This window comes from Drosophila ananassae, chromosome XL (assembly GCF_017639315.1).
Source record: "Drosophila ananassae strain 14024-0371.13 chromosome XL, ASM1763931v2, whole genome shotgun sequence".
In the NCBI taxonomy this organism is placed as follows: Eukaryota; Metazoa; Arthropoda; class Insecta; order Diptera; family Drosophilidae; genus Drosophila; species Drosophila ananassae.
The window spans coordinates 16051006-16123094 of record NC_057931.1 but is presented as its reverse complement, the minus strand read 5'-3'; the positions used below and the strand labels follow the sequence as shown (position 1 = coordinate 16123094).

Here is a 72089-nt window from a genome sequence, read left to right as displayed (position 1 = left end):
CTTTGGTGTTTTTTAAGTTACAAAGATGGGACTTGGTACAGATTACTCTTTGGGCAAAATAATTCAATATGCCAAAATTCATAAGAATCGGCCGACTATATACGATCCGCTATATATTTAATAATATAAGATGCGTGGCGCCACCTAGCGGACTGCGACTGAACTGCAAGGGTATATCAACTTCGGCTCCGCCCGAAGTTAGCTTTCCTTTCTTGTTTTTTTTTTAAATATGTATGTATTTTTTTGTGTCCCTTACACTTCCCCTTCCCCCCTTTTTTTCCTTGAGTGTTTCGTTTTGTGATCTATATTTTATTATTCCTTATTTTTCTGTTTTTTTTTTTTTTATTCTATAGCTTCCGGGTGACGCGTATCCCGTTCTGGCCGCCGCGCACCCGGAAACTTTCTGGCCCGATCTGCCAGACAGTGCTCCACCTGCCCTGCTTTTCTTTCCTCCTTCGGGCCTCTTCCTCCACCTTCCTCTTTAGCTCCGGCGGCCAGTTCTGCTCGGGCACCGCTCCTCCATCTCCTGTCGACTCGGCCCTTTGGAGCACCGGCCTCGGCGGCCTCTTCTCCGGGCAGGAGACTTGCCTCTCCAGCCCCGGCCTCACCTTCGGGGCTGGCCACACCCATGGACCTCTCGTCCACGGCTCCTCCTCTGTCTCCTCCTCCTTCCGCTCCTGCGGGTGCGGGGTGGGTGGCCTCGCCGGCTGCCACTTCCGGCTTGGCCACTCCCGTGGCCCCGTCATCCTCCTTATCCGCGCGTCCTGCGCCTCCTTCCTGGCCCAACGGCCCCGCCGGGTGGCCCTTTTCTGCCGGCACCTTCGGCGCGCCGCTGCTTGGAGCATTGCGGCACGCCCTGCCGCTGCTTATATTCTCCACCGGTCGGTCGCCTCCCGGGCCATCTCCTCCGCCAGCCTAGTCCTGGCCCTTGCCAGCGCCAGGGTAGCGCCCGCCTTCCGCCGGTCCTGGCTCCTCCTCCGTCTCCTTCTCATCGCCTGTAGGTTCTCGCTCGGCCGGTGGTCCTCCTCCTCCGTCCTGGCCTTTCCCACCGGGATCGCCGTGACTCCATTGGCCCCCCGGGCCATCACCCCGAGGACCCTCCTCGTTGACTGGAGCCGCCGGACGTCCCAACCTGGCAAGTCCAGGATCTCCAGGTCGCTCTCATCCGACGAGACGACTGGCGAGGCGTGGGGTGACGGCTGGGATGACTGCTTAGCTTCCATGTTATACTTGTATAAAAAGGCCGGCCCGTGTCCGCTGCTGCCTTTTATAGGCCCGCCGCCTGGTACAGATCCGTTCTTGCGGTTCTTTTGGTGCATCATTTATGGACTGCTCTTTCGGGACGCATTCGTCTGACAGTTATTAACAATCCCATAGCTAACTAGGTTGGTGACACTCATCAACTATGATTTAGCGGTGCATTTATGGACCGCCCAAGATCCGTGGTTGTATATGTGTTTTGCGGTTTTTTTTCCTATTGGTGATCGTACCCTCTCCTTTTACTTCTATCCTACGCCTTCGGTGCCGATTCCTCCGCCTGGGCTTTTAGCTCGCTTATGTGGGCTCTCCTCTCTTTCTTTGTGATCCCGTGACGTAGCACGGCGATCACCGGCGAAATGAAATTTGTTACTGCATATGGCCCGTCGTATCTCGGCGCTAGCTTCGCCGCAAAACCTTCGGCCGCTTTAGATAGATGGTGTTCTTTCGCCCACACTATGTCGCCGATCTTCGGGCTCCACTCCCGCCTCCTCAGATTGTAGTGCCGAGCTTGCTCCTGCGCCGAGCGCTCCATGTTTCGCCGCACCAGCTCGAACACTTTTTTTAATTTTTCCGCATTTTCTGAGGGAGTGGCTTGGGCTTCTCCTGTCCCCAATGCCCCCTGGTCGAAAATTGCTTTCGGCATTCTTGGCTCTCTGCCTTGGGTGATGAAACACGGAGAGTATCCCGTGGAGTCAGACACGCTCGAGTTCACCGCCAGCATCAATTCTGGCCAGTGCTCGTCCCACGTCCTTTGGTCTTTTCCTGCAAACTGGGCGATCATCGTCTTCACCGTCCGGTTTGCCCTTTCCGTCGGGTTTTCCTGAGGCGTGTATGGTGCAGTGAACTGGTGGCGAACTCCGAGCTCCTCGAGGAATTTTTTGAAGCTCCGGCTGGGGAATTGAACACCATTGTCCGTCACCATTACCTTTGGCACCCCGTACCTGGCGATGATCCTTTCACGAACTGCCTTCTGCAGCGTCTCTGTTGTGGCTTTCCGCATTGGGACCATTTCTGTCCATTTTGAGAACCGATCGATCATCACTAGTAGCATGGTGTTCCCATGCTTGGACCTCGGCAACGGTCCCACGAAGTCTGCACATACCGTCGCCCACGGCTCCTCTGGGACCTGTGTTAACATCTTCCCCGCGGCCTGCATCTGGCTCGGTTTATAGCGCAGGCGTATTTCCTCACGTCCCTCTGCATCCCTGGCCAGAAGTACCTTGCTGCTACCTTCGCAATTGTTTTTCTTCCGCCTAAATGTCCTGCTGTTGGTGCGTCGTGGTTCTCCTTCAGCACCTGTTGCCTCATGTACATTGGCACACATAATTTCCACGATGCCACTTCCTCGCTTCCGGCTCTGTGTGGAACATGTCGGTAAATCAGGCCTGCCTCCTCGACGTATTCCGGATACTTCTGTGGGTTTTCTTTTAGTTTCTTCTTCAGCGAGCCAACCCAAACGCATTCCGCGTCTTCCGTTGCTGTGGCACTCCTCAGCTTCTCCACGATCGGCTGGCGGGAAAGTGCATCCGCGACTACGTTCAGCTTGCCTTTCCTATAGCTGATTACGTAATCGTATTGCTGCAGCTCGAAAACCCATCTCGCGATCCTTCCAAGTGGGCTCTCTATGTTGTTTAACCACTTCAGCGCCATGTGATCCGTTATCACGTCGAACTGGTATCCCTCCAGGTATGGCCTCATTTGCCGAATTGCCCAGATTATTGCAAGACACTCTTTCTCTGTTGCCGAGTAGTTCTTCTCCGCGCCTATTAGCGTTCGGCTGGCGTAAGCGACCACTCGCTCGCCCTCATCCGTATCCTGCGTCAGCACTGCGCCTACGCCGTAATCGCTGGCGTCCGTTTGCAGTACAAACTTCTTCGTGAAGTCGGGGCATGCCAGCACCGGGTCCTCTGCTAACCGCGACTTTAATTCGAACGCTTCTTGCTGTCTCGACGTCCACTCCCACTTTGTTCCCTTCCGCAGGAGATCGTTCAAGGGTTTTGCGACCTCCGCGAAATCGGGAACGAACCGTCGATACCACGACGCCATTCCTATGAACTGCCGTACCCCTTTCACGTTCGTTGGTGGTTCCAATTCCGTGATCGCTGCGACTTTTCCCGGATCCATACCAATTCCGTGACTCGTTATCCGGTGGCCTAGGTACAAAAGCTCTTCCCTGAAGAAATGGCACTTCTCTGTGTTTATCCTTAGGTTCGCCGCCTTCAGTCTTCGGAAAACTTCCCTTAAATTTACCATGTGCTCCTCCCTCGTGCGCCCGATCACTATTATATCGTCCTGGTACGCGAATGCGTGGGGAGCCATGTCCGGGCCTATGACCTGGTCTAGAGCCCTTTGAAAAGTTGCCGAAGCCGAGTGTAGTCCGAACGGCATCACCTTCCACTGGTACAGACCTTTCCCTGGTACCGTAAAGGCCGTGTATTTCCGGCTCTCTTCCTCCAGTGGGATTTGCCAATAGCCGTCCTTCAGGTCGAGGCTGCTGAAAAATTTTGCCTCCCTCAATTGCTCCAAAATGAAGTTTATTCTGGGCATGGGGTACGCATCCTTCACTGACTTTGCGTTTATCTGCCGAAAGTCTACGCACATCCTCCACTGGCCCGTCTACTTCTTCACCATGACAATGGGTGAGCTGTAGGCGCTGTTTGACGGTTCGATGCATCCCTTCTCCAGCAGTTCTTCCACCTTTTCATTGATTTCCCCCTGTATTTTGGGGTTCTTTGGGTAGTATCTTTGTTTAATTGGGATGTCGTCCTTCATCGTGATTTTATGCTGGGTTATGTTTGAACAACCCTTCTGATTCCTGAACGCCGCCAGCTCTTCTTCGATGAACTTTCTGTCCCGCTCGCGATCCCATTCCTCCGAGGGTCCCGCTATCGCTATGGACAGCCTATCCTCCAGGCATCCGCTCCACCTCTCTCTCTTCGGGATCGTGACTTGGTGGCCTGCGCAGTTGATTGTTGTGCCGAATTCTGCGAGGAAATCCCATCCAAGCACCGCGCTGTCTCCCATGCCTGGCAACACTATCATATTTAAATCCTTTTTCTTGTTGCCAAAGCTTACAGTTGTTAGGAGTACCATTTGAGTTTCTATGTGGCTCCCATTGGCCAACTTTACTAGTCTCCTTGTCGCTTTCCGTTCTCCGGCGATTCCCGGGTCTTCTGCTAGCTTTTCTGAAATGAAGCTAGCCGTTGCCCCGGTGTCCACCATGGTGTCCACCCTCACTTCTGCTCCTCCGACCTTGATGACCGCCGCCAATTGCTGATCGTCTCCGGTTAATCTTCCAACTATCTCTGAGAGGCAGCACCTCGCGATCTCCGCCTTCCTCTCTATGGCTGGGATCGCTGCACGTTTCCCGCTCTCTGCAGCATTCCGTGCTTCTCACCCCCACTGCGCCGCATATCCTGCAGAACAAAATTCTGGGGTTTCTGCACCCGCTGGCCCAATGGCCCATGCCTCCGCATCTGTTGCACGCCTGTGCTGGGTTTTCTACGTGTCCCTGTCTAGGCGTCGCTGCCCGCTGCATATTCGGCTGCCTTTGGATTTGATTTGCCGCCCATTGTTGGTTCGGCTGTTGTTGCCTTGGGCCTGCCCATTGCTGGCTCGGCTGCTGTTGCTGTGGCATTTGGCGATGCTCCTCCGGCTGCCATCTCTGCCCCCATCCCTGTCCTGGATGGCTCTGTTGCTCCTGTGGTTTATGGTGCAACTCCGCCTTTGGCCATCTTCTGTCTACCGCTGGGGACTGTCTATTGAAGACCTCCTCCTCCAAAGCCAGCTCTTCGAATTCCTCGGCTAGACCCATGACCTCCTCAAGTGATGCACATGCGTAGGGTCTCATGAACATCTTCATGCGTGGCATGCAGTTCTCCACGAGCCTATCGATGACCTCCTTTGTGGACTTTCCTAACGGCTTCATCAGCGCCTGAAGGTCCACCATGTACTCTTTGAAAGGCTCTCCTCGCTGTTGCTTCCTCTGCTTTACCTGGTCTGCCAATTTCTCGAAGTATCCTTTTGGCAGGAAAAAGGCCTCGAAGCTCCTTCTGAACTCCTTCCATGTGAGCCACTACTCGTCGTTCATTAGGAACCATTTTTGCGCTCTGCCCTGGAGTAGTTCGGGCATCGCTCGCGTGATTGTGTTTATATCCATCCCGTATGTTTTGGCAGACCATGCTACTCGGTACACGAACTCGAGAGGATCCCCTGTTCCGTCGAATCGGAACGACCACTCTCGGACTTGTCTCGCCACCTTCGCATAGTCCACCTGTACCGGGACTGGCTTCCGCGCTTGTGGCTCCATGCTCCTCATGCTCTTCATTTCCGGCACCGCCAGACTTTGGATGAGCTTTTCCGATTCGCTCACCGCTCTCTGCCTCGGCGTGGTCCTCTGCGCGAACTTCTCCTCGAATCCCCGCGCGACCACCATCACTTCATCCTCCTTTCTTTCTTCGGCCCACCTTGCCACCAGTGCCCTCATGCTCTCCACGGTTCCATCCGCTGCGAGACCGAGCTCTCTGCACACTTCGCACAACTCTTCTTTGCGAAGCGCGTAGATCCAGTTTTTCTCCCCATCTTGAAGCAGTGTTACTCCTAGACTCTAAAGCAATCACGTAGTTTGGGCGCCAGGTGTAACTATGCCAGCTATGTTTTGCTCGCAACAAACGCCGCGGCTAGCTCGCAGAGGTTGAGGGTACGTTCCACCAAATTTATAGTTCGACGTGATTGCCCGAGCCCAGAAATAACACGTTATTGCTTCTTTTCAAATAAATCCCCTTTATTGTAAATAGTTTACAAAGCAATAAAAGGAATCTCACCGGCTGTCTGGCTCAGCCGACCGACCGCTCGTCCTCCCTTCGATCCCCGATCCCCGCTCCGGGTTGGTGCCAATACGCACGCCCTCCCAAAGCTTGCGCCCGGCAGGTCGTGCGGTCCTGGTGCCTGGCGCCGAAACGGCTCTCGGTTCCCTTCGTTCGGACTCACGGACTCTGGTTGCGGGGCCTGTGTTGTTGATGTCTTCTGCTGCCGCTGTCTGTCCGTCGCTGCTGCTCCCTCGTCGTCGCTGCTCTACCGTTGCCGCTGCTCCCTCGTCGTCGCTACTCTACGGTTGCCACTGCTCCCTCGTCGTCGCTGCTCTACGGTTGTCGCTGCTCCCTCGTCGTCGCTGCTCTCCTGCTGCTGCTCCTCCGTTTGGGAACGCCGTGGACCTCGGAACCTTTGGCTTGCCTGGACTTGCCCTTTCGCCGTGGCCGGCACCTAATCCGTGTTAACAGACCGAGTGGCTCACCTCCCAGGCATACGCCGGGCAGGATATGCTCCTCGCTGCTTAGCGGCCGGATCAGGGCACGAAGGGCCTTCCTACCCTACAGGACACGCCCCTGGTCGCGTTCGCCACTCGCCTCCAAACACCTGCGTGCCTACGCCCCGCAGGATCTATGGTAGGCCAGAGGTTTGGGCGTCGCGTCTCCTTTGACTCCAGGTGGTTCACTGTGCATACGCTCCAGCGCCTGGATCAGGATTCTCTTGACTTCCCGGGGTGTCCCTGCCTGGTTTCACAAATGGGCTTGAGTTCCCGGGTTGGTTAGCCCTCGCGTTACAGGATCACACCTGGATCGAACGGTCAGGAGCAGACAAGGCGTACGCCAGGCTGATCCGTTGCTGCCGCCACTACACCAGGATACCTGTCGTGTCCGGGAATAACTCCACCCGACTCATTTACCCTTGGGCCTCAGCTTTGCCGCGGATCCTTGATCCTTTTCCCCTGACTCCTTGCTCGATTTGATGCGCGTACCGCCGCCGGACTTACCCACAGGGGGTCCTTAAACTATTTTCGTATATCCTTGCTCACTCGCTTTAATAGCCCGTACTGAAGACTGTCGGACTTACCCACGGGGGGTCCTTCAGCCTGTACTCCTAACTCTTCAAGGAAGCTTTCCAACTTGAATGGCAGACTTACCCACGGGGGGTCTTTCACTCACTCTCCCAGCTTCCCTAGAAGACTCGGCCCCGATTAGCTCCAGGGGCCCTCCTTATATAGTGCCAGAGGCGCCCGTTAATCCTTGCGAATCTACTTCCTGCCGTTAATCCTCCGCTCCTTCACTTTCTCCGTTAGCTTTCTCCAAGCCCGCCGTCTTTCTATCGGCGGGCTTTCTTTATTGTTCCCCCCCGATTGCCCCGTTCGGGCCTCCGATCCGCATTATTTTGTGCCGGTCATCGGACTTCGTCCCGATACCCCGCGATCCCCCCCTGGACATTCAAATGCATTTCTGTGTTTTTGTGCATTTTGTAAACACAGCTGCGCGGTCGCCGGCCGCTTCGTCCCCCGCCGTCCCCGCTGTTTCCTATGACCTTCGAGCGCGGCCGCGGAGGCCCGGCCGGCACCGTTACGTTCCACGGTGACTCCTCTTTCGCCCTCTTCCGTGCGCGACGCCGTGCTGGTTCCTCTTGCCCCCGCATGCCGTCTGTGTGTGCTGCCCCCGCATGCCGTCTGTGTCTGCTGCCCCCGCATGCCGTCTGTGCTCGACGCATTTCTCCCTTGATACCTTTCTCTCCTTCTCTAAAAACATTGTTTTAAATCTCTAAACACCGCAGCGCTGGCCCGTCCGACGCTGCAGTGCTGACTTGCATGTCCACCCCCCGCTGTTGCCCCTCTTGCCACCTGTCTTGGTGTGTGGGAGATCTAATCTCCTCACAGTGGAAAGAAAGGCAGGCTTACTTGGATTCTTTAGATTCCATTCCAACGTGGAAGTCCATCGCCAGTTTTCTCGAGCAAAGATGTCGGACTCTGGTGAGCATGGATTGGCCGACGACGTCATATGCACAAACCCTGCGGTAGGACGTCGGAAGGAATCCAGGTAACTGTTCATTTATGATTTATGACTCGCCCGCATGCATGAACTGTGATAGCCATTCCCACATAATAAATTACTGTCCAAGGTTTTTCAATGTGTCGCCTGGCGACATCGTTTTGGCGATTTTAATTCTTTTGTAAATATATAGATTCGTTACTTCGTAAATGTTTATGTTCGCGTCGCCCGCTCTCGTGCATTCGATCGGCCACCTCGATCTACTGTCATGCGCTAGGGTTGTTTCGCTCTCTCGAGGTATCTCTCGGTCGCTCCGCAGTATCAAGCGTTAAGCCGCGCTCCCGCTCCTTTTTTCTAATTCGGCCTTCAACCCTACGCAGTTACATACATATGTCATTTGTATATAAAACAAATGAATTAAATAAATTGTATTAATACATAGAAATCGAACAGTGCTTGTTTTTATTAAAGACAAGATTAAGAACCTCATTCCTCTCTTTATCTCAAAACGGACGGACGTGTTGTTTTTGTGCGTACTGGTGTTTATACAATCATAAACAATCGGTGTTTATTTCTATTCACTTAAAAAAAAAACAAAAATAATAAAATATTGCAATTCATAGATCTGTATCGCTTCGCGTGTGCAGTGATATTATATATTTGGAGGTAAAATAATAATTTTATAAATTTTTCTTCCAAACATAGCCCTGCTATACTTCTTCATCTCTTACGGTGATGCTTCTATTCTATTGCACCTATTTCTCGCTCAATAGAGATTCTTATCTCTATTCTTTGCATTTTACTAACTCGCACTAACTGCTACCTTCAATCTCCCCCTTTCGTTTCCCTGGTACAGTGGTACAAGGTTCAACAATATAATTAATAAATTAATTATTGAAATTTTAATAATTTTTAATAAATTGATTATTTAAATTTTTAATAATTATGGAATTTAATGTAAGAAATCCTCTTTTAGTGATGTGCTTCTGGCGAATAATCTTCAGCCTGCTCAGCCGACGATTATGCAGCCGCACCCCAATGGCCGGACCTGAGAAAAATTCGGCTTCCGAATATCTCAGGATTAATGAGCAATTGTCCGATATGTCCTCTATGGCATCGTTTCAAGTGATCCAAGACCCAATAATTCAAACCCCCGTAGCAGTCACCAAACAGGGCAACCATCCGCCCGGACCCCCGGTTCGTACTGATGCCGCTGTATTAGTTACGGCGGCACCAAAACCCTTGCAGGTGATCCCACCATCGAAACATATTTTTGTTTCCCGGCTTGCCCCTGATACTTCTGAGATTGATATCTCGGCTTAAATCAAAGCCAAAACAAAAGTCGACATAAAGGTGGTGGACATTACAAAATTTAAATATTCGTACAGCAGGCACACGTCATCTTTTAAAATACGTGTGCCCTTGCATCTGTTCAAGACGAACATCTGTTCAAGACGATTTGTTCCGCCAGCTTTTGGCCAGAGAATACTTTCGTCCAAGAACATCAGCCAAGTACGGTGAAAAAAAAAATGACCAAACCTGTGGGTGTAAAACTCCCACATGTTACGGCCACTGACCAATCTTCCACTTCATCTTCCTCAGTTTTAAAAAACTAATGTCTTCTCTAACACTTACCTATCAGAATACTGGAGGGTTACGTAGTAAACTTCCCAAACTGTATTCTGATAGTTCTTTCTTTGCATCTCACATTATTGTATTTACAGAAACTTGGTTAAAGACGGAGATCTTAAGCTCCGAAGTTTTTCCTAGTAGGTACGCCACTTTTAGATGTGATAGAACTCTGCGAAGGGGAGGAGGAGTGTTAATCTCTGTAGATTCCAAACTCGCTTCTGAAGAGGTAAAATCACAAGAGTTTGGTGACATTGAATTCCTTTGCATCAAAATCACTTTTTCCGATCAATCTTTGTATGTTACCTGTTCTTACATACCATCTTCATCCGAACCGCCAACATACTGGCAACATTTGTCCGCTCTTCGTTTGGTTTTCGATCGTCTGTCTGATGGTGACCAGCTGATAGCTCTGGGTGGCTTTAATATTCCAGAACTTATGTGGTCAAATGTTGAAAATTCACCGTCTTTACAGCTTAACTCCCACAACGGGAAGTCGTTGTGAAACATGCGGGCATGTTTGACATGTCACTCGGGCAAATTAACCACGTTAGAAATTCTTTAGGTCGACTGTTGGACTTATGTTTCGTTTCTGATCCAGATGGAATTACTCTTTCCAGAACTTTGCCCCTTTCTTACCCTGAGGATGCATATCCTCCCACTTTTGAGCTTTCAATTGAAAACAACTTCTTAATTGACCTTAAGTCTACACTTAAATCTCATAAAGTTCGTTTCTTTCGTAAGGCTGACTTTATGAAATTAAATAAGTTAATTTCGGAATTTGATTGGTCTGATTTACTGGCATACGAGGATATAAACTTAGCATTACAAAAATTTTATTTGACTTTAATAAAGAATAGTATCAGTAGACTTTTAAATAAACATAGATTATCTGGCTGTACTGTTAGTTATTCAAGATACTTAGTTGCTCGGTCCAATTTCACCGTGCATAACGCAGAATGTTATAAGAGTTATATTCGCCGCTGCAGGATTCAGTTTTCTCAGGATCCGAAGCAGTTTTATAACTTTGTAAACACTAAGCGTAAACATGTATCTTTTCCCCCACTGCTTACCTTTGAGAACTCTTATGCGAACACTGATCAGGCAATGGCCGATCTCTTTGTTATCGGATCTTCTTAAGGTCAAGCCCGTGTATTCGCCAGACCCTGATGGAGTACCAGGCTGTGTTCTGAAGAACTGCGCCGAGGCTCTGTGCAAACTCTTTAATCTATCGCTGGAAACTTCGATCTTTCCCCTTATGTGGAAGGAATCCTTCATTATTCCGCTGCATAAAAAAGGGAAAAAATCCGACGCTGCAAATTATAGAGGCATTTCTAAATTGTCAGCGATTCCAAAGCTTTTTGAAAAACTTATCACTCCACATTTGCAATACCTATGTAGTTCAATAATAGCTCCGTGCCAGCATGGCTTTATGAAGCGCCGCTCCACCACTACCAACTTATTGGAGCTAACATCTTTTATCATGGATGGCTTCCGGAATGGCTTACAAACAGACGTCATTTACATTGACTTCAGTAAAGCATTTGACTCTGCTAACCATTCGCTTCTTTTAAGTAAACTCAGTCTTTTTGGATTCTCAACTGATCTTCTTATCTGGATTTCGAGCTACTTCTCTGGGAGAACCCAATGTGTTTTCTTTAAAGATGTTTAGTCCTCGCGTTTAGTCCGCGCCACATCTGGGGTGCCCCAAGGAAGCCATCTTGGACCCCTACTTTTTACACTGTTTATTAACGACTTGCCCCTTGCCTTAACTAATTCATTTGTACTTATGCACCTTATACACCTTAGAACGATTAACTCAGGTTAACGATCTAGGTTTCCTATTAGATTTTAAACTTAAATTTACCGACCAAAAAAACTTCCTTGCTTTTGCTCTTAGGGGACTTAATTGGGATGCAAATCTTTACCTCCCCTCTTATCGTAGTAGACTTTTACTAATCAACTTACCATCATTAACAAATCGTAGAACGATGCTGGGTGTCATGTTTCTATATAATCTTGTTTATGGAAATATAGACAGCGAGCATTTACTAACATGCTTAAATTTTAACGTTCCTAGTAGAAGGACTAGAAACTTTCGTCCTCTACTCCTCAGCCATTGTAGTTCGACATATGACCAACACGATCCGTTCAGTGTATTATGTTTGGACTACAATGGCCTCTACTACATCTTGTCACTTTGCTCTACTAACAATCTTAAATCGCTTATATTAACCGCCTTATCTGTGCAACACTCTTCCTCGTGATATCATTCTCCTACTTTTCGCTTAACTATCTCGGATCTATTCCCGCGATTCGAGCCGTACGTTACGCGGCAGCGTCCCTCGGTCGGTTGGACGGGAGGTGGGCTGTACGTATGCAGTGGGAACCGCGCAAAAAAAAAAGAACATTAAATACAATATACAATATATATAACAATATATAAAGCTTTTACTACTGCCACCTAATTGTGTTCTTAAATATGTATAAAAAGAATGCTGAAATATTAAAAAATATAATATAACATATAATACAATTTTTTCATAGTTAACCAATAATGAATACTCCCAGTTTCTTAGGGAAGCATGCCTAAAAAGTTACAAAAATGAAAAATTTTAGATGGCTTCAAAACAAAATCGAACGCACACACATGAAACCATGTGTGAGCACGCATACATATAAAGATCAATTTAACTGCGGAACAACCTACTTGATAATGCGCCTCTCAGCGACTGAACAACCAAAAACGTTCAAAAAAATTTTGAGCGTAAGAATTTTTTTTTTTTTTTTATTAAGCTTGATTTTATTTATTGGGTCTTCTCTTCATGAGTCTAACAATAAGGTTGCAAATCTTAAAATAATACGTTAACTAACAGTTTAATTTAAATGAATAGAGACTACATGGTCCTAATAATTAGCGCTGGATTGAAAGGTCGTTGCGGTGTAAGCGGGAACTGCTAGAAATGCGCGTGAGGGCTCTCGCGAGATGATTTGGGTGTACTGATAGCCTGTTGTAGTACTTTGTTGTAATTTGTGCTATCTCTTCTCTGACGAATGGTATGTCAAGGTCCCTGTGAATTTTTGCATTCCGAACGTACCAAGGTGCCCCGGTGATGGTTCTGAGAATTTTTGACCGTGTTCTTTGCATTATGTCCACACTGCTGTTACTGGCATTCCCCCAGTCACCGTTGAGCGGCCACCTACCTTTGCCGTCATGCGCTGTCGTTGTCTCGCGCTCTCGCGGTATCTCTTGGTCGCTCTGCAGCATCAAGCGTGGTTATTAGTTTGATAAGCGAGATAAGATTAAGATACATTTTTTTTCCTTTTTACAACAAAACTTTCAGTTGCGTCACAAATGGAGCTTAATGCAGTTGTCTATCATTCCGTGGGAAAGAGTGGAGGCGGGGGAACGCACACAAATTCAAGATGAGATAGTGTGCATCAGTTCTACGAAAGCTCCCAAAAGCGCGTACGCTACAAATAGCAGTAAAGCGCATTCGAACCTGGTAGAAACAAATGAAATAGAAACTGCTGATAATACCAGCGCTGCTCCTCTGCAAACTTGCTGCATGAAGGAGATTTTCTGCCACCCATCCAGACGGTTGAAGTTTAGGGCAGTAAGTTAGGAGGGCAGTAAGTTTAGGCAGATCGTTAGGACGGGCCGCCATTTAGAAAATGAGCAGGAATCAAGGGGTCTGGAATTAATTAATATAATTGAGGCTATGTGGCATAATTTCCCGAACTGCCCGCTTTACTTCCCTAGACCGCCAAAATGGGGAGGGCGATGAGGAATAAACCTCCATTTGATAGTTTCCGACAGACAAAACTGGCTCAGAGAAGTCTGGTGATCCTGGCTGAGGAATCTTCCCTTCCACTCGATCAGCTTATTCTTGGCATCCCCAAAATTGGTAGCATTATCCGACCATATCTGTCTGGGTTTACGTCGCGTACAAATAAACCGTTTGAGCGCGCTTAGAACCAAAGCTGTGGAAAGGTCCTTGACAAATTCCAAATGGATCGCCTTCGTACTGAAGCAGATGAATTCGCTCACGTAAAATTTGATAGGGCCCTTATTACGAGACTTTGCCTTGTAAACAAACGGTCCGCAAAAATCCACACCTGTTACATCAAAGCTTTGCAATCCTTCAACTCTCTCGGTCGAAAGATTAGCCATGACATGCTCCAGTAGACGAGGCCTAGTGCGAAAACAGCGTATACATTTGTTCAAACCCTTCAAACGGTCTTCCTCCCCCCAATGAGCTAGTATTGGGAACGTATTTTCGGGAACGTATAAATAGCGCCCGAGGGCCAAAATGCAGGTTCTTCAGATGAAAGTGCTTGGGGATTTTCTGAGTCTTTATGGGTGCCGCTCGATTCTTTGAGCATAACAGTCGACCATCAGACCCTGACAAGACATATACGCAAGCATCCAAGCTAGCGTCACAGAATCCATGGTCCTTAAGCGACGGAAATTAGGATAGACTTCCTAGTTGCTTTGGCGGTGGGCTGAAGGGATTCAAAGTAAAACATCAGAAGGGTCTCAGGCAAATCCAAGAGTCTTTTTGATCTGATTACCATCGTCGAATTATAATGACTCCCTATCATCTTCGAGCACTCCTTCCAAAACCTCGGGGGTATTGGAGCACCATTTCCCTAATTGAAACTGACCCTTGTTTAAAAGGATCGATGTCTGGGCTATTGTCTCAGCAGCTTCGGTCTTTGTTGCGGATTGTTGCGGAGATCATCTATATAAAAATCCTGGAGGACAACACGAGAGCCAACGGGAAAACCGGCAACTTCATCCTTTGCCAGCTGGTGCATGAAGACGCTGGCTTTTTGCCATTCGTCTCGGATTCGAGCTTAAAAACCTTTACTTCATCATGGACATAATCTTTCCAAAGAATGCACTTTAGCAAGCTATCATCTGTAGGAACTCTTAAGCAGAAGTACATCTGCAAATGTCTCCCGTCATAGCAAGAAATCCGGCTACTCGGCATAGTCGCTGCTAAATGTTGGCATTGGGCAATGAGGGGCCAGGCCTGTATGAAGTAGGTGAAGTACCAGCACCACTGGTACCACCCAAAAGCCTAGAGTGCGCAGCAGCTCTCATGGAGCGCTTGACAACTTCCACTTGGATGTCAACGTGCACGCCGGTAGCTAGCTGAGAGAACTTCCAATATAAACTATTTCCGATCTAGCTATAATTTAGCTCCTCCAATTCCTTTTGCCGCGTGTAACGAACGCGTACAGTTTAGGTCCTAAGGTTAGGTACAGTAAACTATCCCTAATACTGCACTGGTGGTCTCTGCTGCCTCCTCTGTCTACTTGGGGACGGTATGGCTCAGTCAAAAGGGGCGTAGGTGTGGACACGGCAAACTTGACCATGTATGTTACGGAAATTGTCGTAGACAGAGATGAGGAAGTTTGGAAGGAAAGGGGTAGGAATAGGCCGGTCCTTGGGTGATGAATTCGACTGAGCCTAATGAATGAAAGACTAGATGTTGTGGTCCCTCTATCTATACCCTCCCTTCCATGTAGACTGTACACTAAATAATGGGGTCTACAATTATTCAATTGCCATGTAAAGATCCGTGGTGCTCTAAATAAAAAAAAAATCTCATGTTCATTGTATATAATTACAGATATTCAAAAAATAGCTGTTGTAAAAAATTTATAAGGTAAAGGAATATAACAATTTAACCTATTTGTTATGCTATTAATAGTTTTTAATAGCGTTTCAAATCAGATTTTTATTTGGGTATTTTATTGGGAACATTTTATTTGGGTTCAATTTAACCCTAATCTATGCTGCTTCAATCAATTCCAAATCACAACAAAACGCAAACCAAGAGTGTTTAGCTACCGAGCGTTTTTGGGAGCTTTATTTAATGTTCCAAATCTAGGCTTTAATAAAACACAAGGACCTTTAGATTTCTATGTATGATTACTATTTATTTAAATGATTTGGCTCATATATAGAACATATGTATGTGACTGCGTAGGGTTGACGACCGAATTAGAATAATAGACGCGGGAGCGCGGCTCAACGATTGATGCTGCGGGGCGACCAAGAGAGCGAGACAACGTTAGCGCATAACGGCAGATGCAGGTGGCCGATCGAATGCACGAGAGCGGGTGCCGCGAATAGAGACAAAGATAAAGAAAAGATAAACAAATTCAATAAATTATTGACGGCCAAACTTTCCGGCGACTGCTTGACCCGACAAAGAGCTTGCGCAGAAGCTCTACCAAAGCTCCCCAAAGCGCATACGCTACAAATAACAATAAAGCGCATGCGAAACTGGGAGACAAAACAGAGAAGAATACATGCTGATAACAACAGCTGTAGCTATGCATATTATGATTATGATTTTACATGCATTTGTTGGTGGCTGCTTGGCCCAACACTATTATTCAGAATGGAAAACATGTCATGGATTTGCCATTGTATTCACATTTAATTATTACTCTTTGTGGTTTACTCACACAGCTTTTCCGATTTTTTGCCTCGACCGTTGGGCCCAAGATGAAGAGGTGATTTTCGCTGTTTAACTTATTACAAAAGAGAAGTTATTCAATTGGGAAAATGCCTGACTGATCTCTCCTTCGAGGCTGATTTGGTTTGCTGACAAAACTAAATTTAAGATAAGGTCCTATGTTAAATATTTCATACTCATTAGAATTTACATTTATGCAATATTAAGAAATTAACAAAAAATGAAATTTATTATTAAAAAATAGACGAAAATTATACAATTTCAATTATGGTGGGAGTCGATAAAATTTGGCGCAGCTATCGAGTTTCACCGTGGAAGTGTTTGTGCAATTTTGCATTACCAAAAGTATTTGTACACATGCTCGCCGGCAAGGTTATCGTTCTTCTAACTAAATATCACTGATGTAGCTACATTTTTCCTATTCAGGATCATAAAATTAATAAAAACAAGAAAGGAAAGCTAACTTCGGGCGGAGCCGAAGTTGATATACCCTTGCAGTTGAGTCGCAGTCCGCTAGGTGGCGCCACGCATGTTATATTATTAGATATATAGCGGATCGTATATAGTCGGCCGATCCTTATGAAATTTGGCATATCGAATTATTTTGCCAAAAGAGGAATCCATTGAAACTCCCATCCTTCTAACTTGAAAAACAACGAAGTTATAGCATTTCCGATCAATCAGTTATATGACAGCTATAGGATATAGTTGGCTGATCCTTATGAAATTCGACAAATCAGATTGTTTTTCCCAAAATAGAATCTGTACCAAAAGAGTACAAAGAGAGTTTTTGCCTAAAGAGTATTCTTTACCAAGTTCCATTTTTCTAACATAAAAAACACCAAAGTTATGCCAATTTCGATCGTTCTATGACAGCTATAGGATATAGTCGGCCGATCCTTATGAAATTTTGCACACAAGATATTTTGGTCAAATATAACATGTGTGGAAAGTTATTTTTGAAGCTCAACCCTCCAACTTAAAAAACACCAAAGTTATGGCATTTCCGATCAATCAGTTATATGGCAGCTATAGGATATAGTCGACCGATCCCGGCCGTTCCGACTTAAATACTGCCTGCAAAGGAAAGAAGGATGTGTGCAAAGTTTCAACTCGATAGCTCCAAAACTGAGAGACTAGTTTGCGTAGAAACAGACAGACGGACAGACGGACAGACGGACATGCTCATATCGACTCAGGAGGTGATCCTGATCAAGAATATATATACTTTATAGGGTCGGAGATGTATCCTTCACTGCGTTGCACACTTTTGACCAAAATTATAATACCCTCTGCAAGGGTATAAAAATACGAAAACTCGCACTCTAATTGCCGCCTCCTCGCTTGCGCCAAAAAAAAAACATCTGAGCTGCAGCACCACCAGTTCTTTTTTATTACAGCTGATCTTCTTCCTTCATCCCTTCCTGGGCTGCGGTTACGTCATACTATAGTATCGGTCCCGTAGAAGGTTGAAAATTGGGGCGTTGTTGGGTGGGTGTTGTTCTGCCATTACACTGCTTCATGTTGGTCCTATGTCTGATCCAAGACCAAATTCCACACGGAAAGCCTATTAGGCTGCGCGTGGTCAGAATCGTCGTAATAAAGGACCACCTTCTGAGTTTAATCCCCAACACTATCACAATCTCTATCTTTTCGAAATGTTTTTCAATTCAGGCCAAATCGCCTTCACTGCACAATTTCTGTAGGTGTTATTGCCTTTTTAAGCACTACACGTGTCTTTGCAAAATTTTCCTTCACTTTTTAAAAATGCTTCTACGCTCGGCAAAAGATATTCAACGTTCTAAATATTGGATTTAGTAACCAGCACAGTTCAATTTAGAGATATTCATACAATTTATTTGAAATGTTTTGGGTTTATAAAAATATATATGTATAGATGTGACTGCGAGGGGGTGAAGACCGAATAAGAATACAAACGCTGGAGCGCGGCTCAACGCTTGATGCTGCGGAGCGATCGAGAGAGACCGGGAGAGAGCGAGACAAACGCTAGTACATGACGGCAGTTGCAGGTATCCGATCGAATGCACGAGAGCGGGCGACTCGAACATAAGTATAAAATAAAGTAACGTCACGAACTCAATAAATTATTGCCGGCCAAACTTCTTTCCGGCGGCTGCTTGACCCGGCAATCAGAATACTCAGAATGTGAATTTGTAGAGCCACAGTCAAGCTATAATAAAGCTTCTTACCAAACGGAGGAATCGTATGATTTTCTACATGCTTTGGGTCTGTTCATGCGTGTGTGGGTAAAAAGAATGTGTTTTGCCTGCTAATTTAAAGTATTTATCTTTTTCGCATGTTGCAAGAATTTTGAATAGTATAATGTAAAATTTAAATTCTATAATTTCTGAACTGTATTTGATATCGATACGTTAAGCAATCCTAAACTTAGTATTTTTACTGAGTAAAAATATATTGAGTAATAATATATATTTAAAGTTGTATTTTGGCAATGTAAGAGCCTGGGCATTCCAAGAAATGGAAGAAGAGAAGAAAGTACCGCCAACACTGAAAATGAAGAGCCATTTGTATTGGAAGTTCTTCCAGCTGGCCACTGACGTACATGTCGATATTTAGGTAGAAATGTTCAAACGGTCCATGAGCTTCCATTAATGGCTATACCGAGTGGATTAATTTCCCTGTGGTCCTGTTAAAGACCACCATTGATAGTCTTTCCCACCTACCCAAATTTGGGAGTCAGGCTTGGAGACCGTAAGAGCACTGAAGATTACTTACGTGGCCCCCGACGACGAGATTTCTGACACGAAGCTTCGTAATCGATATTCCATGCGTACATCAATTATGGGTTTTAGCTACGGTGGTCGAACCAGGACCTTTTGCTACTCTTTGGGATCTATCCGAGCGATTCAATGCCCTCAAATGTTCCGGATCAGCTGCCGAAATCGAAAAAATGGTCACTCATCCAGATCATTTATAAGAAGTTTGATCCTGACACAAAAACCAAGTGGAAGCAGATTATTTATTGATTCATGGAACAAAGAAGCCGGATGCTTGAAAGCTTGGTCTCTGTATTAGATGCGCATCCAGCAGCTTAGCATACGATCCGATGTAAATCGTAATGCAGCCGATCCTTATGCATGCCTATTATTCCTCGTCCTCTTCCAAGCGCGGCTGCAGAGTCGACCGCAAACAGTCGACATTACTGTTCGCGGACATCGCGTGATTTCTATGTTACTGAGGGGGGTGGGCCGTCACTATGCAGAAGAACGAGAAGAAGAAAAGAATCAACCTCAATAAGGTTCCAAACCTAATGTGCTCATTAAAATAAGCATAATTTATCATCTACAAGAAAAAGTGCACTCTGTACAGAAGCCGCGAATAAATGAAACGTGTATCCATTTGATTTTAAAAACGATTTTACGCTCCAATCCAAGCAGTAAACGTGAGCATATCCATATTTTTACAAGCCTCAGCGAATATACATTTAATTGAAGCTGAATCAAACTAAAACAAGGTCCGAACCATCCTTTTCTTCAAAGTATGTGAACGGATAGTATGTGGTAAATATTGTGCAAATTTCTAAAGTGCTCAATATCACGTATCTAGCCTTGATTGCCAAGAAGTGTTAAATTAAATTGAGACGGCTGAAGGGTTTTAATTGAGAGCCTGACACACGTAAGTTTTTATTTTCCTTGCACAAACGCGCGATCTAATAATTCCTTCACCCTGAGAGTTGGATAAGTTGATGTATCCTATTTTGATATAATTTTGACACCTTAAAGATCGACTATGACTATGACTAGTGTTGGCGAGCCCACCAGCATTTTGGAACGAAATCCCGACAGAGTTGGTTATTTTTGTTGAGGACTACTCTAAGTAGTAGCCTTTATGAGGCTAGGTATACCAGAATCCTTCATTTTATTTTGGCACAGCGTGGTAATACCTAGCAAAAAAATTCGCCTGCTTTACAATTTCGTGTAATGTCCCTAAGTCCGGGGACGCAAATCAGGCTGATGTCATACTGGGCCATCTGGTGGAGAGATGATTTACTGTCTGAAAGTGATTTTGAGTATCTGGTTTAGTAACCAGCTTAGTGCCAATTTGATTTAATAGTCATTTGACTATCGCTGTATATTTTTTATTCGGAGCTCTCGGAGTAAAATCTTTGTGCATTTTCTTGCTTGGGAGCTACATTCCTCTCTTTTAGAAATAAAGGTGATTGTTTGTATTCCTTTTAAGTGCATTAATCTGTTGTGGTGGAGACTAAGTGGTCGTTTTGTAGGATTGTCGAGTATTCGGTGATATTGGGTGTTGAGCTATTAATAGTTTTTAATAGCAGCCGAATAACTATACGCGTTTCAAATTATAGTTTCAATATATTTATTTTGGGCTCAATTTAACCCTAATATATGCGGCTCCAATCAACTCCAAATCACAACAAACGCCAAACCAAGAGCTTGCGCAGAAGCTCAACCAAAGCTCCCCAAAGCGCATACGCTACAAATAACAATAAAGCGCATGCGAAACTGGGGACAAAATAGAGACGAAACATGCTGATAACAACAGCTGCAGCTTAGAATATTATTATTTTATATGCAATCTTTGGTGGCTGCTTGGCCCAACATCCTCCCCCCATTGAAGGGTGGGCCTTCAATAAGAATTTTGGAAGGGGCAGCAGTCACATTATTGCAGAGGTTATTCCATGGGTTGTCCTCCCTACCACAGAGCGCCGACACATCCCGTGATAGTCCACCGTGGCCAGAAAACACCCAGCCAAATCGAGTGTTTTGAGCAATTGGGAGCCCGTGACCTAACTGGATTTGGCCAGCCGACAACAGGTCAAAGAATAAGCCGGCTCCAATCAGCAGGTCCACTCGCTGCGTTTTGTGGAAGTTGGGGTCAGCTAGGTCCATATTGCCAGGAATCTTCCAGCCCGAAGCATCTATGTCCTGGCTCGGCTGATAGTCCGTTATATGTGAAGCTACAACAGCCTCAATTTCCACTGAATATGTGCTAAGGCGGGACTTCAAGCACACATTAACGGATGCTCCATCTGTTTCAAATCCAGCGCCGCCGAAACCGGCCACCGTTGTGGAGCATTTGGAGCGGCCAAGCTGAAGTTCATTCGCCAGCCGCGACGAGATGAGATGTACTTGTGAACCGGAATCCAACAACGCTCGGCAAGGCAGGAAGGTTCCAGATCGACCACGAACGAGTACATTTGCTGTTGGCAGGAGCACTAGCTCAGCATTGCGATCCTGGGTCACAACAGTGTTAATTGAGCGGGATGGGTTCGCACCAGCAACTGCACCGATGGGACGTGAGACTCGTGCGGGTGAAACCTGCCCGCGAGGGTGCAACAGAATATGATGACGGTGATTACAAGTCGAGCAGCGGGAAGCTGAGCATCCGCGAGCGAGATGGCCATCCTCCAGACAAACAAAACAGCGAGCCAGACGCCGCACTTCGTCGTACCGTTCCTCAATTGGCAAAGCACTGAACTTTGGACAAGCAGGAAGCTCGTGAACCGAAACACCACACAGGGCGCATAGAACCGGACTGGCGTTAATAACCATGCACGAGGATCGGTTATTGGAGGATCTACCTCGGCCTACTTGGTTAACTGGTGAATACGCCAAAGACAAGTCAACGCTTTCGAGAGTCCGGCACCTTTGCTCTAAGAATCGTGCCATAGACTCCCAAGTTGGCAGGCTATCATCAGTGTTTCCTGCCAGAGAGTCTTCCCATTTGGCCTTTGTGGCAGGGTCCAGCTTTTGAAAAATGATCTGGATGAGGAGGCATCCTTGAATTTCGGCCGACGTTCCAGAACTCATAAGGGCCCGCATATGTCCATTGAAGCGGTCAGCTAATTCTCGAAGAGTAGCAACGGATCCCGGCTCAACTACCCTTAACTGCAGGATCTCGTTGATGTGAGCCTGGAAGATTAAGCGACGGTTGCTGAAACGGTTGCGCAAAAGGTCGAGGGCAACATCATAGTTAGCGTCGGTAATCTCAAGCGCCCTCACAGTCTCCAGGGCTGAGTCCCGCAGGCAGGAAATTAGCCACCTGAGCTTCTCCATCTTGGTCAAGTGCGGGTGGCTGTCAATGGTTGTCCTAAATAGGGCGCAGAAATCCGGCCACTCGGCATAGCCGCCGCTAAATGTTGGCATTGGCAACGGGGGCAATGAGGGAGCAGGCCTATATGGAGCGTTTGAAATCCCAGCACCCTTGGTAGCATCCAACAGCGTAGAGTGAGCAGCAACCCGCATAGAACGCTTGGCCACCTCCACCTGGATGTCAACGTGCACGTCCGTAGCCAGCTGAGAGAATCGCCAATATAAATCGCTGCCGATCTCGCTGTAGTTTAGCTCCTCCAATTCCTCCTGCAGCGTGGTGAAACGGTCGCACAGACGCTTCTCCATAGACTCGAGGGTCAGAATGGTTAAATCGTCGGTCTGCATCGCAGCCTTGACCTTCCGATGCAGTACCTCCATTTCCTGACATGTTACCTCTGCGCGTCTCCGCAACATCCTTTCACGGCTTGACGCAGCAGATGCAGTAGCTTCAGCTCCAGATTCCATTGTGCAATTAAATTAAAATGCAACTTTGCGACAACAAAAACAACAACGGTGTTTTAGTGGCACTTTTAATGCTGATCACAAGAATTGAACGGGATGATAATCACGTCGGGGTCACCAAATGTTGAGCTATTAATAGTTTTTAATAGCAGCCGAATAACTATACGCGTTTCAAATTATAGTTTCAATATATTTATTTTGGGCTCAATTTAACCCTAATATATGCGGCTCCAATCAACTCCAAATCACAACAAACGCCAAACCAAGAGCTTGCGCAGAAGCTCAACCAAAGCTCCCCAAAGCGCATACGCTACAAATAACAATAAAGCGCATGCGAAACTGGGGACAAAATAGAGACGAAACATGCTGATAACAACAGCTGCAGCTTAGAATATTATTATTATTTTATATGCAATCTTTGGTGGCTGCTTGGCCCAACATTGGGATTGATCTGATTAGTCCAATTGACTATTCTATACCAGATCGTTACCGCTCTCTAAAGCTCAGTACCTTGGTTATTTTTTTGAGGGCTGGTCAAAACGCCACACAATAGTAACGGTCTAACTAGGGCAGTTTTTGGGCCAAGCAACCAAAGGCAACCCTAATAAAAAATGAAAATCTGAATTGCAACTCGTTTTTTTATTTGTCCCCTATTAAAAACCATTAATAGCGTAACATTTTGAAGACCCCAATGTGATTGCATCCCGGTTTGGTTATTGTGATCAGTATTAAAAGTCTCACGGAAACTGTTGTTTTGTTGTTATTAACTTGCACTTTAATTGCATAATAGAGTCTGGAGCTGGATCTGCTGCTTCAAGCAAGGAGAGGATACTGCGGAGACGAGCAGAGATGACGTGTCAGGAAATGGAGGCCCTGCATCAGAAGGTCAAAGCTGCGATGCGAACTGACGACTCAACCATTCTGACTCTCAAGTCAATGGAGAAGCATATGCGCTTCTCCATTGAAACAGTAAACATATCCAAGTAAACATATAATGTTTACTTTAAAATTAAAGTAAACATTAGATTCCGTTTAAAACTCACAACCTGAACACAAGCCGCAAGGCTTGAATTAAGTCAAGAGTTGAATTCTTAAAAAAAAAAATACAGACCCCGTAATACAGATGCTCATTGATGAGCAGATTGAAGGCAATGCAGCTATCCAAAGGCTGATTAGAAACTTCACAAAGAATTCAGCAGAGCGACGACTTAAAGAAGGGTACTTCGATAAGCGACTAAAGCAGCTCACCCACGTAGAGAACCAATTTCAAAAAAACCATGCCAAGCTCCAGGAGTTAGCACTGAGTCCAAACAATGAATATTTTTCAAAGACCAAGGCACTCACAGACCTTGTCAAAAAATATGAAGCCATATTTTCGGATGAAATACCCTCAGGGTCAGGCCCGGAATTTTTACGGAATGAATCCACAATAAAGACTACAGCGATGGAGTAATATTCCGGCATTTGGAGAATCATGTAACAGGTGAAGCAAAAACATCAACATCTCAACATCAATTGGCGGACTAGCTACCAGGATGCCTGGACTAGCTATCAGGATGCCTGGCAACGACTAAAGAATCGATACCAAAATGAACGGCCGTTAATTAAGTCCGCAACCCAAGAGGTTTTCGTACACCCCAGAACAAATGGATCAGTGGACCAGCTGCGCAGCATACATGATACCGTGTTCCGAACGGTCGCCACTCTCAACGCACTCAAAGTGTCAACAGACATCTGGGATTCAATCTTGATACACATCATTGTGGAAAAATTGGACCCACAAATGCTGTCATCTCTAGAACAAGCCATCACCGATCCAACCAATCTACAATCTCTGAAGCAGATGTTAGAACACCTTGAACCCTAGAAGATTGATCTATTGTTGGGCGCCGAATATTTCTACCAGCTTATGAGGCCACTACAGGTACATTTGGGAGAAGGACAGCCACTAAACAAAAATACCGCGCTTGGATGGATTGTGATGGGGCCAGTGCGACCGGAATCAGCTCCTGATGTCAAGACAGAAAAAGTCGTATTTAATACGGCGGCTTGGGCACTGGAAGCTAACGAGCCACGAAAGGGTGAAATCGCATTGGAACAAAGTTCTAGTTAAGGGATGCACAGTCCCATTGCTCTTGTTCCTCCTTTATTGTTGGATTGCTCTGTCATATGGGTAGAATAAAATAATATACGTGTGCTGCTCCCAGCATAGCCAAGGCAAATTACAAAAACAATTTTGGATAGCTTAACAACACAAAAATGTTCAACACTTTTGGGCCTAGTGCGAAGGCATTTTGTTGTTGGATTGGAAATATAAAAAAAACTATCGCACATATGTATTTGTGATATTGTGCATGGGTGTTCGATTCTTCTCTGTCATAAGCAGTGTTTGGGCACACCTGTTCTAGTGCATGAATCGGCAAGGAGCAAATAGTAAAACCTAGAAGATTACAAAATTCCCCGCTAATGGCGGATCAACAAGGAGAGCCGTAGACGGACCCTGAACCACAAGCCCAAATGGCAAATGGCACCTAGTGACAAGACCTAATAACCCAGCTCTAATAGACGGCGTCAGAAACAGAAATCAGCAATATCAGCGGTACGAATGACCGACTGACCGGATCAAGGAAAACCAGCGAGCTGAGCAGAAACCCAATAACATGCGATCTGAGTCAGCAGACCCAGATCTTATAAAAGATTACCTGGTCCAAAATAAAGACAGTTACGAATACAGAGTAAATTTGTTCGTTACTCCGTGCTAAGTTACGGTACTTAAAACCAACCTACTTCGAGTGTTGCTTCCGTGAAACGGACCACAAGTAGGACCCTCCTTAACCAATCTACTTCGAGTGTTGCTCCCGTGAAACGGACCGCCAGTAGGACCTTCCGGTACGGAATATGCCGAAACCCCTTACCACCACCACCACCACCTGTATTTGAGAAAAACTAAGCAGGACTTCAAATATCTCACCTTAACCTCTGCCTGATCACAGCAAGCGCCTGTTCAACCCCAGCAGACCCTTGAAGAACAGGGGTAAATTTTGTCAGAACTTTTATACGTTCTTTGACTACGACTCCGGGACCTAACGTTACGCCCGCGAGTTCAAGTTCGATGTAGTGGCCGCATAACGTACCCACCAAATTGCATCAGTCACCATAATTGAATTTCACAATGAGATGCGACAGTTTTATCTCAAGGGGTTTTTCTCGTAAACTATTGAATTTTTTTTGAAATGTCGTTTTTTTATGTGAAAGTACATTATTTTAACTTAAATTTGAAAAAAAAAAAGTAGAAAATATTTAGGGGTTTCAAAGTTATGCCCTGTCGAAGTGAGGTCCGTCCGAAAAAGACGAGTTGCGGTGACCAACACTGTGAAAATCTGGATCGTTTGAAATCAAAAAATGAAACGGATTTACATTTATTAAAAGTTTATCTAGTACTTAATCGAAGGATATTAAAAAAAAAAAATATTTGACAAAATGGCGACCTTTCATAGTTGAAAAATCGTTTTTCGTTAAAAAAAGCGGTAGTTTTTCAGCTGTAAAAAAAAAAAGGTTTTCCAAAAAAAATCAATCCTTTGATTAAGTACTAGATTATTATGTAATAAAAGAGCATGCAAAATTTCAAGACAATCAGGTCACTAGTTTTCGAGTAAGAGTGGTCACCGACTTAAAAAACGTAGTTTTGAGAAAAACGTGTTTAAAGTTTCAACTCACCATTACACTTACCGGAGGCCCCTACATTTCAACATGTGTAGCTCAGTGTTTTGTGGTCACATTTCTAAATGTATATACTTAAGGAAAATGCAAAAAAAAAAAATTAGATTTTTTGAAAATTACAAGTGCGCATGCTCCCTTAAGCTATTAATCTAAACATAAGCTTCTGGTCGCGGTTAATTGGATCATATCAAAAATTTCAGAAGTCACTCCTATTTGGATCGAGAACACGATCGGTTCATACAAAATATTAGGTGTACAAGTTGAAAACCGCCGTTTTCGACTAGGTGGTGCCATCTTCACAAAACGGTGAGAGATTTTATCGGGAACGCCAAATGGCGAGCTAAAGTATCGGTTAACAACTCTGCATTGTCTCGTTCGTGTATTCTTATTGTCTATCATTTCGTTAGTGCACGAAAATGTCGAAATTCGAACCGAATAAGCGTCATTTGCGGGAGATTTTGCTTTTCGCGTTCAATTCGAAAAAATCGGCAGCTGAAGCGCGTCGAATGATCGTAGAAACTTATGATGAGTCGTGTATAAGTGAAAGAACGTGTCGAGAATGGTTTGCAAAGTTTAAAAATGGCGAGTATGACGTGGAAGACAAGGATCGACCGGGTCCTGTGAAAAATTTTGAAGTCGCGGATTTGGAGGCTCTACTGCATGAAGACTGCGGATTCCTTGGGTGTGACTCAACAATCAATTACAGTGTGAAACAGCAATCCCTTCGCCTAAAAAGCTTAAAGCCTGAAAGTATGAAAAAAACGGCGGTTTTCTACTTGTTCACCCAATAATTTAGTACTTAAAAGTGTCTTGTATATTAAGTGCCTTGCATTTATAAAATAAGAGACTAACACCAAAGTAAAAAATTATATATTTTTAATTCATCCAAAAAAACTAAATGTAATTGGCGTCCAAAGTGGGGCCATGTTAAAAAAAAGGTTTCAAAAATTGTTTAATGTAAAAATAGTTAATTATAAACGGAGCTCGCGCGGCCAACAACTTAACATTTTTAGTGAAAAAATTGAAAAATCCACCGACACCGAAACAACGCAACAAAATGACAATGATGTGACAATGGAAATTAATAAATGAAAAAGGTGAATTTAAAATACTGGTGTGAAATCTTAAACCAAAAAATACAATAACACAAAATAATTAAAAAAAAAACGAAACAAAAGTATAAAAATAAAAAATAAAACAAAAAAAAATTCATTAATTATCAAAAACCAGAAATGCATTAAACAAAAGACTTCAATAAGCAAAAAAACAAAAAACAACGTGCTGAAACAGAAACACTAAAGAAGGTAGGAAGGGCATACTCGCCAACAATCTACATTAAATACAGAATGGAAGATCAACACACAACCTCACAGGTCTCTTGAGGAATTTATTTAAAATAAAACAAAATAATAATTATTATCACAATAATCGTTCAAATTACTCGTGAGGAATTAATTTAAAAGAAAACAAAATAATAATTATTATCAAAATAATCGTTCAAGTTACTATCGTACAAATCAGAATAGAGAGAAAACTCAAGCCAACTCAAGCCAAAAAAAGTGAACCAGACGGATCAGAAAATCAGCCAGATAATAAAGTAACCAGATTAAATAATATCAATGAAGATCATTTTTTAGATCTGAACCTTGCAGGGGAATGCCTTATTTAAATAAGATAGACAGAAAAACCAAGAAGCTTCTATTAAAGATTTTAATAGATACTGGGGCCACTGCTTGTTATATAAAAAAGGGAACTTTTGAAAACAAAAACGAGTTATCAATATATAAAAAGGTAACTACAGTTAATGGGTATTCAATTATTACGAATATTACGAATATTTATGAATATATTTGAAACAAGACAATTATTTTATGAAAACGAAAAAGATTGAGAAAAGCTTGGGAATTAAAAATCCTGGGAATTACAAATTTCATTTAGAACAGACATAAAGGGTAAAATAAATCTTATTCACGCTTTACCTGTCATCAACTTCGTGAATATCGAAATCAAGAGAATGTATTCAGAAGAAATTATTAGGCCTAGAAGAAACCCTTAGAATTCATTAGTTCTGTTAGTCCCAAAGAGAATCAAGACGGAAGCCGTAAATTAAGACTTGTCATTGACTATAAAAAATAAAAATGAAAGTACCATACCTGGAAATTCAAGACCCATCAGTGATTATATCAAATTTGGGAAAAGCAAAATATTTTTCTAAAATAGATTCAGAGTCAGTTTTCCATCAGATATTAATGAAAGAAACTGATGTCAAAAAACAGATTTTTCAATTAATAATGGTGTCGTCACTCGGGTAGGAGTTCCCTTTAACATACGGCGGCGATGAGGCGACCGGCCTTTAGTACACAAGCCAAAAGTGTATATGCGTGTATGTATGTATGTTTTATTCTGGTGGGAGTAAAAGTTATAAAAACATCCTAACAAAGATATCTTATCGCAGTATAACCTCCCACACTCCATGGCTTTTGACGACAAACTCACCACGAGCGCGCCATAATTATCTAGTGTGAAAAAATCGGCATTTTTTAGATCCGTATCCCTTCGCGTGTGCAGTGATATATTTGGAGGTAAAATAATAATTTGATTAATTTTTCTTCCATACATAGCCCTGCTCTGCTTCTTCATCTTTAACGGTGTTGCTTCTATTCGTGCTCAATAGAGATTCTTGTCTCTCACACTAACCGCTCTCTTTAATCTCCCCTTTTCGTTTCCCTGGTACAGTGGTCCAAGGTTCCTCAATAATATAAACAGATAATATTTTAAAATTAATTATTTAATTTTTAATAATTTGTAATAAATTAATTATTTAATTTGAAATAATTATGGAATTTAAATTGGTCTGTGCGTTGAAGTCTTGTAATAAAACAATTTCTTAGCCTACCATTCACAGCTGGCTTTGTGAAAACGTTTTACACGCAAAGGGTGCCGGGTTCACGGCCTCAGTTTCGGATGCTATTTCACGTAGGTCTGGTCTCCACATGTCACTTATGAAATTAAATAAGTTAATTTCAGAATTTGATTGGTCTGATTTACTGCCATACGAGGATATAAACATCGCAATCCAAAACTTTTATTACACCTTGAACATATTTTTCGACACTTGCGTGCCGTGATATATCCGTCCGCTTCAACGAATCCGCCTTGGTATACAAGGCATCTTATCAACTTAAAGAATAGTATGAGTAGACTATTAAATAAACATAGATTATCTGGCTGTACAGTTAGTTATTCAAGATACTTAGTAGCTCGGTCCAATTTCACCGTGCATAACGCAAAATGTAATAGGAGTTATATTCGCCGCTGCGGGATTCAGTTTACTCAGAATCCGAAGAAGTTTTATAACTTTGTAAACACTAAGCGCAATCATGTAACTTTTCCCCCACTGCTTACGAATGAGAACTCTTATGCGAACACTGATCAGGCAATGGCCGATCTCTTTGTATTCACCTAGCAGCAGTTCAGCTCAGCCTTACAATTATAATATCCAATCAGCCAACCTTATATTTTGCTCATCTTTCGATCAAAGTGGTGTGTTATCGGATCTTCTTAAGGTCAAGCCCGTGTATTCGCCAGGCCCTGATGGAGTACCAGGCTGTGTTCTGAAGAACTGCGCCGATATAAATTCATTAGCACCCAGTCTAGACTTCAATCCGATTTAGATAATCTTCAAAATTGGTATTTAGCAAATAATCTAAAGCTTAATGGATCGAAATGTAAACTCATGTCTTTTTACCGATCTAGTCCTCACCAGGCTATGTACTTTCTCTATGGGAACGCCTTAGAACGATTAACTCCGGTTAACGATCTAGGTGTCCTATTAGATTTGAGACTTTAATTTACCGACCATATATCTACATGGCTTTATTATCTATATGGTTTATAAAGGTGTGGGTATGCTTGGTTTTATTAAAAAATGGTCAAAAGAATTTAATGACCCGCACATAACTAAAACGTTATATACATCACTGGTCCGTCAGATTCTTGAGTATGGATCGTCTGTCTGGAGTCCTCAATATGTAGTACACCAAGATCACATTGAATCTGTACAAAAAAACTTCCTTACCTTTGCTCTTAGGGGACTTAATTGGGATGCAAATCTTTACCTCCCCTCTTATCGTAGTAGACTTTTACTAATCAACTTACCATCATTAACAAACCGTAGAACGATGCTGGGTGTCATGTTTCTATACAATCTTATTTATAGAAATATAGACAGCCAGCATTTACTAACACGCTTAAATTTTTACGTTCCTAGTAGAAGGACTAGAAACTTTCGTCCACTAATCCTCAGCCATTGTAGTTCGACATATGCCTAACACGATCCGTTACGCGCCAGCGTCCCTCGGTCGGTTGGACGGGAGGTGGGCTGTACGTATGCAGTGGGAACCGCGCAAAAGATATTTTGGTCAAATATAACATGTGTGGAAAGTCCCAACCCTCTAACTTAAATAGTATATAGTCGACCGATCCCGGCCGTTCCGTATTATATACTATCTGCAAGGAAAAAAAGGATGTGTGCAAAGTTTCAACTCGATAGCTTTAAAACTGAGAGACTAGTTTGCGTAGAAACCGACAGACAGACGGACAGACAGACATGCTTATATCGACTCAGGAGGTGATCCTGATCAAGAATATATATACTTTATAGGGCCGGAGATGTCTCCTTCATTGCGTTGCACACTTTTGACCAAAATTATAATACCCTCTGCAAGGGTATAAAAAGGAGTTTGTGTTGTATTATTAAATAACAAGAAAGGAAAGCTAACTTCGGGCGGAGCCGAAGTTGATATTTCCTTGCAGTTATCAACTCCGCCGAGTCGCAGTCCGCTAGGTGGCGCCACGAATCTTATATTATTAGATATATAGCGGATCGTATATAGTCGGATCGTATATATATAGCCCTGCTCTGTTTCTTCATCTCCTACAGTGTTGCTTCTATTCTATTGCTTCTACTCTCGCTCAATAGAGATTCTAATCTCTATTTCTTTGAATCTTACTAACTTTCACTAACTGCTCTCTTTAATCTCCCCCTTTCGTTTCCCTGGTACAGTGGTTCAAGGTTCCTTAATAATAAAATAAAATAATATTAATAAATTAATTATTAATTTTTTTAATAATTTTTAATAAATTAATTATTTAAATTTTTATAAATTAATTATTTAATTTTTAATAATTTGTATACCCTTGCAGAGGGTATTATAATTTTGGTCAAAAGTGTGCAACGCAGTGAAGGAGACATCTCCGACCCTAAAAAGTATATATATTCTTGATCAGGATCACCTCCTGAGTCGATATGAGCATGTCCGTCTGTCCGTCGGTCCGACTGTCCGTCTGTCTGTTTCTACGCAAACTAGTCTCTCAGTTTTGGAGCTATCGAGTTGAAACTTTGCACACATCCTTCTTTCCTTTGCAGGCAGTATATAAGTCGGAACGGCCGGGATCGGTCGACTATATCCTATAGCTGCCATATAACTGATTGATCGGAAATGCCATAACTTTGGTGTTTTTTAAGTTGGAGGGTTGAGCTTCAAAAATAACTTTCCACACATGCTATATTTGACCAAAATATCTTGTGTGCAAAATTTCATAAGGATCGGCCGACTATATCCTATAGCTGTCATAGAACGATCGAAATTGGCATAACTTTGGTGTTTTTTAAGTTAGAAAGATGGGATTTGGTAGAGATTCTATTTTGGGAAAAACAATCTGATTTGTCGAATTTCATAAGGATTAGCCAACTATATCCTATAGCTGTCATATAACTGATTGATCGGAAATGCTATAACTTCGTTGTTTTTCAAGTTAGAAGGATGGGAGTTTCAATGGATTCCTCTTTTGGCAAAATCATTCGATATGCCAAATTTCATAAGGATCGGCCGACTATATACGATCCGCTATATATCTAATAATATAAGATGCGTGGCGCCACCTAGCGGACTGCGACTCAACTGCAAGGGTATATCAACTTCGGCTCCGCCCGAAGTTAGCTTTCCTTTCTTGTTAATAAATTAATTATTTAAATTTTTAATAATTATGGAATTTAAATTGGTCTGTGCATTGAAGTTTTTAATAAGACAATCTCGTCTTCCCAGCCTACCAAGAATTGCTGGCTCTGTGAAAACGTTTTACACGCTAAGTGTGCCGGATTCACGGCCTCGGTTTCGGATGCAATCTCACGTAGGTCTGGTCTCCACTTTTGCTGTGACGGTTGTCGTGCTGTTCAGGACGAAATGAGATCGTTCATGAGGCAGATTTAAAGCGGTTTCAAGGAGTTGATTAGTGGTTTTCATAAAATCAATGACCAATTCTGTGCGCTCGATACACAGTTTAGTAGTCTTCAACTACTAAATGAGTTTCCAAAGCGTAAGAAATACTCTTTTAGTGATGTGCTTGGGGCGAATAATCTTCAGCCTGCTCAGCCGACGAAAATTTTTGTTTCCCGGCTTGCCCCTGATACTTCTGAGATTGATATCTCGGCTTACATCAAAGCCAAAGCAAAAGTCGACATAAAGGTGGTGGACATTACAAAATTTAAATATTCATACACCAGGCACACGTCATCTTTCAAAATACGTGTGCCCTTTCAGATGTTCAAGACGATATGTTCCGCCAGCTTTTGGCCAGAGAATATTTTCGTCCAAGAACATCAGCCAAGTACGGTGAAAAAAAAATGACCAAACCCCTGGGTGTAAAACTCCCACATGTTACGGCCATTGACCAACCTTCCGCCTCGTCTTACTCAGTTTTAAAAAACTAATATCTTCACTCACACTTACCTATCAGAATTCTGGAGGGTTACGTAGTAAACTTCCCAAACTGTATTCTGATAGTTCTTTCTTTGCATCTCACATTATTGTATTTACAGAAACTTGGTTAAAGACGGAGATCTTAAGCTCCGAAGTTTTTCCTAGTAGGTACACCACTTTTAGATGTGATAGAACTTTGCGAAGGGGAGGAGGAGTGCTAATTTCTGTAGACTCCAAATTCGCTTCTGAAGAGGTAAAATCACAAGAGTTTGGTGACATTGAATATTTTTGCATCAAAATCACTTTGTCCGATCAATCTTTGTATGTTACCTGTTCGTACATACCACATTATTACACATACTTAGTAGCTCGGTCCAATTTCACCGTGCATAACGCAGAATGTTATAAGAGTTACATTTGCCGCTGCAGGATTCAGTTTACTCAGGATCCGAAGCAGTTTTATAACTTTGTAAACACTAAGCGTAAACATGTATCTTTTCCCCCACTGCTTACTTTTGAGAACTCTTATGCGAACACTGATCAGGCAATGGCCGATCTCTTTGCATGGTTTTTTCAAACAACGTATTCATCTAGCAGCAGTTCAGCTCAGCCTTACAATTAAAATATCCAATCAGCCAACCTTATATTTTGGCCATCTTTCGATCAAAGTGGTGTGTTATCGGGTCTTCTTAAGGTCAAGCCCGTGTATTCGCCTGGCCCTGATGGAGTACCAGGCTGTGTTCTGAAGTACTGCGCCGATGCACTGTGCAAACCGCTCGTCAAACTCTTTAATCTATCGCTGGAAACTTCGATCTTTCCCCTTATGTGCATAAAAAAGGGAAAAAATCTGACGCTGCAAATTATAGAGGCATCTCTAAATTGTCAGCAATTCCAAAGCTTTTTGAAAAACGTATCACTCTACATTTGCAACACCTATGTAGTTCAATAATAACTCCGTGCCAGCATGGCTTCATGAAGCGCCGCTCCACCACTACCAACTTATTGGAGCTAACATCTTTTATCACGGATGGCTTCCGGAATGGCTTACAAACAGACGTCATTTACACTGACTTTAGTGAAGCATTTGACTCTGTTAACCATTCGCTTCTTATAAGTAAACTCAGTCTTTTTGGATTCCCAACTGATCTTCTTATCTGGATTTCGAGCTACTTATCTGGGAGAACCTAACCTGTTTTCTTTAAAGATGTTACGTCGCGTTTAGTCCGCGCCACATCTGGGGTGCCAAAAGGAAGCCATCTTGGACCATTACTTTTTACACTGTTTATTAACGACTTGCTCCCTTGCCTTAACTAATTCACTCGTACTTATGTACCTTGATGACGTCAAGCTATATCTTCAGTATAAATTCACAAGCGCCTAGTCTAGATTTCATTACGATTTCATTACAAAAATTTATGTTTAGCAAATAACCTAAAGCTTAATGAATCGAAATGTAAACTCATGTCATTTTACCGATCTAGTCCTCACCAGGCTATGTACATTCTCTATGGGAACGCCTTAGAACGATTAACTCCGGTTAACGATCTAGGTGTCCTATTAGATTTGAGACTTTAATTTACCGACCATATATCTACATGGCTTTATTATCTATATGGTTTATAAAGGTGTGTCAAAAGAATTTAATGACCCGCACATAACTAAAACGTTATATACATCACTGGTCCGTCAGATTCTTGAGTATGGATCGTCTGTCTGGAGTCCTCAATATGTAGTACACCAAGATCACATTGAATCTGTACAAAAAAACTTCCTTACTTTTGCTCTTAGGGGACTTAATTGGGATGCAAATCTTTACCTCCCCTCTTATCGTAGTAGACTTTTACTAATCAACTTACCATCATTAACAAACCGTAGAACGATGCTGGGTGTCATGTTTCTATACAATCTTATTTATGGAAATATAGACAGCCAGCATTTACTAACACGCTTAAATTTTTACGTTCCTAGTAGAAGGACTAGAAACTTTCGTCCACTAATCCTCAGCCATTGTAGTTCGACATATGCCTAACACGATCCGTTACGCGCCAGCGTCCCTCGGTCGGTTGGACAGGAGGTGGGCTGTACGTATGCAGTGGGAACCGCGCAAAAGATATTTTGGTCAAATATAACATGTGTGGAAAGTCCCAACCCTCTAACTTAAATAGTATATAGTCGACCGAAGATGATAACTGCAAGGAAATATCAACTTCAGCTCCGCCCGAAGTTAGCTTTCCTTTCTTGTTATTTAATAATACAACACAAACTCCTTTTTATACCCTTGCAGAGGGTATTATAATTTTGGTCAAAAGTGTGCAACGCAGTGAAGAAGACATCTCCGACCCTATAAAGTATATATATTCTTGATCAGGATCACCTCCTGAGTCGATATGAGCATGTCCGTCTGTCCGTCGGTCCGTCTGTCTGTTTCTACGCAAACTAGTCTCTCAGTTTTGGAGCTATCGAGTTGAAACTTTGCACACATCCTTCTTTCCTTTGCAGGCAGTATATAAGTCGGAACGGCCGGGATCGGTCGACTATATCCTATAGCTGCCATATAACTGATTGATCGGAAATGCCATAACTTTGGTGTTTTTTAAGTTGGAGGGTTGAGCTTCAAAAATAACTTTCCGCACATGTTATATTTGACCAAAATATCTTGTGTGCAAAATTTCATAAGGATCGGCCGACTATATCCTATAGCTGTCATAGAATTTTTTTTTTTTTTAGAATTTTTTTGTTTTTTATGTTATAAAGATGGGATTTGGTACAGATTCTATTTTGGGAAAAACAATCTGATTTGTCGAATTTCATAAGGATTAGCCAACTATATCCTATAGCTGTCATATAACTGATTGATCGGAAATGCTATAACTTCGTTGTTTTTCAAGTTAGAAGGATGGAAGGAGTTTCAATGGATTCCTCTTTTGGCAAAATCATTCGATATGCCAAATTTCATAAGGATCGGCCGACTATATACGATCCGCTATATATCTAATAATATAAGATGCGTGGCGCCACCTCCGCCGAAGTTAGCTTTCCTTTCTTGTTAATAAATTAATTATTTAAATTTTTAATAATTATGGAATTTAAATTGGTCTGTGCATTGAAGTATTTTAATAAGACAATCTCGTCTTCCCAGCCTACCAAGAATTGCTGGCTCTGTGAAAACGTTTTACACGCTAAGTGTGCCGGGTTCACGGCCTCGGTTTCGGATGCAATCTCACGTAGGTCTGGTCTCCACTTTTGCTGTGACGGTTGTCGTGCTGTTCAGGACGAAATGAGATCGTTCATGAGGCAGACTTAAAGCGGTTTCAAGGAGTTGATTAGTGGTTTTCATAAAATCAATGACCAATTCTGTGCGCTCGATACACAGTTTAGTAGTCTTCAACTACTAAATGAGTTTCCAAAGCGTAAGAAATACTCTTTTAGTGATGTGCTTGGGGCGAATAATCTTCAGCCTGCTCAGCCGACGAAAATTTTTGTTTCCCGGCTTGCCCCTGATACTTCTGAGATTGATATCTCGGCTTACATCAAAGCCAAAGCAAAAGTCGACATAAAGGTGGTGGACATTACAAAATTTAAATATTCATACACCAGGCACACGTCATCTTTCAAAATACGTGTGCCCTTTCAGATGTTCAAGACGATATGTTCCGCCAGCTTTTGGCCAGAGAATATTTTCGTCCAAGAACATCAGCCAAGTACGGTGAAAAAAAAATGACCAAACCCCTGGGTGTAAAACTCCCACATGTTACGGCCATTGACCAACCTTCCGCCTCGTCTTACTCAGTTTTAAAAAACTAATATCTTCACTCACACTTACCTATCAGAATTCTGGAGGGTTACGTAGTAAACTTCCCAAACTGTATTCTGATAGTTCTTTCTTTGCATCTCACATTATTGTATTTACAGAAACTTGGTTAAAGACGGAGATCTTAAGCTCCGAAGTTTTTCCTAGTAGGTACACCACTTTTAGATGTGATAGAACTTTGCGAAGGGGAGGAGGAGTGCTAATTTCTGTAGACTCCAAATTCGCTTCACAAGAGTTTGGTGACATTGAATATTTTTGCATCAAAATCACTTTGTCCGATCAATCTTTGTATGTTACCTGTTCGAACATACCACATTATTACACATACTTAGTAGCTCGGTCCAATTTCACCGTGCATAACGCAGAATGTTATAAGAGTTACATTTGCCGCTGCAGGATTCAGTTTACTCAGGATCCGAAGCAGTTTTATAACTTTGTAAACACTAAGCGTAAATATGTATCTTTTCCCCCACTGCTTACCTTTGAGAACTCTTATGCGAACACTGATCAGGCAATGGCCGATCTCTTTGCATGGTTTTTTCAAACAACGTATTCACCTAGCAGCAGTTCAGCTCAGCCTTACAAATAAAATATCCAATCAGCCAACCTTATATTTTGGCCATCTTTCGATCAAAGTGGTGTGTTATCGGGTCTTCTTAAGGTCAAGCCCGTGCATTCGCCAGGCCCTGATGGAGTACCAGGCTGTGTTCTGAAGTACTGCGCCGATGCACTGTGCAAACCGCTCGTCAAACTCTTTAATCTATCGCTGGAAACTTCGATCTTTCCCCTTATGTGGAAGGAATCCTTCATTACTCCGCTGCATAAAAAAGGGAAAAAATCTGACGCTGCAAATTATAGAGGCATCTCTAAATTGTCAGCAATTCCAAAGCTTTTTGAAAAACGTATCACTCTACATTTGCAACACCTATGTAGTTCAATAATAACTCCGTGCCAGCATGGCTTCATGAAGCGCCGCTCCACCACTACCAACTTATTAGAGCTAACATCTTTTATCACGGATGGCTTCCGGAATGGCTTACAAACAGACGTCATTTACACTGACTTAAGTAAAGCATTTGACTCTGTTAACCATTCGCTTCTTATAAGTAAACTCAGTCTTTTGGGATTCCCAACTGATCTTCTCATCTGGATTTCGAGCTACTTATCTGGGAGAACCTAACCTGTTTTCTTTAAAGATGTTACGTCACGTTTAGTCCGCGCCACATCTGGGGTGCCAAAAGGAAGCCATCTTGGACCATTACTTTTTACACTGTTTATTAACGACTTGCTCCCTTGCCTTAACTAATTCACTTGTACTTATGTACATTGATGACGTCAAGCTATATCTTCAGTATAAATTCACAAGCGCCTAGTCTAGATTTCATTACGATTTCATTACAAAAATTTATGTTTAGCAAATAACCTAAAGCTTAATGAATCGAAATGTAAACTCATGTCATTTTACCGATCTAGTCCTCACCAGGCTATGTACTTTTTCTATGGGAACGCCTTAGAACGATTAACTCAGGTTATCTATCTAGGTGTCCTATTAGATTTGAGACTTAAATTTACCGACCATATATCTACATGGCTTTATTATCTAAATGGTTAATAAAGCTATGAGTGTGCTTGGTTTTATTAAAAGATGGTCAAAAGAATTTAATGACCCGTACATAACTAAAACGTTATATACATCACTGGTCCGTCCGATTCTTGAGTATGGATCGTGTGTCTGGAGTCCTCAATATGGAGTAAGCCAAGATCACATTGAATCTGTACAACAAAACTTCCTTAATTTCGCTCTTAGGGAAAAAATTGGGATGCAAATCTTTACCTCTTCTCTTATGGTAGTAGACTTTTATTAATCAACTTACCATTATTAACAAACCATAGAACGATGCTGGGTGTCATGTTTCTATATAATCTTATTTATGGAAATATAGACAGCCAGCATTTACTAACACGCTTCAATTTTAACGTTCATAGTAGAAGGAGTAGAAACTTTCGTCATCTACTCCTCAGCCATTGTAGTTCGACATATGCCCAACACGATCCGTTCAGCGTATTATATTCGGACTACAATGGTCTCTACCCCATCTTGCCACTGTGCTCTACTAACAATCTTAAATCGCTTATATTAACCGCCTTATCTGTGCAATACTCTTCCTCGTGATATCTTTCTCCTACTCTTCGCTTAACTATCTTGGATCTATTCCCGCGATACGCGGCAGCGTCCCTCGGTCGGTTGGACGGGAGATGGGCTGTACGTATGCAGTGGGAACTGCGCAATTACCTTTATTTCAAAAGCCCAAGCATCTTAATATGGCAGCTATAAGATATAGTAGGCCGATCCTTATGAAATTTTGTAGATAAAATATTCTGGCCAAATATAACATGTGTGGAAAGTCCTAGCCCTCTAACCCCCTTAACCCCAGCTATAGAATATAGGACGATATAAGCATGTCCCCAGCCACTCCGACTTATGAGACTTATGATTCCCGGCCATTCCTTATACTACCTGCAAATAAAAGAAGGATGTGTGCAAAGTTTCAACGCGATAGCTTTAAAACTGAGAAACTAGTTTGCGTAGAAACGGACAGAAATGCTTATATCGATTCAGGAGGTGATCCTGACCCAGATTATATATACTTTATAGGGTCGGAGATGTGTCTCCTTCACTTCGTTGCAAACTTTTGACCAAAATTATAATACCCTTTGCAAGTGTATAATGATAAGACTCGGACTTCAATGGATTCCGTTTTGGGTAACCTAATCCGATCTGCCAAATATCATAAGGATCGGACGACTATATTCTATAGTTTCCATGTAACTGAACGATCGGAAATGGCACAACCTTGCTATATTTAAATATGCTTGGGTCTGTTTTAAACATTTCAAATAGAAAATTGATTTGATGGTGAAATTCTCATAGAATCGGCCAAGTATATGCGATCCGATATATATATATTAAATAATACAAGCTACTACTGAACTGCAAGGGTATATCAACTTCGTCTCTGTCCGAAATTAGCTTTCTTTTCTTGTTTTTATTTGATTTAGTAATGAGCGAAAACGAAAAATAATTAATCAAATTGGTAGCTTTTTTTTACGTACATACGTAAGCAATATATTCTATATACTATATTCCAGCAGAAGACGAATTTTAATTTGATTTCTACAGACTTGGGAGAGCTACAATGAATCCTTGAAGCGATGATGGGATGATTATACATTTTGTTGGTTTTTTTCACGACGCAGTGAATTTAAATTTATTTGTCGGCTCCATGTTTTTTAATGTTTCACAAAACACAATAATACTGGGCGAGCAACTCTTTTATTTATATTTATATATATATATACTGAAATACTTGAGTCAAATAAATGTACTAGGGATCAAAATAAGAAAATTTGCTCAAGAAACCATACCTCTAAAATGAATTCTCTGAACACCTCTGAAATGAATAGATGCTCTCTTGAGCAAAGTTTCTTATTTTGATCCCTAGAATCCGAAAATCATATGTGCCTATGCGATTTTTCCATCGACCCACCCTAATGTATATATATATATATGTGTAAAACACTGTCACAGTCACTAGTTAAGGGAGCGCCAAAATGTTTAATGAGATTAATTTATCTCGCGGTTTATAAAAACTTAAAAAACGTACAGCCCGACCAACTGACCGAGGGGCACTGCCGCATAACATACGGCTAGCGGATAGATTCGATGTAGTAAGTATCACGAGGAAGAGTGTTGTACAGATAAAGTGTTAAGGATAAAAGTTTTCCCCTAAAGCGATCGTGTTGGGCATATGTCGAACTATAATGGATAAGCCGTAGAGGACAAAAGTTTCTAGTCCTTCTACTAGGAACAATTAAATTTTAAGCGTAATAGTAAATGCTGCGTGTCTACATTACTATTAATGAGAATATATTGAAAGTTATATTTAGAGTTTTCCTCTTAAGAAGATCCGATAACACACAATATAAGGTTGGCTGAGTTGATATTATAAGTGTATGGCTGAGCTGGACTGATGCTAGGTGAATACGCTGCTTGAAAAAACTGCGCAAAGAGATCGACCACTAACTGATCAGTGTTCGCATATGAGTTTTCAAACGTAAGCAAAGAGGGAAAAGTAACATGCTTACGCTTAGTGTTTAGAAAGCTATTAAACTGTTTCGAATCCTGAGTAAACTGAATCCGGGAGCGGCGAATATAACTCTTATAACATTCTCCATTATGTACGGTGAAATTAGAACGAGCTATTAAGTATCTTGAAAAACTTACTGTACAGCCAGATAATTTATGTTTATTTAAAAGTCTATTCATGACGTTCTTTAAATTTTATAGGTGCTTTGTATACCAAGGCACGCAAGCGTCGAAAAATATTTTCAAAGCATAATACAATTTATGAAAGGCTATATTTATATCTTCAGTCGATCGTATCAGTCAAAATCCAAAATTAATTTATTCAGTTTTGTAGGGTCAACCTTTCCAAAGAAACGAACTTTATGAGATTTATGTGGAGACTTAACATAAAGCGACATTAAAGTATTAGTTTCGATTGAAACCTTAAGAGTGGGATGATGTGGATCCTCCATATTAGAAAGGGGCAAAGTTCAGGAAAGAGTTATTCCATCTGGATCAGAAATGAAACACTAGTCCAACAGCCGACCTAACGAATTTCTAATGGTTAATTTAACCGGTACAGGTTTGACAGGTAACATATAAAGATGGACTGGACAAAATGATTTAAATGCAAAGAAATTCTATGTCACGAAGCTTTTGCGATTTTAGCTCTTTAGAAGCAAATTTAGAGTCTAGTCTTGCTATTTTTAATGATGCTTGGGACTGTTTCCAACATTTGTATTAGAAAATTGATTTGATGGGGAAATTCTCATAAGGATCAGCCAACTATATACGATCCGATATATATACAATAATATAATATAAGCTGCTTCCTAACTGCAAGGGTATGTCAACATCGGGCTCCGCCCGAAGTTAGCTTTCCTCTCTTCTTTAAATATTTTTTTATTTGTTTTTTTGGCTTAAAATAAATAATTCCTCCAACCGAAAGGTTTCAAAGGAAAACCGAAGTTACGGATCCTGAAACGAGATTAAGGCCTCGATCAAGATACTATAACTAGGCGATCGAATTCGAAGTGAAGAAAATAATAACTTTAATGCAAATTGTATTAAAGAAACTTAAATTATACAATTAATGAAATAAAACTTCAAAAATTGGACGCAATATTAAATTTTGTTCCTTTTCTTTGGCCCACTCACTTTAAGCTTTGGGCTCTATAGCTTTTATCGTGATTGCTGAAAAATAAGGATTTCGGCGTATTCAAAAGGGTTCCTTTGGTCTAAGGCAGAAAAACTTAGTTTTAAAAAAGAAATGAATTTATTTACCCTAACTTCATGCCGATCACTGGATCGTACAAATTCATTATTACTTCTTAGAAGGTAACTTAAACAATACATTATCACAGCGAACGGCAGTCCGTTAGGTGGCGACACGCATGCCTTAGATTGCAGCTAGAGCGTGAAGACGCCGAAGAACTAAAAATTTTCTGTGTGCGTTCAATCTGAATGATTTTTTTCATTAGATGGACTTTTGATAGATTGTAAAAGATTTTTTTCATTAGATGGATTTTATCCAAACATTTGCCTAAAGTAGTTTGGCTAGAGAGAAATTTGCGTTTATGTAAAAGACTTTTGGTTCACCAAATTGCATATAGTGGGGACATTAGCGTCACCAGACAAAATTTAACATTTTGAAATATGCAGATTCTGCACCTAAATACATTTCGATTGGAACCTCAACCATTCCGATCCGATTTCTTTCAAAAGTTATTCAGGAAAACGATTTTTAAAGAATTTGCCAAATTAAAAAGTTTGTCAAAAAAGAGCCATCCGTGTTTGCCTTATTTGTATACCCTTGCAGAGGGTATTATAATTTTCGTCAGAAGTGTGCAACGCAGTGAAGGGAAAACCTTCGACCCTATAAATTATATATATTCTTGACCAGGACCACCTCCTGAGTCGATATAAACATGAACATGTTTGTCTTTTTCAAAGCTATCGAAATTAAACTTTTCGCACATCCTTCTTTTGTAGCAGGTAGACTACATCCTATAGCTGCCATATAACTGATTAATCGGAAATGCTATAACTTTGGTGTTTTGTAAGTTAGAGGCTTGGGACTTTCTGCACATGTTATATTTGCCAAAAATATCTTATCTACAAAATTTTAGAAGGATCGGCCGACTATATCATTTCGCTGCTTGTCGGGTCAAGCAGCCGCCGGAAAGAAGTTTGGCCGGCTATAATTTATTGAATTCGTGACGTCACATTCTTTTATATTTATGTTTGCTTCGCCCGCTCTCGTGCATTCGGTATCTCTCGGTCGCTCCGCAGCATCAAGCGTTGAGGCGCGCTCCCGCGTCTATTAATCTAATTCGATCGTCAACCCTACGCAGTCATATACATATAACATTTGTATATAAACCAAAAAAATTTAATAAATTGTATTAATACATGGGAATAGAACATTAAATAAAGCTCCCGAAAACGCTCGGGAACTGAACATTTTGTGACCCCGAAGTGATTGTGCGTAGGATTTAATTAATAATTTGTCGAATTATTTTCCATTGAAAATTTGAGCTGCGCGGTATTTTAAGCCGTAAACATAAACAAATAATTAAATTAAAACATTAAAAAAACACGCTGTTTGCAGAGTGCTACAATCGCTTATACATATATTACCCCTGTTGGGACTTGTGCCAGCATCAAATATCTTAATTATTTCTATTTAATTCTCTCAGTGTAACTAGCCGCAGCGGTCCACTAATTACCCGTTATCAGCTGTTCCATATTCTTTGTTTCTCCCAGATTCGCATCAGCTTTGTTGTTCTTTTGTAGCGCATGCACTTTGAGAGCTTTGGTGGAGCTTCTGCGCAAGCTCTTAGGTTTTAAGCACTTGTTATTCGGCATTGTTTTGGATCGGCGGCGGAATTTTTTTTGGGGTTCAATTGACCCATAATAAATAAATTGAATATAAAAATTGAACCTTGTCTTGTTAATTCTGCCGCTATCAAAACGCTGATAGCTCAACAACCTCGTTATATAGAAGTTTCACAGTGGGTCGTAAGCTCACAATAAATAAACGAACTAATTTAAATTTTTGGTTGCGAAAATGAATCCGTTTTTCGATTTTGCCACTCCTGGAAGGAAAGTATTCCTGAGTCAAAGTGCAGTTGTCCTTTTTGATGATCTTCAAGGATTGCTCCTTCTATCCTTGAAATCAGTAGAGACATTTCCGGAGGCGATTATAAATGTGCGGCTCAGTGAATTGGAAGGCATCATTGCGGATTTCAAGAGCATACACAAGGAGCTGTCCGAGCTGGATGTTGCCAAACTCAGGAGCGATCTGCGCGTCAACTTCAACGATGCGGCATGGAAGGCACGATTCATCGTGGACCAGGAGATTTTGCGGCGCTCCAGTTTGTTGCCGGCGAGTTCAACGCTGATCAACTCTACTTCTGCCACCAATTTTTATGCGTTATTCGGCAGAACTTTCCAAGCTTTGTTATCGAGGACAAATTTAATTCGCATATGCGAGCCCTCGCAAGCATGGGCACAACGAAGCAGATTGCTAGCTGCATCATAATCCAAGTACTGTTGCAGAAGTTGATGATGCCATGCAGTTGAAAAAACTTGGCTCGGTTGGGTTGTTTGTGAAAGCGGAGCGGTCGGGACTGATCTGCCCAAAAGGCCCTTTAGATGAGCGGCTCTATCAACTTCTTTGACAGTTCTGGGAAGTGGAAACCTGCACCGATCCGATTGTGAAGGCGTTAAAGGAAGAACTGGACTGCGAGAGTCACTTTGTTAAGACTTAGTGCGGTTAGAAGGTGGTGCCTATACAGTCAGGTTGCCAATTAAACATAACTACGGTTTATTGGGTAACTCGTATTCACAGGCTCTACGTCGTTGGAGAAAAAACTGTCTCATCAGCCCGAATTTCGCGCTCAGTATTCGGCCTTTATAAAAGAGTATCTTAACCTAGGTCATATGTCTTTGGTTCCGCCAGAGTTGCATCAATATTGCAAATATTTTCTGCCATATCACTGTGTGCTAATGAAGGACAGCACCACGACGAAACTTAGAGTGGTGTTTGACGGTTCCGCTATTACCATCTCCGGTTATTATACCCTTGCAGAGGGTATTATAATTTTGGTCAAAAGTGTGCAACGCAGTGAAGGAGACATCTCCGACCCTATAAAGTATATATATTCTTGATCAGGATCACCTCCTGAGTTGATATGAGCATGTCCGTCTGTCCGTCTGTCTGTCTGTCGGTTTCTACGCAAACTAGTCTCTCAGTTTTGGAGCTATCGAGTTGAAACTTTGCACACACCCTTCTTTCCTTTGCAGGTAGTATATAAGTCGGAACGGCCGGGATCGGTCGACTATATTCTATAGCTGCCATATAACTGATTGATCGGAAATGCCATAACTTTGGTGTTTTTTAAGTTAAAGGGTTGGGAATTTCCACACACGTTATTTAGCCAAAATATCTTATGTCAAAATTTCATAAGGATCGGCCGACTATATCCTATAGCTGTCATAGAACGATCGGAATTGGCATAACTTTGGTGTTTTTTAAGTTAGAAAGATGGGACTTGGTACAGATTACTCTTTGGGCAAAATAATTCAATATGCCAAATTTCATAAGGATCGGCCGACTATATACGATCCGCTATATATTTAATAATATAAGATGCGTGGCGCCACCTAGCGGACTGCGACTGAACTGCAAGGGTATATCAACTTCGGCTCCGCCCGAAGTTAGCTTTCCTTTCTTGTTTTTTTAATGATATCTTAATGGCTGGGCCGGTCATCCAACCTTAGCCTTTTCACATCCTGCTGAAGTTTCGTTCGCAACCGGTAGCGCTGACTGGTGACATTTGTAAAATGTACCATTGTGTAAGGATGGCTTCGTCCGACAGCTACTTGCAGTGCATTTTGTGGCGAGATTACTCTCTTAAGGCGCTGCAAACACATAAATTGAATAGTGTTACATATGGAACGAAGCCGGCGTCCTCTTTATCTGTGCGATGGAATTGGCTAAGGACGAGGTTGAAGACTTTATAGTGGGATCCGAAATCTTGCTTAGAGATTTCTACGTCGATGATCTTATTTCTGGTGACAGCTCCAAGGAGGAGGTTGTTGGCATTTTAAGGCAGATTTCAGCGCTTTTGTCAAAGGGCGAATTTCAACAGCGGAAGTGGTGCTCCAATATCCCTAGCGTGTTGACCGGCGTGCCTAAAGAGGATCTACAGTCTGATTTAACTTTTGATGACGGAAGAAACTTCACGAAAACGTTAGGATTGTCTATCCTTTCACTGATCAGCTGCTGCTTTCGTTTTCTGCTCTTCAGTCCACTTCGAAGCCGTCTCGACGTTTTGTCCTATCCTCAATAGCGCGGTTATACGATCCTCTGGGCCTTGTTGGTCCAGTTGTTACTAAGGCAAAAATATTCTTGCAGAAGCTGTGCCGAGAACATCTTTCTTGGGATAAAAGCTTACCTCAGGATTCAGTCTTACTCACAGTCTAGGCGCTTACAAAGGGAAGTATTTTTGTTGTTGCGACTCTTCAGCCGTGTTATCGTGGATTTGAGATGAGCCTGCCAGATTTAACGTTTTTGTCGCCAACCGCGTGTCAACTATCCAAAATCTGATGAATTTCATGGAGAGGCGCTATGTGCCTACGTCGAAAATTCGAGCTGACATCTTATCTCGTGAAGCCCTCCCTACTGAGCTGATCGGATTCAGTTTATGGTGTCAGGGGCCGCACTATCTTTTAAAGACACAGGAGGACTGGCCTGCGACGATAGTAATCGAGAAGCCAACTTTAGAACTTCGACTTTTAATTTTATTGGTGAAGTCGCCGTATACAGACCCCGTGGTGACATGCAAATACGCTAACTACTTTACAGCTCTTCAGCGAGTATTTGCGTACGTCTATAAGTTTGGCAGACTGGTTCGTCATAAAGGAATTACCGTTCATGATCTCAAGGCGGCGACTCGCTTACTTTTCTGGGCAGTTCAGCGCGCTCATTTGGGTGATGAAATAAGAACGTTGCACACAAAGGGAATGGTTGGCTCCTCCAGTTCGCTGGCATCGTTATCCCCCTTTTTGGATTAGTCTGGATTGCTTCGGGTAGACGGGCGTCTCATGAAACCAATAAATGACATCGTGCTGGTAAAGGACGAAAACTTGCCTCCAAAGAAGTGGCCCCAAGGCGGGCAGTCCACAAATTGTGCCTGCTGCCCCTTCACGATGCTGTTGAAAGTTCATCTTCGAACGGGGGGAGTATGTCGGGTCAATCAGCCGCCGGAAAGAAGTTTGGCCGGCAATAATTTATTGAATTCGTGACGTCACTTTCTTTTACATTTATGTTAAGGTGTCCTTTATTGATCACCTGATGATGAGGAGTCGGGTCACATTCCCGTGACGTTGAAATAACAATTTATCGTGAAAGAAACGTATTGTTACAATTTATTTGGAAAAGTATCTTAATCGGAAAATGGAAAAGTAGTTTATTGTAACTTATTGTAACAATTGATGTTTGACAGTGCCTGGTGATAACTTCTCCCCCTCTAAAAGTCTGCGTCCCGCAGATCAATTGGCAGAATGGTGAGTTGTTGTCGACGTCTTCCTTGGATTTTCAAGATCCTCGACTATAGATCCTCAAGATCTATTGACCCTCGTGGTTGGTATTCCTTTGGTGGAGGTCAACTTCCTCCAGATGATAGACAGTATCGAGAAGACTACCATTGTTAATAAAGCCTCCAAGACAAAGGACGCCTCGTGAAACGCCAGACATCAACTGTAAATTTTGGGCGTTGACGTCATCAATGTATCCAAGCTAAGGTCTATAACCGGTTACTGTTATGTTGGTCAGCACTTTTCTCGGCGATCATCCTTTCTGAGTTGAGTATTGCATTCCAGTCCTCCGCGTCTGGTGACCCTGCAATCCACTCCCAGGCTGAACCCAGTCAGTTTATTGCCCGAACTCTGCGCGATGGTGGCCTCATTACTCTATTTATCCGCTCCGCTGCTTGCTCCAGGTAGTGCCTTTTTATTGCGCTAACGCGGTGATCCGTCAGGGTTGCCGCCTCTCGACTAGTGTTGTCTATTAATTGCATCATCCTTGACAAGTTGATGACGTGTACTCCATTGATCCGCCATACTGCTCCTTGCTGCAGGGGAACGACGGGCGCGTCGTACTTAAATATGCACGCGCCTGATGCGAGGCCGATGAGTGTGAGACTTGTAGAGCATCGTGATCGAGAAGAAAAGAATGACTTGTGTATATACTATTCGTGTTTATATTATTTGTATTTTATGTTTGAATGTTTTTTGGGGTTGGATTTTGTGTGCGTGTTAAATGGAGAGGTTCATAAAGCGCTTCTTTATTGGTTTTCCTCAATTTCTCAAGTCTGATTTATGTAAAATTTTCCCTGACCTAGTTTTTACCGCTTCCCCGCGATTTTCTTGGACCTCCTCTAGTCTAAAACGTTGTTTTCCCTAGTTTTAATTTGTTTATTAGCGGCGAAAACTTTATCCCCCGACTCGTACTGTTTAGGTTCCATCCTATTTTTATTATGTCCTATATTGGCCATAGCCTGGCTCGATCAGGCCTCTAACATCTTCTAGCATTTTCGGTTTTTTTGTTTTTCACTCAATGGACAGAGTTATTGTATCTGTCTACAGCGATCAGTGCTAACTGTGCGCTCGTGAAATTAGGGTATTCGCATTTCAAACACCGGTAAATTTCTATGAAGGTTGAATGGAATCTTTCCACCTGTCCGTTGACTTCACTCTTTTGTGTAGGAGTTTGATATAATTTTATTTCCAATGTCCGGAGATAGTTTAGTACCGTTGGGCAAAGGAGACTCCTTTCGTTGTCAGACACTATCATTCTAGGCACCGTAGTGTAGAGCCTCACAAGTGTTTCCCGGAGGTGGATTGACGCCTTGGATTGTAGGGGAAAGAGTTTGGCGAATTTAGTAAATTTGTCGTTACAACTTAGATAAACCCGTTTTTCAAGGGTGAATGCATCAATATGCAATATTTCACATGGGTAGGTTGCGATGGGTGTCGGTTGTAATTCTGGTTTGTTGAGATGACGCTCATATTAGAATCGTTTGCAACAGTCACACAATGATAACTGAGCACGAATCGTGCTTGACATTCTGGGAAAATATAATTTCTCAAGAATTTGGATGCGGACTTCTTTCGAACCTCTGTGGGCTCAGCTATGTTTCCTTTCTATAGCTTTAGAAATCTGCTCTGAATCGGACAAATCTTTCACCAATCTCTGCGTTATTCGGATTTTATACAACATAAAATTCTCAAAGCATGTGGTTAGAAAGAATGGTAGGTAGGTTTCGGCAATCTTTACTTCATTATGGAGGGTTTAAGATATTTTCCGAGTATACCTATTAGATCGGACATTGTCTCGTTTTGAAGTGGAATTAAGTGACGGGCGTAACCAACGTGCGGGTGCTCACATGAGTACTCAGTTTGGTTTTCGTCGAAAACCAGTTGATGCTTAAACGAATTAATCGGCGCTTCCACATGTGGCATCAGTTGGGAAGCATCCTCAAGCGCGCTGTGAACGGTGGCCGTAGTAGCAGTGGGCGTAGTTGAACCGACGTAGTTAACGTGGTATAGAATCTGTCCCAGGACGCCGCAAGAGAATGACGTGTGATTCAATTCTTTCAATTTTTTTAATATAATTTAGTATTTGTAATTTTAATTATTATGGTTAAAACAAAAAAAATTCTTTATTTAGGTTTGACTTGAGGGAAACGGGAGAAAGTGCTTTACTCACCCTTCACAAAGTATAGATGTATGGATATTGTGGTGTTTGTGTTAGACTTATTTAAATCCTTCTGATGAAAAAAAAAAAAAAAGAAATTTTAATTTTGAAGAATAACGGAATGTAATATTATTTAATTATAATTAAATGCGACATTGTCGTACAAAGTATACTAGCGGAAGTTCGCGATAAATGATTTACTTAAGATTCAAGACGTAATCTATTGCTTGTTTAGTAAAGCTTTACAGAAGTTGTAGATAGCCATGACTTTTTGAAAATATGAGATTAAAGAAAATATTGTTTAACCACCTTTATTAAATTCAATAAAATTATTTCGAGTTTTTCCTGAAATCCAAAATTAATACATGGTATGATCTACTGATTTCAATAAGAAAATAAAAATAAAAAATAAAAATAAATCTTCCATAGAAAAATGTTTGGGGAAAAATCATAGAAGACCAAAAATTAATGTAGAAAATCTGAGATTTCAACTTTGGATGGTAATCGCCATTACACGGCCCACATAATTCAATATATCTTAAAATTAGATCAATTTCTTCTCTTAGGTGTACCGCTGGACTTTGGTTCAGGGGAGCCAAAAGGTTATGGAGCAGGTAAAATTATGCGTGGAGGAAAAAAAAAGTTGGAAATTGTCGGCCTGTGTTATTAGTAGGGTTTAAAGTGAACGTGTGTTACGGATGCTATTTTGTTCCAAATTTTGTTATATTCTTTTAATTCTTTCTGTTGCATACTTTTAATTTTTTCTGTGTTGCATACTTTTTAGTTATTCCTGTGTTGCATACTTTTAGTTTTTTCTGTGTTGTATATTTTGTGAGTTTGGTTTTTTATTTATTTTTTTTTTTTTGCACCGCGCGGTGGTCCGTATTGTTCCGTAATGTCTTCACGGTGGTTCTCTTATTTCTTTATATAAAACAATATTTTAACACTGGCGGATATGCCAGTGGCAAACCGCGGCAGTTTTTATACCATTGCAAAGGGTATTATAATTTTGGTCAAAAGTGTGCAACGCAGTGAAGGAGACATCACCGACCCTATAAAATATATATATTCTTGAGCCTCCTGAGTCGATATGAGAATGTCCGTCCGTTTCTTCGCAAACTAGTGTTAAAGCTGTTTCTACGTCTCTCAGTGTTAAATCTATCGAGTTGAAACTTTGCACACATCCTTTTTTTCCTTGCAGGTAGTATATAAGTCGGAACGGCCGGGATCGGTCGACTATATCCTATAGCTGCCATATAACTGATTAATCGGAAATGCCATAACTTTGGTGTTTTTTAAGTTAGAGGGTTGGGACTTTCCACACATGTTATATTTGACCAAAATATCTTTTGCGCGGTTCCCACTGCATACGTACAACCCACCTCCCGTCCAACCGACCGAGGGACTCTGCCGCGTAACGTACGGCTCGAATCGCGGGAATAGATCCGAGTTAGATAAACGAGGATTAGGAGAAAGATATCACGAGAAAGAGTGTTGCACAGATAAGGCGTTTAATATAAGGAATTTAAGATTGGAGTGGAGCAAAGTGACAAGATGTGGTAGAAACCATTGTAGTCCGAACATAATAACCTGAACGGACCGTGTTGGGCATATGTCGAACTACCATGGCTGAGGAGTAGAGGACGAAAGTTTCTAGTCCTTCTACTATGAACGTTAAAATTTAAACGTGTTAGTAAATGCTGGCTGTCTATATTTCCATAAATAAGATTGTATAGAAACATGACACCCAGCATCGTTATACGGTTTGTTAATTATGGTAAGTTGATTAGTAAAAGTCTACTACGATAAGAGGGAGGTAAAGATTTGCATCCCAATTAAGTCCCCCAAGGGCAAAAGTAAGGAAGTTTTTTTGTACAGATTCAATGTGATCTTGGTGAACTCCATATTGAGGACTCCAGACAGACGATCCATACTCAAATATCGGACGGAAAAATGATGTTTATAACGTGTTAGTTATGTACGGGTCATTAAATTCTTTTGACCATCTTTTAATAAAACCAAGCACACCCTTAGCTTTACAAACCATATAGATAATAAAGCCATGTAGATATATGGTCGGTAAATTAAAGTCTCAAATCTAATAGGACACCAAGATCGTTAACCTGAGTTAATTGTTCTAAGGCGTTCCCATAGAGAAAGTACACAGCCTAGTGAGGACTAGATCGGTAAAAAGACATAAGAGATGCCTCTATAATTTGCAGCGTCGGAGTTTTTCCCTTTTTTATGCAGCGGAATAATGAAGGATTCCTTCCACATAAGGGGAAAGATCGAAATTTCCAGCGATAGATTAAAGAGTTTGACGAGCGGTTTGCACAGTGCATCGGCGCAGTACTTCAGAACACAGCCTGGTACTCCATCAGGGCCTGGCGAATACACGGGCTTGACCTTAAGAAGACCCGATAACACACCACTTTGATCGAAAGATGGCCAAAATATAAGGTTGGCAGATTGGATATTTTAATTGTAAGGCTGAGCTGAACTGCTGTTAGGTGAATACGTTGTTTGAAAAAACCATGCAAAGAGATCGGCCATTGCCTGATCAGTGTTCGCATAAGAGTTCTCAAAGGTAAGCAGTGGGGGAAAAGATACATGTTTACGCTTAGTGTTTACAAAGTTATAAATCTGCTTCGGATCCTGAGTAAACTGAATCCTGCAGCGGCGAATGTAACTCTTACAAAATTTTGCGTTATGCACGGTGAAATTGGACTGAGCTACTAAGTATCTTGTACAACTAACTGTACAGCCATATAAACTATGTTTGTTTAAAAGTCTACTCATACTATTCTTGAAATTTATAAGGTGCCTTGTATACCAAGGCGGATTCGTTGAAGCGGGCGGATATTTCCACGGCACGCAAGCGTCGAAAAATATGTTCAAAGTGTAATAAAATTTTTGTAATGCGATGTTTATATCCTCGCAAGCCAGTAAATCAGACCAATCAAATTCCGAAATTAACTTATTTAATTTCATAAAGTCAGCCTTACGAAAGAAACGAACTTTCTGAGATTTAACTGTAGACTTAAGGTCAATTAAGTAATTATTTTCGATTGAAACCTCAAGATTGGGATGATATGGATCCCCAGGGTTAGAAAGGGGCAAAGTTTTGGAAAGAGTAATTCCATCAGGATCAGAAACGAAACATAAGTCCAACAGTCGACCTAAAGAATTTCTAACGTGGTTAATTTGCCCGAGTGACGTGTCGAACATGCCCGCAGGGAAGTCATGGTGGGAGTTAAGCTGTAAAGACGGTGAATTATCAACATTTGACCACATAAGTTCTGGGATATTAAAGTCACCCAGAGCTATCAGCTGGTCACCATCAGACAGACGATCGAAAACCAAACGAATAGCTTAAAAATGTTGCCAGTATGTTGGCGGTTCGGACGAAGGTGGTATGTACGAACAGGTAACATACAAAGATTGATCGGACAAAGTGATTTTGATGCAAAAAAATTTCAATGTCACAGAACTCTTGTGATTTTACCTCTTCAGAAGCGAATTTGGAGTCTACAGAAATTAGCACTCCTCCTCCCCTTCGCAAAGTTCTATCACATCTAAAAGTGGTGTACCTACTAGGAAAAACTTCGGAGCTTAAGATCTCCGTCTTTAACCAAGTTTCTGTAAATACAATAATGTGAGATGCAAAGAAAGAACTATCAGAATACAGTTTAGGAAGTTTACTACGTAACCCTCCAGTATTCTGATAGGTAAATGTGAGTGAAGATTTTAGTTTTTTAAAACTGAGTAAGACGAGGCGGAGGAGAAATGGAGAAAATGCAGATCGCAATTGCAGGCATCAGTGAAATGAGATGGAGAGGGAATGGGACAACAACAGCATCAACTGGCAACCTAGTGATGCACAGCGGGAGCAATGATGGTGGCAGGAATGGAGTAGGAACTTACGTGTCCAAACAGTTCAAGCAGACACTAATCTCCTGGAGCCCAATATCCGACAGAATCATCAGTGCCAGATTCCGATGCAATGCTAGGCACATCACCATCGTACAGTGCTATGCCCCAACAGAAGAAGCCAGCGATGACATCAAAGATGACTTCTACAACGCCCTCACATCTTCACTCACCAGGATTGGAAGAGGAGACGTCAAAATACTCATGGGAGACTTCAACGCAAAAATTGGCCCCAACAACAATGGACTAGAAACAATAATGGGAAAACATGGTGTTGGCTCACGCAGCAACAACGGTGATAGACTTATCGACTTGTGCCAAACATTCCAACTGGTCATTGGTGGCACTGTATTTCCACACAAGGAAGTCCATAAATACACATGGACATCTCCAAATGGGCATACACGCAACCAAATTGACCACATCTGCATAAGTAAGAAATGGAGACGCTCACTAATGGATGTAAGAAATAGGAGAGGCGCGTCAATCGACAGTGACCACGAGTTGGTAGTCGGGGAGCTCATCATCAAGCTCAGACGAAACCACAACACTGGCACCAGGAACACAAGAAGACCGCCTCCTCTTAACCTACATCGACTTGGCGACTCCACTCTATCTACCAGAATGGCAACAACGCTACGTGAGCAACTAGGGCCGCAGCAGGAGGAGCACTCATGGGAGTTGACATGCAGAATACTGAGAAGCACAGCGGAGGAGGTGCTTGGCACCCGACAACGCAGACAAGTGGATTGGATATCGACACACACATGGGACCTTATCAACAGATGGAACAGCCTCAAATCTAAAGCGGATCACGACTGCAGAGTTCGAGGTGAATATAACGAGCTATGCAAGTTGGTGAAAAAATCTGCTAGAAATGATAAGAGGAAATTACTGGACAGGCTTGCTGAAAACGCAGAAAGCGCAGCAAACGCAAACAATATGCGTGCACTGTACCAGATAATTGGACAACTATCCGGAAAATGTCAAAGGCAAACCCATCCAGTGCGAGATTCAACCGGAAAACTCCTTACAGAAGAGAAGGCACAAATCCAAAGATGGCGACAACACTTCATGGAGATCAGCTGCACAGAACAACCAAGCAGCATACAAGAAGACTCCTTAAGTGGCATGTCAAGCAATAACATCAGGATATCACCCACCGCACCATCAGTTTGAGAAATCAAGGAAGCAATCAGGAAACTTAAGAACAACAAGGCGGCTGGAGATGACGGCATATCGGCCGAGCTTCTCCAGATAGACTCGCAACTAATGGCCGAAACATTGCATCCACATATCACCAACATATGGGAAAGTGAGCGAATCCCAGCATCCTGGAAAAAAGGAATCATCGTCAAGCTACCGAAGAAAGGAGACCTCAGTGACTGCAACAATTGGCGAGGAATTACCCTGTTGAACACAAGCTACAAAATACTTGCCACCCTATTAAACGAACGTCTTCAGGAAAAAATCGAGACAACACTGCAAGATGAGCAAGGAGGATTCAGACCACACAGGAGTTGCGTAGATCAGGCAAACATACTACGCGCAATTACCGAACAAGCTGTGGAATGGCGATCACCCTTGTATCTCCTGTTCATCGACTTCCAAAAGGCATTCGATTCAATACACAGAGCAGCGATATGGCGAGCACTTGCAAGGAAGGGAGTGCCAGTGAAGATCATCAGCATAATAAAAGCTATGTACGATGATGCGGATCTGGCCGTACTGCACAACGGAAAAATAAGTGCACCCTTTCAGACAAACACTGGAGTAAAGCAAGGATGCCCCCTATCACCACTTCTGTTCAATTTGGTAATTGACGAAACTATGAGAGAAGTATGCAGACCCAGGCGCGGAATCACATGGAGCTTCACCCGACAGCTTGAAGATCTGGACTACGCGGATGACATCTGCCTGCTCGCTCATAAATTCGAAGATATCCAAGCTAAAGCAAATGACCTCGAGACCCGAGCCAACTCAGTCGGACTAACAATCAACGCATCAAAAACAAAGGCGATGCGCATCAATAATTCCAGCCAAAGCAACATAACCATTGGAGGAAAAACTATCGATTTCGTCGACAGTTTTAACTACCTGGGATGTGTCATAGCAGCCAATGGTGGAGTGGAAAGAGATGTAGACAGTCGACTGAGCAAAGCAAGATCTGCATTTGGAAGACTACACCGAGTATGGAGAAACCAGCAAATAAATAGAAAAACAAAGCTACGCATCTTCAACTCGTGTGTTAAATCCATACTACTGTACGGATCGGAGACGTGGCTGACCACACAAAGAATGCTGATGAAAATACAATCATTCATCAATAAGTGCCTAAGAATAATATGTGGTATATTCTGGCCTACCAGAATATCCAATGAAGACTTGTGGCACTGCACAGGTGAGGTCCCAATCCACCAACAGTTAAAGAAAAGAAAATGGAAGTGGATTGGCCACGCACTCAGAAAGGAACCAGGAAGTATCGTCAGGATGGCGCTAGAATGGAACCCACAGGGAAGTAGAAGAGTGGGACGCCCCAAGATGACCTGGCGCCGTACAGCACTCCGCAAACTGTCCTTAGGAAGAATTACATGGGACACAGCAAAGCAAACAGCACCAAATAGAGTCCGGTGGAAAGCCCTTGTAGAAGCCCTAAGCTCCCAGGAGGAGTAAATAAGGAAAACAAAAAAAAAAAAAAAAGACGAGGCGGAAGGTTGGTCAATGGCCGTAACATGTGGGAGTTTTACACCCATAGGTTTGGTCATTTTTTTTTCACCGTACTTGGCTAATGTTCTTGGACGAAAATATTCTCTGGCCAAAAGCTGGCGGAACATATCGTCTTGAACATCTGAAAGGGCACACGTATTTTGAAAGATGACGTGTGCCTGGTGTATGAATATTTAAATTTTGTAATGTCCACCACCTTTATGTCGACTTTTGCTTTGGCTTTGATGTAAGCCGAGATATCAATCTCAGAAGTATCAGGGGCAAGGGAAACAAAAATTTTTTTCGATAATGGGATCACCGTTTCGATGGTTTTGGTGCCACCGTAACTAATACTGCGGCATCAATTCGTACCGGAGTCCGGACTGTTGATTACCCTCTTCGGTGACTGTTACGGGAGTTTGAATTATTAGGTCTGGGATCACTTGAAGCTATACCACAGAGGACATATCGGACCATAGCTCATTAATTCTAAGATATTCGGAAGCCGAATTTTTCTCAGGTCCGGCCATTGGGGTGCGGCTACATAATCGTCGGCTGAGTAGGCTGAAGATTATTCGCCGCAAGCACATCACTAAAAGAGGATTTTTTACGCTTTAGAAACTCGTTTAGTAGTTGAAGACTACTAAACTGTGTATCGAGCGCACAGAGTTTGTCATTGATTTTACGAAAACCACTAATCAACTCCTTGAATCCGCTTTTAGTCTGCCTCATGAACGATCTCATTTCGTCCTGAACAGCACGACAACCGTCACAGCAAAAGTGGAGACCAGACCTACGTGAGATTGCATCCGAAACCGAGGCCGTGAATCCGGCACACTTAGCGTGTAAAACGTTTTCACAGAGCCAGCAATTTATGGTAGGCTGGGAAGACGAGATTGTCTTATTAAAATACTTCAATGCACAGACCAATTTAAATTCCATTATTATTAAAAATTTAAATAATTAATTTATTAAAAATTAAATAATTAATTTATTAAAAATTATTAAAAAAATTAATAATTAATTTATTAATATTATTTTATTTTATTATTAAGGAACCTTGAACCACTGTACCAGGGAAACGAAAGGGGGAGATTAAAGAGAGCAGTTAGTGAAAGTTAGTAAGATTCAAAGAAATAGAGATAAGAATCCCTATTGAGCGAGAGTAGAAGAAATAGAATAGAAGCAACACCGTAGGAGATGAAGAAACAGAGCAGGGCTATGTTTGGAAGGAAAATTATACAAATTATTATTTTACCTTCAAATATATCACTGCACACGCGAAGCGATACGGATCTAAGAATTGCAATTTATTTTTATATATGAAAAGAAATAAATACCGATTGTTTTTGGAAAGCTTATTACAAATTTTACAAAAACGTAGTGCGCACAAAAAAAAAAACACGGCCGTCCGCTTTAAGATAAAGAGAGGAAGAGATCTTATGTACAAAATTTCATAAGGATCGGCCGACTATATCATATAGCTGTCATACAACGATCGGAATTGGCATAACTTTGGTGTTTTTTAAGTTAGAAAGATGGGACTGGGTACAGATTTTATTTTGGACAAAATAATCTGATTTGCCAAATTTCATAAAGATCGGCCGACTATATGCTATCCGCTATATATCTAATAATATAAGATGCGTGGCGCCACCTCCGCCGAAGTTAGCTTTCCTTTCTTGTTAATAAATTAATTATTTAAATTTTTAATAATTATGGAATTTAAATTGGTCTGTGCATTGAAGTATTTTAATAAGACAATCTCGTCTTCCCAGCCTACCAAGAATTGCTGGCTCTGTGAAAACGTTTTACACGCTAAGTGTGCCGGGTTCACGGCCTCGGTTTCGGATGCAATCTCACGTAGGTCTGGTCTCCACTTTTGCTGTGACGGTTGTCGTGCTGTTCAGGACGAAATGAGATCGTTCATGAGGCAGACTTAAAGCGGTTTCAAGGAGTTGATTAGTGGTTTTCATAAAATCAATGACCAATTCTGTGCGCTCGATACACAGTTTAGTAGTCTTCAACTACTAAATGAGTTTCCAAAGCGTAAGAAATACTCTTTTAGTGATGTGCTTGGGGCGAATAATCTTCAGCCTGCTCAGCCGACGAAAATTTTTGTTTCCCGGCTTGCCCCTGATACTTCTGAGATTGATATCTCGGCTTACATCAAAGCCAAAGCAAAAGTCGACATAAAGGTGGTGGACATTACAAAATTTAAATATTCATACACCAGGCACACGTCATCTTTCAAAATACGTGTGCCCTTTCAGATGTTCAAGACGATATGTTCCGCCAGCTTTTGGCCAGAGAATATTTTCGTCCAAGAACATCAGCCAAGTACGGTGAAAAAAAAATGACCAAACCCCTGGGTGTAAAACTCCCACATGTTACGGCCATTGACCAACCTTCCACCTCGTCTTACTCAGTTTTAAAAAACTAATATCTTCACTCACACTTACCTATCAGAATACTGGAGGGTTACGTAGTAAACTTCCCAAACTGTATTCTGATAGTTCTTTCTTTGCATCTCACATTATTGTATTTACAGAAACTTGGTTAAAGACGGAGATCTTAAGCTCCGAAGTTTTTCCTAGTAGGTACACCACTTTTAGATGTGATAGAACTTTGCGAAGGGGAGGAGGAGTGCTAATTTCTGTAGACTCCAAATTCGCTTCTGAAGAGGTAAAATCACAAGAGTTTGGTGACATTGAATATTTTTGCATCAAAATCACTTTGTCCGATCAATCTTTGTATGTTACCTGTTCGAACATACCACATTATTACACATACTTAGTAGCTCGGTCCAATTTCACCGTGCATAACGCAGAATGTTATAAGAGTTACATTTGCCGCTGCAGGATTCAGTTTACTCAGGATCCGAAGCAGTTTTATAACTTTGTAAACACTATGCGTAAACATGTATCTTTTCCCCCACTGCTTACCTTTGAGAACTCTTATGCGAACACTGATCAGGCAATGGCCGATCTCTTTGCATGGTTTTTTCAAACAACGTATTCACCTAGCAGCAGTTCAGCTCAGCCTTACAATTAAAATATCCAATCAGCCAACCTTATATTTTGGCCATCTTTCGATCAAAGTGGTGTGTTATCGGGTCTTCTTAAGGTCAAGCCCGTGTATTCGCCAGGCCCTGATGGAGTACCAGGCTGTGTTCTGAAGTACTGCGCCGATGCACTGTGCAAACCGCTCGTCAAACTCTTTAATCTATCGCTGGAAACTTCGATCTTTCCCCTTATGTGGAAGGAATCCTTCATTACTCCGCTGCATAAAAAAGGGAAAAAATCTGACGCTGCAAATTATAGAGGCATCTCTAAATTGTCAGCAATTCCAAAGCTTTTTGAAAAACGTATCACTCTACATTTGCAACACCTATGTAGTTCAATAATAACTCCGTGCCAGCATGGCTTCATGAAGCGCCGCTCCACCACTACCAACTTATTGGAGCTAACATCTTTTATCACGGATGGCTTCCGGAATGGCTTACAAACAGACGTCATTTACACTGACTTTAGTGAAGCATTTGACTCTGTTAACCATTCGCTTCTTATAAGTAAACTCAGTCTTTTTGGATTCCCAACTGATCTTCTTATCTGGATTTCGAGCTACTTATCTGGGAGAACCTAACCTGTTTTCTTTAAAGATGTTACGTCGCGTTTAGTCCGCGCCACATCTGGGGTGCCAAAAGGAAGCCATCTTGGACCATTACTTTTTACACTGTTTATTAACGACTTGCTCCCTTGCCTTAACTAATTCACTTGTACTTATGTACATTGATGACGTCAAGCTATATCTTCAGTATAAATTCACAAGCGCCTAGTCTAGATTTCATTACGATTTCATTACAAAAATTTATGTTTAGCAAATAACCTAAAGCTTAATGAAACGAAATGTAAACTCATGTCATTTTACCGATCTAGTCCTCACCAGGCTATGTACTTTTTCTATGGGAACGCCTTAGAACGATTAACTCAGGTTATCTATCTAGGTGTCCTATTAGATTTGAGACTTAAATTTACCGACCATATATCTACATGGCTTTATTATCTAAATGGTTAATAAAGCTATGAGTGTGCTTGGTTTTATTAAAAGATGGTCAAAAGAATTTAATGACCCGTACATAACTAAAACGTTATATACATCACTGGTCCGTCCGATTCTTGAGTATGGATCGTGTGTCTGGAGTCCTCAATATGGAGTAAGCCAAGATCACATTGAATCTGTACAACAAAACTTCCTTAATTTCGCTCTTAGGGAAAAAATTGGGATGCAAATCTTTACCTCTTCTCTTATGGTAGTAGACTTTTATTAATCAACTTACCATTATTAACAAACCGTAGAACGATGCTGGGTGTCATGTTTCTATATAATCTTATTTATGGAAATATAGACAGCCAGCATTTACTAACACGCTTCAATTTTAACGTTCATAGTAGAAGGAGTAGAAACTTTCGTCATCTACTCCTCAGCCATTGTATTTCGACATATGCCCAACACGATCCGTTCAGCGTATTATATTCGGACTACAATGGTCTCTACCCCATCTTGCCACTGTGCTCTACTAACAATCTTAAATCGCTTATATTAACCGCCTTATCTGTGCAATACTCTTCCTCGTGATATCTTTCTCCTACTCTTCGCTTAACTATCTTGGATCTATTCCCGCGATACGCGGCAGCGTCCCTCGGTCGGTTGGACGGGAGATGGGCTGTACGTATGCAGTGGGAACTGCGCAATTACCTTTATTTCAAAAGCCCAAGCATCTTAATATGGCAGCTATAAGATATAGTAGGCCGATCCTTATGAAATTTTGTAGATAAAATATTCTGGCCAAATATAACATGTGTGGAAAGTCCTAGCCCTCTAACCCCCCTAACCCCAGCTATAGAATATAGGACGATATAAGCATGTCCCCAGCCACTCCGACTTATGAGACTTATGATTCCCGGCCATTCCTTATAAGGATGTGTGCAAAGTTTCAACGCGATAGCTTTAAAACTGAGAAACTAGTTTGCGTAGAAACGGACAGAAATGCTTATATCGATTCAGGAGGTGATCCTGACCCAGATTATATATACTTTATAGGGTCGGAGATGTGTCTCCTTCACTTCGTTGCAAACTTTTGACCAAAATTATAATACCCTTTGCAAGTGTATAATGATAAGACTCGGACTTCAATGGATTCCGTTTTGGGTAACCTAATCCGATCTGCCAAATATCATAAGGATCGGACGACTATATTCTATAGTTTCCATGTAACTGAACGATCGGAAATGGCACAACCTTGCTATATTTAAATATGCTTGGGTCTGTTTTAAACATTTCAAATAGAAAATTGATTTGATGGTGAAATTCTCATAGAATCGGCCAAGTATATGCGATCCGATATATATATATTATATAATACAAGCTACTACTGAACTGCAAGGGTATATCAACTTCGTCTCTGTCCGAAATTAGCTTTCTTTTCTTGTTTTTATTTGATTTAGTAATGAGCGAAAACGAAAAATAATTATTTAAATATATTTGTATATTTATCTTTAAGTACAAAAATAATTTTTGGTGATATTTTGGAAATTTTATTAAACCGAAAATAAGGCATAGGGGTCTAAAATGATTTTGGAAATATATATAAGTATAATATATATAAATTTTTTTATTTCGTCCACAGACAGTTTATTTATATACATATATTTATAATCAAATTGGTAGCTTTTTTTTACGTACATACGTAAGCAATATATTCTATATACTATATTCCAGCAGAAGACGAATTTTAATTTGATTTCTACAGACTTGGGAGAGCTACAATGAATCCTTGAAGCGATGATGGGATGATTATACATTTTGTTGGTTTTTTTCACGACGCAGTGAATTTAAATTTATTTGTCGGCTCCATGTTTTTTAATGTTTCACAAAACACAATAATACTGGGCGAGCAACTCTTTTATTTATATTTATATATATATATACTGAAATACTTGAGTCAAATAAATGTACTAGGGATCAAAATAAGAAAATTTGCTCAAGAAACCATACCTCTAAAATGAATTCTCTGAACACCTCTGAAATGAATAGATGCTCTCTTGAGCAAAGTTTCTTATTTTGATCCCTAGAATCCGAAAATCATATGTGCCTATGCGATTTTTCCATCGACCCACCCTAATGTATATATATATATATGTGTAAAACACTGTCACAGTCACTAGTTAAGGGAGCGCCAAAATGTTTAATGAGATTAATTTATCTCGCGGTTTATAAAAACTTAAAAAACGTACAGCCCGACCAACTGACCGAGGGGCACTGCCGCATAACATACGGCTAGCGGATAGATTCGAGGTAGTAAGTATCACGAGGAAGAGTGTTGCACAGATAAAGTGTTAAGGATAAAAGTTTTCCCCTAAAGGGATCGTGTTGGGCATATGTCGAACTATAATGGCTAAGCCGTAGAGGACAAAAGTTTCTAGTCCTTCTACTAGGAACAATTAAATTTTAAGCGTAATAGTAAATGCTGCGTGTCTACATTACTATTAATGAGAATATATTGATAGTTATATTTAGAGTTTTCCTCTTAAGAAGATCCGATAACACACAATATAAGGTTGGCTGAGTTGATATTATAAGTGTATGGCTGAGCTGGACTGATGCTAGGTGAATACGCTGCTTGAAAAAACTGCGCAAAGAGATCGACCACTAACTGATCAGTGTTCGCATATGAGTTTTCAAACGTAAGCAAAGAGGGAAAAGTAACATGCTTACGCTTAGTGTTTAGAAAGCTATTAAACTGTTTCGAATCCTGAGTAAACTGAATCCGGGAGCGGCGAATATAACTCTTATAACATTCTCCATTATGTACGGTGAAATTAGAACGAGCTATTAAGTATCTTGAAAAACTTACTGTACAGCCAGATAATTTATGTTTATTTAAAAGTCTATTCATGACGTTCTTTAAATTTTATAGGTGCTTTGTATACCAAGGCACGCAAGCGTCGAAAAATATTTTCAAAGCATAATACAATTTATGAAAGGCTATATTTATATCTTCAGTCGATCGTATCAGTCAAAATCCAAAATTAATTTATTCAGTTTTGTAGGGTCAACCTTTCCAAAGAAACGAACTTTATGAGATTTATGTGGAGACTTAACATAAAGCGACATTAAAGTATTAGTTTCGATTGAAACCTTAAGAGTGGGATGATGTGGATCCTCCATATTAGAAAGGGGCAAAGTTCAGGAAAGAGTTATTCCATCCGGATCAGAAATGAAACACTAGTCCAACAGCCGACCTAAAGAATTTCTAACGTGGTTAATTTGCCCGAGTGACGTGTCGAACATGCCCGCAGGGAAGTCATGGTGGGAGTTAAGCTGTAAAGACGGTGAATTATCAACATTTGACCACATAAGTTCTGGGATATTAAAGTCACCCAGAGCTATCAGCTGGTCACCATCAGACAGACGATCGAAAACCAAACGAATAGCGTAAAAATGTTGCCAGTATGTTGGCGGTTCGGACGAAGGTGGTATGTACGAACAGGTAACATACAAAGATTGATCGGACAAAGTGATTTTGATGCAAAAAAATTTCAATGTCACAGAACTCTTGTGATTTTACCTCTTCAGAAGCGAATTTGGAGTCTACAGAAATTAGCACTCCTCCTCCCCTTCGCAAAGTTCTATCACATCTAAAAGTGGTGTACCTACTAGGAAAAACTTCGGAGCTTAAGATCTCCGTCTTTAACCAAGTTTCTGTAAATACAATAATGTGAGATGCAAAGAAAGAACTATCAGAATACAGTTTAGGAAGTTTACTACGTAACCCTCCAGTATTCTGATAGGTAAATGTGAGTGAAGATTTTAGTTTTTTAAAACTGAGTAAGACGAGGTGGAAGGTTGGTCAATGGCCGTAACATGTGGGAGTTTTACACCCAGGGGTTTGGTCATTTTTTTTTCACCGTACTTGGCTGATGTTCTTGGACGAAAATATTCTCTGGCCAAAAGCTGGCGGAACATATCGTCTTGAACATCTGAAAGGGCACACGTATTTTGAAAGATGACGTGTGCCTGGTGTATGAATATTTAAATTTTGTAATGTCCACCACCTTTATGTCGACTTTTGCTTTGGCTTTGATGTAAGCCGAGATATCAATCTCAGAAGTATCAGGGGCAAGCCGGGAAACAAAAATTTTCGTCGGCTGAGCAGGCTGAAGATTATTCGCCCCAAGCACATCACTAAAAGAGTATTTCTTACGCTTTGGAAACTCATTTAGTAGTTGAAGACTACTAAACTGTGTATCGAGCGCACAGAATTGGTCATTGATTTTATGAAAACCACTAATCAACTCCTTGAAACCGCTTTAAATCTGCCTCATGAACGATCTCATTTCGTCCTGAACAGCACGACAACCGTCACAGCAAAAGTGGAGACCAGACCTACGTGAGATTGCATCCGAAACCGAGGCCGTGAATCCGGCACACTTAGCGTGTAAAACGTTTTCACAGAGCCAGCAATTCTTGGTAGGCTGGGAAGACGAGATTGTCTTATTAAAAACTTCAATGCACAGACCAATTTAAATTCCATAATTATTAAAAATTTAAATAATTAATTTATTAACAAGAAAGGAAAGCTAACTTCGGGCGGAGCCGAAGTTGATATACCCTTGCAGTTGAGTCGCAGTCCGCTAGGTGGCGCCACGCATCTTATATTATTAGATATATAGCGGATCGTATATAGTCGGCCGATCCTTATGAAATTTGGCATATCGAATGATTTTGCCAAAAGAGGAATCCATTGAAACTCCCATCCTTCTAACTTGAAAAACAACGAAGTTATAGCATTTCCGATCAATCAGTTATATGACAGCTATAGGATATAGTTGGCTAATCCTTATGAAATTCGACAAATCAGATTGTTTTTCCCAAAATAGAATCTCTACCAAATCCCATCTTTCTAACTTAAAAAACACCAAAGTTATGCCAATTTCGATCGTTCTATGACAGCTATAGGATATAGTCGGCCGATCCTTATGAAATTTTGCACACAAGATATTTTGGTCAAATATAACATGTGTGGAAAGTTATTTTTGAAGCTCAACCCTCCAACTTAAAAAACACCAAAGTTATGGCATTTCCGATCAATCAGTTATATGGCAGCTATAGGATATAGTCGACCGATCCCGGCCGTTCCGACTTATATACTGCCTGCAAAGGAAAGAAGGATGTGTGCAAAGTTTCAACTCGATAGCTCCAAAACTGAGAGACTAGTTTGCGTAGAAACAGACAGACGGACAGTCGGACCGACGGACAGACGGACATGCTCATATCGACTCAGGAGGTGATCCTGATCAAGAATATATATACTTTATAGGGTCGGAGATGTCTCCTTCACTGCGTTGCACACTTTTGACCAAAATTATAATACCCTCTGCAAGGGTATACAAATTATTAAAAATTAAATAATTAATTTATTAAAATTAAAATAATTAATTTATTAAAAATTATTAAAAAAATTAATAATTAATTTATTAATATTATTTTATTTTATTATTAAGGAACCTTGAACCACTGTACCAGGGAAACGAAAGGGGGAGATTAAAGAGAGCAGTTAGTGAAAGTTAGTAAGATTCAAAGAAATAGAGATTAGAATCTCTATTGAGCGAGAGTAGAAGCAATAGAATAGAAGCAACACTGTAGGAGATGAAGAAACAGAGCAGGGCTATATATATACGATCCGACTATATACGATCCGCTATATATCTAATAATATAAGATTCGTGGCGCCACCTAGCGGACTGCGACTCGGCGGAGTTGATAACTGCAAGGGTATATCAACTTCGGCTCCGCCCGAAGTTAGCTTTCCTTTCTTGTTATTTAATAATACATCACAAACTCCTTTTTATACCCTTGCAGAGGGTATTATAATTTTGGTCAAAAGTGTGCAACGCAATGAAGCAGACATCTCCGACCCTATAAAGTATATATTATATATATTCTTGATCTCCTGATCAGGTGATCCTTCACCTCCTGAGTCGATATAAGCATGTCTGTCTGTCCTTCTGTCTGTCGGTTTCTACGCAAGCTAGTCTCTCAGTTTTAAAGCTATCGAGTTGAAACTTTGCACACATCCTTTTTTTTCTTGCAGGTAGTACATAAGTCGAAACGGCCGGGATCGGTCGACTATATCTTATAGCTGCCATATAATTGATTGATCGGAAATGCCATAACTTTGGTGTTTTTTAAGGATTGGCCAACTATATCCAATAGCCGCCATATAACTGAACGATCGAAAACGGCAAAACTGCAAGGGTATATCAACTTCGGCTCCGCCCGAAGTTAGCTTTCCTTTCTTGTTTTATATTTTTTTTTTCCAATTTATAATTCTTGCCACTAGTGAATGTCTTCTTATTTTTTTATATGAAGCAGAACATTTTAACACTCGCGGATATGCCGTGGTGGCAAACCGTTGTAGTGCGTAGTTGTTTCATTACTTTTATATCAACACTACTTTTATTTTATATTTCGTTTTATTATGCAACCTTTCATTTCATTTTCGTGACGTTAAAATAACAATTTGTCGTGAAAGTAACTTATTGTAACTGTACTGGGGGTTGGCAGTGCCGGGTGAAAACTCTCGTCGGCCACATTTGATCGGCCACCTGCATCTGCCGTCATGCGCTAGCGTTGTCTCACATTCTCGCGGTACCTCTCGGACGCTCCGCAGTATCAAGTTTTGAGCCGCGCTCCCGCGTCTTTTTTCTAATTCTGTCATCAACCTAAGCAGTCACATACATAACATATGTCACTTGTATATAAACCAAATCAATTAAATAAATAGAAATCGAACATTTATTTAATGCTTCCGAAAACGCTAGGTAACTGAACACTGTTATAAAACGATCGGAATTGGCATAACTTTGGTGTTTTTTATGTTAGAAAGATGGGACTTGGTACAGATTCCATTTTAAGAAATCTAATCCGATCTGTCAAATAATCATATTTATATACATCGAATCATAAGGATCGGCCACTTTATACGATTCGATGTATATATAATAATATAAGCTGCTATCTAACTGCAAGGGTATATATGTTAACAATGCACCGGTGATCTGCGCTAAGAGCGGACGACGGACGGCACACGTTTTCATCTTTGTGAACCGCCGTGACAGTATAGCTGAAGCTAAGACCCAGCTATCAGCTTACTCGGAAAAGTTCAGCGGCATCATCATCACATGGTCTTGATCGGTGCTCTGCAGTGCTACACGACTGTTGAGGCACCTGCCGAGTGACCGGTCGTTGTGGGCAGCCACTTGCCAAAACGGTACCCCAGAGCCAACAAATCCGTGAGCAGCACGTGCCACGGCGTAACCTCCTGGAAGACCTGTGCAGGCGGGAGATATTGCGGGAATCTCCGTTGCCGCACTATCCCACACCTTTGTTGTAACAGCTGAAGCTAAGATCCTGCTATCACCATTGATCTACAGTTGCAGAGGCACCCAACATAGTGACCGATCGTTGCGGGCAGCAACGTTATAATCATAACTCCGTGCAAGACCCGTGCGGATGGAGAATATTGTGGGTGAACACGCCGCCACAATATTACTTAACATTATCTGGCGCCCAACCGAGTCGAAGACCCCGACAAGATCTTCAAGCCTCGAAGACACAAGGGAAAATAATATCATCTCAAAACTAATACCCTAGGACGGACTGTTCTGGACTTTCATAGATTCATGTAAGTGAAACCTTTTTTTATGAATTGCCAAAAACAAAAAAAAAAACAAAAGAAACAAAAATATTTATTTTTGAAAACAGTGTCGGTATTAAAATCAAGAAGTTAGAGTAATTTATTTCTTTGTGTGTCGCGGTGCTTTTTCTTTCGAATCAGTAAAATTTATTTCGCGGAGAAAAGTACGGTAAATAGTTAAGCGCTTAGCTTAGCGCCTTGCTTGGCGACTGTCTAATTTTTTGAGACTTTTTTTTGTTTGTTGCTCGCTTGCATGCGTTTGGTCTTGATAGCGGTTGAATGAGCGATTCACTGTCTTGCTCTTGTTTGTTCAGCTAAGTAACCTCACTATATCAGAAGCCGCCGAACGTATACATAGTACAAGAAAAACAAAGTATGGTCCACAACAAATGCAGGCAATCATAAATGCAGCGGTTTCGGCCGCATTACAGGTCCAGAAACAGGAGTTTGAGGAGAAATTGAGAGAAGTCACTGATAGGTTTAGCGCTGAGACAGTATCTGCCCCTAATATTGCAGTATATTTGCCTGTTACCGTAACCGGTGATGTGCCTTGTGACTAACGCCTTGATGCAGTAAAGTCATTGCCAGAATTTGATGGGTCACAGGGAATGAATGTTTCTTGGCGACAGCAGCACTAGCATCATATGGGTTTATTAGACGGCTCGACGGTAGTTCTAAACCTTATCAAGCTGTTCTCATAATACGTAACAAGATTAGGGGACCTGCTGAATCTATCCTGTTATCCTTTAACACAGTTCTTAATTTTGACGCTATTATAAACCATATTGACTTCATTTATTTCGATAAGCGTCCAGTATACTTACTCGAACAGGAGCTTACGACACTAAGGCAGGGCAAATGTCTATAACACAGTTTTATGAGGAGCTTGAGAAGAAGCTTACACTTCTTACAAATAAGACCAATATGACATATGAGACTGACCGTGCCCGATTTATAAACGATAAATATAGCGCCGATGCCCTACGTGTATTTATTTCTGAAGAGGAACTGAAGAGGGCTGAAGAGGAACTTAACCGATGTTCTTTTTGCTGCTCAGCCAAGGGACTTGCCATCAGCCTTGGCAATGGCTCAGGAAATAGAGGCAAACCACGAGAGGCACGCTTTTGCCACACAGTATGCCAGATCCGTAGAGGAGAAACACCTTAAACAGGCCCAGAGTCGTCCATTACAAAGGACACCGGATTCCAACCACGAACATATACTTAAAAAGGGGTGAACAAATCCATATTTTACCAGGGATCAGGGGCTACGAACAGTTGTTGATAATAGTCCATTAGAGAAGATGGATGTAGATCCAACATCGTCGAAATTCCATCAATCGACAAACTTTTAGCGCTCTGAGGGTTCTGCGGCGCTGCAGGTACTCGATGCACAGCAACAAATTACGCGCAAGGGACCGATGAACTTTCAAAGATTATCTGACTTTAGGCGTCAAAGAGTTAATCCTCTGTTTGAAGAAGATAAGAGTGGTCAAGTCATTAAGGTCAAGGATTATTACAATCAGATTGCTAGCGAATACTCAGGGGCCTTTGCTGATCCAAATAAGAAGTTACCGTTCAACACAAACGTTGTAGCGACTTTTCGGACACAGGATAATGAGCCAGTATATTCAAAGCTTTACTCGTTTCCATTGGGTGCTGCCGATTTTATCAAGCAGGAGATCAAAGACTTACTAAAAAATGGCATTATTCGACTATATGCCCCATATGGGTTGTAGGTAAAAAAGGCATGGACGCCTCGGGATCACCTAATAAACGCTTAGTTGTCGATTTCAGGAAACTTAATTTGAAAACTATTGCCGATAGATACCCAATGCCGAGTATAAATATGATACTGTCGAATCTGGGAAGGGCCAAATTTTTCACTACTTTCGACCTTAAGTCCGGATATCCCCAGATAGAACTTGCGTAATTGGATAGGGAAAAAACGTCTTTTTCGGTCAACGGAGGCAAATACGAGTTCTGCCGCCTACCTTTCGGACTAAAGAATGCATCAAGCATTTTTTAAAGAGCAATAGACGACGTTCTACGAGAGAAAATAGGCAGAATCTGTTACGTCTATGTGGATGACGTTATTGTCTTTTCAGAAACTGAAAAGTCTCATGTTGGCGACATTGCGGAGGTTTTAAAGAGCCTGCAGGACGCCAACATGCGAGTGTCCAGGGAGAAGTCGCATTTTTTTAAAGAAAGTTTCGTATTCCTTGGTTTTGTTGTGACAAAGGAGGGTACTAGGACAAGCCAGGACAAGGTAAAAGCCATCAAGGAGTTCAAACAGCCAAGTAATTTGTTCGAGCTGAGATCGTTCTTGGGCTTAGTAGCACTATCGGTGCTTCATCAAAGATTTTGCATCAATTGCGAGACCTTTGACAGATTTACTGAAGGCTGAAGGTGGCAGGGCCAGCAAATGCCGGTCAAAAGGCATTTTGGTGAACTTTGATAAGGCCCAGTTTAGCGGATTTGACAAGCTTAGAAATATCCTTGCTTCAGAGGACGTAGTCCTTCAATACCCTGACTTTACGCGACCTTTTGATTTGACAGCTGATGCTTCAGATCGAGCCACTATTCACAGTGAAGAATCATCTACCTTTGTCATTGAGGCCACGGAAAAGCCACTTAACTGCTTTAGAAACCAGATCATATTGGAGGAGGCGTCCACGTCAAATAAACGATTTATTACTGTGTTTGGTACTAAGACTCGCCATCAATTTGATTCCTCTGATTGGGATAAATTAGTGGACTTAGTGAAGGACGTAGTAACGCCCAACGTAGTTAGTGCCATACATTGTAAGCTCCCAGTCTTGGCACGTATTCGGGATAGTCTGGTTCGGCTCTTCCCGGCCACTAAGTTTTGGTATTGCAAGTCTTGGGTGGCTGACGTTATCGAACCGAACGAACAAAAAGAAATAATAGTTGTGGAGCACAACAGGGCTTACAGAGCTGCTCAGGAGAATATTAAACAAGTGCTGCTTGACTATTATTTTCCAAAAATGGGTAAAATGGCGGCCGAGATTGTTCTTAAATGCAGGATTTGTCAGAAAGCTAAATATAATAGGCACCCACTAAAGCAGGAATTAGGAATTACCCCGATACCATCGCGGGTGGGAAAGAGGCTACACAAGGACATTTTCTCAACAGGGGGAAAGTACTTTCTCACTGCCGTCGGTAGTCCAACCAATAGCGTCACGTGCTATATTAGATGTGAAAATCCCAATCCTTCAACTGGTAAATCTTTTCCCTAATGTTAGATCGATTTATTGCGATAATGAGGCATCGTTTATTTAACTTCGAAACTATACGAGCAATGCTGAAAAAACAGTACGATATAGATATAGCAAATGCCCCACCTTTACACAGTACGTCAAATGGACAAGTGGAAAGATTCCACAGTACTCTTATAGAAATTGCCAGGTGTCTGAAATTGGAAAGGAAAATAGACGATGTCGTGCAATTATTCCTTCAGGCGACCATAGAGTAAAACCGGTCATTTTACTCTGTCACTAATAAGAAACCTGCTGAGATCATCCATGCTAGTGCTGACCTTGCCCCGGATATAATTATGAACCTTGAACGGACACATCAGGAGCAGTTAAATCGGAGCAATCCAGCTCGGCAGAATAGGGTATTTGACGTAAGAGAGAAAGTTTTAGTAACCAACAAGAAATTGGAGGATAAACTTTCGCCTCTGTATGCCGAGAATAAAGTCGATGCCGATATTGGGACAACTGTCCTAAT

The 72089-nt window shown here is 41.7% G+C and overlaps 1 protein-coding gene and 1 long non-coding RNA gene across 2 annotated transcripts; both read left to right on the top strand.

Moving 5' to 3' along the window:
* Positions 1-27398: 27398 nt before the first annotated feature.
* On the top strand, positions 27399-29119 carry LOC123257538. The gene is made up of 3 exons (XR_006507633.1): positions 27399-28269; positions 28755-28869; positions 28934-29119. It is a non-coding gene; the product is annotated as an uncharacterized LOC123257538 (long non-coding RNA).
* A 24697-nt stretch (positions 29120-53816) lies between these two features.
* Positions 53817-55049, top strand: LOC123257527. Its single transcript, XM_044716985.1, has one exon. The coding sequence runs from the start codon at positions 53817-53819 to the stop codon at positions 55047-55049; it is 1233 nt and encodes a 410-aa protein (XP_044572920.1).
* Positions 55050-72089: the final 17040 nt, after the last annotated feature.

Excerpts from the sequence above, each read along its gene's own strand:
- LOC123257527 (XM_044716985.1), top strand. The coding sequence starts at position 53,817 with ATGCACAGCGGGAGCAATGATGGTGGCAGGAATGGAGTAGGAACTTAC.